At 46.3% G+C, this 71177-nt stretch overlaps 2 protein-coding genes and 2 long non-coding RNA genes across 45 annotated transcripts; 2 read left to right on the top strand and 2 right to left on the bottom strand.

The window, feature by feature from the left end:
• Nucleotides 1-14606: 14606 nt before the first annotated feature.
• On the bottom strand, nucleotides 14607-18179 carry LOC127915854 (uncharacterized). The gene is made up of 3 exons (XR_008092577.1): nucleotides 15815-18179; nucleotides 15430-15779; nucleotides 14607-14916 (listed from the first exon to the last, which is right to left on the bottom strand). It is a non-coding gene; the product is annotated as an uncharacterized LOC127915854 (long non-coding RNA).
• A 1591-nt stretch (nucleotides 18180-19770) lies between these two features.
• On the top strand, nucleotides 19771-22364 carry LOC127915852 (uncharacterized). 42 transcript variants are annotated; one of them, XR_008092568.1, is made up of 11 exons: nucleotides 19794-19993; nucleotides 20094-20243; nucleotides 20294-20443; nucleotides 20505-20704; nucleotides 20754-20803; nucleotides 20895-21144; nucleotides 21199-21348; nucleotides 21445-21594; nucleotides 21821-21920; nucleotides 21971-22020; nucleotides 22218-22364. It is a non-coding gene; the product is annotated as an uncharacterized LOC127915852 (long non-coding RNA). The 42 variants fall into 42 exon arrangements; XR_008092550.1 differs by adding an exon at nucleotides 20044-20093 and having other exon boundaries at nucleotides 19794-19843; nucleotides 20144-20243; nucleotides 21821-22070; nucleotides 22218-22360; XR_008092542.1 differs by adding an exon at nucleotides 19994-20043 and having other exon boundaries at nucleotides 19794-19943; nucleotides 21821-22070; nucleotides 22218-22360.
• A 1101-nt stretch (nucleotides 22365-23465) lies between these two features.
• LOC127915851 (thioredoxin-related transmembrane protein 1-like) lies at nucleotides 23466-41947 on the bottom strand. Its single transcript, XM_052496514.1, has 8 exons — nucleotides 41562-41947; nucleotides 40952-41067; nucleotides 40629-40674; nucleotides 39956-40084; nucleotides 35858-35903; nucleotides 32491-32592; nucleotides 31484-31550; nucleotides 23466-24185 (listed from the first exon to the last, which is right to left on the bottom strand). The coding sequence occupies exons 1-8, from the start codon at nucleotides 41762-41764 to the stop codon at nucleotides 23995-23997; spliced, it is 900 nt and encodes a 299-aa protein (XP_052352474.1). The 5' UTR covers nucleotides 41765-41947; the 3' UTR covers nucleotides 23466-23994.
• Nucleotides 41948-42825: 878 nt separating this feature from the next.
• On the top strand, nucleotides 42826-61324 carry cenpf (centromere protein F). Its single transcript, XM_052495856.1, has 23 exons — nucleotides 42826-42959; nucleotides 43730-43940; nucleotides 44059-44255; nucleotides 44396-44505; nucleotides 44891-44982; nucleotides 46984-47266; nucleotides 47532-47734; nucleotides 47855-47980; nucleotides 48138-48266; nucleotides 48376-48498; nucleotides 48755-48890; nucleotides 49137-51785; nucleotides 51926-52245; nucleotides 52292-52747; nucleotides 52917-53076; nucleotides 53196-53624; nucleotides 53928-54044; nucleotides 54221-55686; nucleotides 55925-56083; nucleotides 56237-56393; nucleotides 59099-59782; nucleotides 59893-60023; nucleotides 60561-61324. Exons 2-23 carry the CDS (start codon nucleotides 43779-43781, stop codon nucleotides 60774-60776), a joined length of 8505 nt encoding a protein of 2834 aa, XP_052351816.1. The 5' UTR covers nucleotides 42826-42959; nucleotides 43730-43778; the 3' UTR covers nucleotides 60777-61324.
• The last annotated feature ends 9853 nt before the right edge of the window (nucleotides 61325-71177 follow it).

The raw sequence follows: 71177 nt of genomic DNA, 5'->3' as shown, positions 1-71177 counted from the left end.
GGCTTCTAGTCAAACAGGCCTCTCTTCCCCACTCCTTACCTCTTCTGGTCTCTGGCCCAGGGGCTTCTAGTCAAACAGGCCTCTCTTCCCCACTCCTTACCTCTTCTGGTCTCTGTCCCAGGGGCTTCTAGTCAAACAGGCCTCTCTTCCCCACTCATTACCTCTTGGTCTCTGGCCCAGGGGCTTCTAGTCAAACAGGCCTCTCTTCCCCACTCCTTACCTCTTCTGGTCTCTGGCCCAGGGGCTTCAAGTCAAACAGGCCTCTCTTCCCCACTCCTTACCTCTTCTGGTCTCTGGCCCAGGGGCTTCTAGTCAAACAGGCCTCTCTTCCCCACTCCTTACCTCTTCTGGTCTCTGGCCCAGGGGCTTCTAGTCAAACAGGCCTCTCTTCCCCACTTCCTTACTGGTCTCTTCTGGTCTCTCCCCCCACCTCTTCTGGGGGCTTCTAGTCAAACAGGCCTCTCTTCCCCACTCCTTACCTCTTCTGGTCTCTGGCCCAGGGGCTTCTAGTCAAACAGGCCTCTCTTCCCCACTCCTTACCTCTTCTGGTCTCTGGCCCAGGGGCTTCTAGTCAAACAGGCCTCTCTATCCCACTCCTTACCTCTTCTGGTCTCTGGCCCAGGGGCTTCTAGTCAAACAGGCCTCTCTTCCCCACTCCTTACCTCTTCTGGTCTCTGGCCCAGGGGCTTCTAGTCAAACAGGCCTCTCTTCCCCACTCCTTACCTCTTCTGGTCTCTGGCCCAGGGGCTTCTAGTCAAACAGGCCTCTCTTCCCCACTCCTTACCTCTTCTGGTCTCTGGCCCAGGGGCTTCTAGTCAAACAGGCCTCTCTTCCCCACTCCTTACCTCTTCTGGTCTCTGGCCCAGGGGCTTCTAGTCAAACAGGCCTCTCTTCCCCACTCCTTACCTCTTCTGGTCTCTGGCCCAGGGGCTTCTAGTCAAACAGGCCTCTCTTCCCCACTCCTTACCTCTTCTGGTCTCTGGCCCAGGGGCTTCTAGTCAAACAGGCCTCTCTTCCCCACTCCTTACCTCTTCTGGTCTCTGGCCCAGGGGCTTCTAGTCAAACAGGCCTCTCTTCCCCACTCCTTACCTCTTCTGGTCTCTGGCCCAGGGGCTTCTAGTCAAACAGGCCTCTCTATCCCACTCCTTACCTCTTCTGGTCTCTGGCCCAGGGGCTTCTAGTCAAACAGGCCCTTAGGTATAGTCAAACAGGCCTCTCTTCCCCACTCCTTACCTCTTCTGGTCTCTGGCCCAGAGGCTTCTAGTCAAACAGGCCTCTCTTCCCCACTCCTTACCTCTTCTGGTCTCTGGCCCAGGGGCTTCTAGTCAAACAGGCCTCTCTTCCCCACTCCTTACCTCTTCTGGTCTCTGGCCCAGGGGCTTCTAGTCAAACAGGCCTCTCTTCCCCACTCCTTACCTCTTCTGGTCTCTGGCCCAGGGGCTTCTAGTCAAACAGGCCTCTCTTCCCCACTCCTTACCTCTTCTGGTCTCTGGCCCAGGGGCTTCTAGTCAAACAGGCCTCTCTTCCCCACTCCTTACCTCTTCTGGTCTCTGGCCCAGGGGCTTCTAGTCAAACAGGCCTCTCTTCCCCACTCCTTACCTCTTCTGGTCTCTGGCCCAGGGGCTTCTAGTCAAACAGGCCTCTCTTCCCCACTCCTTACCTCTTCTGGTCTCTGGCCCAGGGGCTTCTAGTCAAACAGGCCTCTCTTCCCCACTCCTTACCTCTTCTGGTCTCTGGCCCAGGGGCTTCTAGTCAAACAGGCCTCTCTTCCCCACTCCTTACCTCTTCTGGTCTCTGGCCCAGGGGCTTCTAGTCAAACAGGCCTCTCTTCCCCACTCCTTACCTTCTGGTCTTCTGGTCTCTTCTGGTCTCTGGGGGCTTCTAGTCAAACAGGCCTCTCTTCCCCACTCCTTACCTCTTCTGGTCTCTGGCCCAGGGGCTTCTAGTCAAACAGGCCTCTCTTCCCCACTCCTTACCTCTTCTGGTCTCTGGCCCAGGGGCTTCTAGTCAAACAGGCCTCTCTTCCCCACTCCTTACCTCTTCTGGTCTCTGGCCCAGGGGCTTCTAGTCAAACAGGCCTCTCTTCCCCACTCCTTACCTCTTCTGGTCTCTGGCCCAGGGGCTTCTAGTCAAACAGGCCTCTCTTCCCCACTCCTTACCTCTTCTGGTCTCTGGCCCAGGGGCTTCTAGTCAAACAGGCCTCTCTTCCCCACTCCTTACCTCTTCTGGTCTCTGGCCCAGGGGCTTCTAGTCAAACAGGCCTCTCTTCCCCACTCCTTACCTCTTCTGGTCTCTGGCCCAGGGGCTTCTAGTCAAACAGGCCTCTCTTCCCCACTCCTTACCTCTTCTGGTCTCTGGCCCAGGGGCTTCTAGTCAAACAGGCCTCTCTTCCCCACTCCTTACCTCTTCTGGTCTCTGGCCCAGGGGCTTCTAGTCAAACAGGCCTCTCTTCCCCACTCCTTACCTCTTCTGGTCTCTGGCCCAGGGGCTTCTAGTCAAACAGGCCTCTCTTCCCCACTCCTTACCTCTTCTGGTCTCTGGCCCAGGGGCTTCTAGTCAAACAGGCCTCTCTTCCCCACTCCTTACCTCTTCTGGTCTCTGGCCCAGGGGCTTCTAGTCAAACAGGCCTCTCTTCCCCACTCCTTACCTCTTCTGGTCTCTGGCCCAGGGGCTTCTAGTCAAACAGGCCTCTCTTCCCCACTCCTTACCTCTTCTGGTCTCTGGCCCAGGGGCTTCTAGTCAAACAGGCCTCTCTATCCCACTCCTTACCTCTTCTGGTCTCTGGCCCAGGGGCTTCTAGTCAAACAGGCCTCTCTTCCCCACTCCTTACCTCTTCTGGTCTCTGGCCCAGGGGCTTCTAGTCAAACAGGCCTCTCTTCCCCACTCCTTACCTCTTCTGGTCTCTGGCCCAGGGGCTTCTAGTCAAACAGGCCTACCTCTTCTGGTCTCCCCAGGGGCTTCTAGTCAAACACCTCTTTCTGGTCTCTGGCCCAGGGGCTTCTAGTCAAACAGGCCTCTCTTCCCCACTCCTTACCTCTTCTGGTCTCTGGCCCAGGGGCTTCTAGTCAAACAGGCCTCTCTTCCCCACTCCTTACCTCTTCTGGTCTCTGGCCCAGGGGCTTCTAGTCAAACAGGCCTCTCTTCCCCACTCCTTACCTCTTCTGGTCTCTGGCCCAGGGGCTTCTAGTCAAACAGGCCTCTCTTCCCCACTCCTTACCTCTTCTGGTCTCTGGCCCAGGGGCTTCTAGTCAAACAGGCCTCTCTTCCCCACTCCTTACCTCTTCTGGTCTCTGGCCCAGGGGCTTCTAGTCAAACAGGCCTCTCTTCCCCACTCCTTACCTCTTCTGGTCTCTGGCCCAGGGGCTTCTAGTCAAACAGGCCTCTCTTCCCCACTCCTTACCTCTTCTGGTCTCTGGCCCAGGGGCTTCTAGTCAAACAGGCCTCTCTTCCCCCCCACTCCTTACCTCTTCTGGTCTCTGGCCCAGGGGCTTCTAGTCAAACAGGCCTCTCTTCCCCACTCCTTACCTCTTCTGGTCTCTGGCCCAGGGGCTTCTAGTCAAACAGGCCTCTCTTCCCCACTCCTTACCTCTTCTGGTCTCTGGCCCAGGGGCTTCTAGTCAAACAGGCCTCTCTTCCCCACTCCTTACCTCTTCTGGTCTCTGGCCCAGGGGCTTCTAGTCAAACAGGCCTCTCTTCCCCACTCCTTACCTCTTCTGGTCTCTGGCCCAGGGGCTTCTAGTCAAACAGGCCTCTCTTCCCCACTCCTTACCTCTTCTGGTCTCTGGCCCAGGGGCTTCTAGTCAAACAGGCCTCTCTTCCCCACTCCTTACCTCTTCTGGTCTCTGGCCCAGGGGCTTCTAGTCAAACAGGCCTCTCTTCCCCACTCCTTACCTCTTCTGGTCTCTGGCCCAGGGGCTTCTAGTCAAACAGGCCTCTCTTCCCCACTCCTTACCTCTTCTGGTCTCTGGCCCAGGGGCTTCTAGTCAAACAGGCCTCTCTTCCCCACTCCTTACCTCTTCTGGTCTCTGGCCCAGGGGCTTCTAGTCAAACAGGCCTCTCTTCCCCACTCCTTACCTCTTCTGGTCTCTGGCCCACCTCTTCTGGGGGCTTCTAGTCAAACAGGCCTCTCTTCCCCACTCCTTACCTCTTCTGGTCTCTGGCCCAGGGGCTTCTAGTCAAACAGGCCTCTCTTCCCACTCCTTACCTCTTCTGGTCTCTGGCCCAGGGGCTTCTAGTCAAACAGGCCTCTCTTCCCCACTCCTTACCTCTTCTGGTCTCTGGCCCAGGGGCTTCTAGTCAAACAGGCCTCTCTTCCCCACTCCTTACCTCTTCTGGTCTCTGGTCCAGGGGCTTCTAGTCAAACTGGCCCACCTCTTCTGGGGCCAGGGCCTCTTCCCCACTCCTTACCTCTTCTGCTTTAGCTCTCTAGTCAAACAGGCCTCTCTTCCCACTCCTTACCTCTTCTGGTCTCTGGCCCAGGGGCTTCTAGTCAAACAGGCCTCTCTTCCCCACTCCTTACCTCTTCTGGTCTCTGGCCCAGGGGCTTCTAGTCAAACAGGCTCCAGGGGCTTCTGGTCTCTCAGTCAAACAGGCCTCTCTTCCCCACTCCTTACCTCTTCTGGTCTCTGGCCCAGGGGCTTCTAGTCAAACAGGCCTCTCTTCCCCACTCCTTACCTCTTCTGGTCTCTGGCCCAGGGGCTTCTAGTCAAACAGGCCTCTCTTCCCCACTCCTTACCTCTTCTGGTCTCTGGCCCAGGGGCTTCTAGTCAAACAGGCCTCTCTTCCCCACTCCTTACCTCTTCTGGTCTCTGGCCCAGGGGCTTCTAGTCAAACAGGCCTCTCTTCCCCACTCCTTACCTCTTCTGGTCTCTGGCCCAGGGGCTTCTAGTCAAACAGGCCTCTCTTCCCCACTCCTTACCTCTTCTGGTCTCTGGCCCAGGGGCTTCTAGTCAAACAGGCCTCTCTTCCCCACTCCTTACCTCTTCTGGTCTCTGGCCCAGGGGCTTCTAGTCAAACAGGCCTCTCTTCCCCACTCCTTACCTCTTCTGGTCTCTGGCCCAGGGGCTTCTAGTCAAACAGGCCTCTCTTCCCCACTCCTTACCTCTTCTGGTCTCTGGCCCCTGGCCCAGGGGCTTCTAGTCAAACAGGCCTCTCTTCCCCACTCCTTACCTCTTCTGGTCTCTGGCCCAGGGGCTTCTAGTCAAACAGGCCTCTCTTCCCCACTCCTTACCTCTTCTGGTCTCTGGCCCAGGGGCTTCTAGTCAAACAGGCCTCTCTTCCCCACTCCTTACCTCTTCTGGTCTCTGGCCCAGGGGCTTCTAGTCAAACAGGCCTCTCTTCCCCACTCCTTACCTCTTCTGGTCTCTGGCCCAGGGGCTTCTAGTCAAACAGGCCTCTCTTCCCCACTCCTTACCTCTTCTGGTCTCTGGCCCAGGGGCTTCTAGTCAAACAGGCCTCTCTTCCCCACTCCTTACCTCTTCTCTTCTGGCCTCTGGCCCAGGGGCTTCTAGTCAAACAGGCCTCTCTTCCCCACTCCTTACCTCTTCTGGTCTCTGGCCCAGGGGCTTCTAGTCAAACAGGCCTCTCTTCCCCACTCCTTACCTCTTCTGGTCTCTGGCCCAGGGGCTTCTAGTCAAACAGGCCTCTCTTCCCCACTCCTTACCTCTTCTGGTCTCTGGCCCAGGGGCTTCTAGTCAAACAGGCCTCTCTTCCCACTCCTTACCTCTTCTGGTCTCTGGCCCAGGGGCTTCTAGTCAAACAGGCCTCTCTTCCCACTCCTTACCTCTTCTGGTCTCTGGCCCAGGGGCTTCTAGTCAAACAGGCCTCTCTTCCCACTCCTTACCTCTTCTGGTCTCTGGCCCAGGGGCTTCTAGTCAAACAGGCCTCTCTTCCCCACTCCTTACCTCTTCTGGTCTCTGGCCCAGGGGCTTCTAGTCAAACAGGCCTCTCTTCCCCACTCCTTACCTCTTCTGGTCTCTGGCCCAGGGGCTTCTAGTCAAACAGGCCTCTCTTCCCCACTCCTTACCTCTTCTGGTCTCTACCAGGGGCTTCTAGTCAAACAGGCCTCTCTTCCCCACTCCTTACCTCTTCTCTGGCCCAGGGGCTTCTAGTCAAACAGGCCTCTCTTCCCCACTCCTTACCTCTTCTGGTCTCTGGCCCAGGGGCTTCTAGTCAAACAGGCCTCTCTTCCCCACTCCTTACCTCTTCTGGTCTCTGGCCCAGGGGCTTCTAGTCAAACAGGCCTCTCTTCCCCACTCCTTACCTCTTCTGGTCTCTGGCCCAGGGGCTTCTAGTCAAACAGGCCTCTCTTCCCCACTCCTTACCTCTTCTGGTCTCTGGCCCAGGGGCTTCTAGTCAAACAGGCCTCTCTTCCCCACTCCTTACCTCTTCTGGTCTCTGGCCCAGGGGCTTCTAGTCAAACAGGCCTCTCTTCCCCACTCCTTACCTCTTCTGGTCTCTGGCCCAGGGGCTTCTAGTCAAACAGGCCTCTCTTCCCCACTCCTTACCTCTTCTGGTCTCTGGCCCAGGGGCTTCTAGTCAAACAGGCCTCTCTTCCCCACTCCTTACCTCTTCTGGTCTCTGGCCCAGGGGCTTCTAGTCAAACAGGCTCTCTTCCCCACTCCTTACCTCTTCTGGTCTCTGGCCCAGGGGCTTCTAGTCAAACAGGCCTCTCTTCCCCACTCCTTACCTCTTCTGGTCTCTGGCCCAGGGGCTTCTAGTCAAACAGGCCTCTCTTCCCCACTCCTTACCTCTTCTGGTCTCTGGCCCAGGGGCTTCTAGTCAAACAGGCCTCTCTTCCCCCTCTCTTCCCCACTAGTCAAACCTTACCTCTTCTGGTCTCTGGCCCAGGGGCTTCTAGTCAAACAGGCCTCTCTTCCCCACTCCTTACCTCTTCTGGTCTCTGGCCCAGGGGCTTCTAGTCAAACAGGCCTCTCTTCCCCACTCCTTACCTCTTCTGGTCTCTGGCCCAGGGGCTTCTAGTCAAACAGGCCTCTCTTCCCCACTCCTTACCTCTTCTGGTCTCTGGCCCAGGGGCTTCTAGTCAAACAGGCCTCTCTTCCCCACTCCTTACCTCTTCTGGTCTCTGGCCCAGGGGCTTCTAGTCAAACAGGCCTCTCTTCCCACTGGCCCTTAGTCAAACTCTTCTGGTCTCTGGCCCAGGGGCTTCTAGTCAAACAGGCCTCTCTTCCCCACTCCTTACCTCTTCTGGTCTCTGGCCCAGGGGCTTCTAGTCAAACAGGCCTCTCTTCCCCACTCCTTACCTCTTCTGGTCTCTGGCCCAGGGGCTTCTAGTCAAACAGGCCTCTCTTCCCCACTCCTTACCTCTTCTGGTCTCTGGCCCAGGGGCTTCTAGTCAAACAGGCCTCTCTTCCCCACTCTTACCTCTTCTGGTTCTGGTCTCAAACAGGCCTCTCTTCCCCACTCCTTACCTCTTCTGGTCTCTGGCCCAGGGGCTTCTAGTCAAACAGGCCTCTCTTCCCCACTCCTTACCTCTTCTGGTCTCTGGCCCAGGGGCTTCTAGTCAAACAGGCCCTCTTCCCCACTCCTTACCTCTTCTGGTCTCTGGCCCAGGGGCTTCTAGTCAAACAGGCCTCTCTTCCCCACTCCTTACCTCTTCTGGTCTCTGGCCCAGGGGCTTCTAGTCAAACAGGCCTCTCTTCCCCACTCCTTACCTCTTCTGGTCTCTGGCCCAGGGGCTTCTAGTCAAACAGGCCTCTCTTCCCCACTCCTTACCTCTTCTGGTCTCTGGCCCAGGGGCTTCTAGTCAAACAGGCCTCTCTTCCCCACTCCTTACCTCTTCTGGTCTCTGGCCCAGGGGCTTCTAGTCAAACAGGCCTCTCTTCCCCACTCCTTACCTCTTCTGGTCTCTGGCCCAGGGGCTTCTAGTCAAACAGGCCTCTCTTCCCCACTCCTTACCTCTTCTGGTCTCTGGCCCAGGGGCTTCTAGTCAAACAGGCCTCTCTTCCCCACTCCTTACTCTCTTCTGGTCTCTGGCCCAGGGGCTTCTAGTCAAACAGGCCTCTCTTCCCCACTCCTTACCTCTTCTGGTCTCTGGCCCAGGGGCTTCTAGTCAAACAGGCCTCTCTTCCCCACTCCTTACCTCTTCTGGTCTCTGGCCCAGGGGCTTCTAGTCAAACAGGCCTCTCTTCCCCACTCCTTACCTCTTCTGGTCTCTGGCCCAGGGGCTTCTAGTCAAACAGGCCTCTCTTCCCCACTCCTTACCTCTTCTGGTCTCTGGCCCAGGGGCTTCTAGTCAAACAGGCCTCTCTTCCCCACTCCTTACCTCTTCTGGTCTCTGGCCCAGGGGCTTCTAGTCAAACAGGCCTCTCTTCCCCACTCCTTACCTCTTCTGGTCTCTGGCCCAGGGGCTTCTAGTCAAACAGGCCTTCTCTTCCCCACTAGTCCTTACCTCTTCTGGTCTCTGGCCCAGGGGCTTCTAGTCAAACAGGCCTCTCTTCCCACTCCTTACCTCTTCTGGTCTCTGGCCCAGGGGCTTCTAGTCAAACAGGCCTCTCTTCCCCACTCCTTACCTCTTCTGGTCTCTGGCCCAGGGGCTTCTAGTCAAACAGGCCTCTCTTCCCCACTCCTTACCTCTTCTGGTCTCTGGCCCAGGGGCTTCTAGTCAAACAGGCCTCTCTTCCCCACTCCTTACCTCTTCTGGTCTCTGCTTCTAGTCAAACAGGCCTCTCTTCCCCACCCACCTCTTCTGGTCTCTGGGGGCTTCTAGTCAAACAGGCCTCTCTTCCCCACTCCTTACCTCTTCTGGTCTCTGGCCCAGGGGCTTCTAGTCAAACAGGCCTCTCTTCCCCACTCCTTACCTCTTCTGGTCTCTGGCCCAGGGGCTTCTAGTCAAACAGGCCTCTCTTCCCCACTCCTTACCTCTTCTGGTCTCTGGCCCAGGGGCTTCTAGTCAAACAGGCCTCTCTTCCCCACTCCTTACCTCTTCTGGTCTCTGGCCCAGGGGCTTCTAGTCAAACAGGCCTCTCTTCCCCACTCCTTACCTCTTCTGGTCTCTGGCCCAGGGGCTTCTAGTCAAACAGGCCTCTCTTCCCCACTCCTTACCTCTTCTGGTCTCTGGCCCAGGGGCTTCTAGTCAAACAGGCCTCTCTTCCCCACTCCTTACCTCTTCTGGTCTCTGGCCCAGGGGCTTCTAGTCAAACAGGCCTCTCTTCCCCACTCCTTACCTCTTCTGGTCTCTGGCCCAGGGGCTTCTAGTCAAACAGGCCTCTCTTCCCCACTCCTTACCTCTTCTGGTCTCTGGCCCAGGGGCTTCTAGTCAAACAGGCCTCTCTTCCCCACTCCTTACCTCTTCTGGTCTCTGGCCCAGGGGCTTCTAGTCAAACAGGCCTCTCTTCCCCACTCCTTACCTCTTCTGGTCTCTGGCCCAGGGGCTTCTAGTCAAACAGGCCTCTCTTCCCCACTCCTTACCTCTTCTGGTCTCTCTTCTAGTCAAACAGGCCTCTTCCCCACTCCTTACCCTTCTGGCCCAGGGGCTTCTAGTCAAACAGGCCTCTCTTCCCCACTCCTTACCTCTTCTGGTCTCTGGCCCAGGGGCTTCTAGTCAAACAGGCCTCTCTTCCCCACTCCTTACCTCTTCTGGTCTCTGGCCCAGGGGCTTCTAGTCAAACAGGCCTCTCTTCCCCACTCCTTACCTCTTCTGGTCTCTGCCCAGGGGCTTCTAGTCAAACAGGCCTCTCTATCCCACTCCTTACCTCTTCTGGTCTCTGGCCCAGGGGCTTCTAGTCAAACAGGCCTCTCTTCCCCACTCCTTACCTCTTCTGGTCTCTGGCCCAGGGGCTTCTAGTCAAACAGGCCTCTCTTCCCCACTCCTTACCTCTTCTGGTCTCTGGCCCAGGGGCTTCTAGTCAAACAGGCCTCTCTTCCCCACTCCTTACCTCTTCTGGTCTCTGGCCCAGGGGCTTCTAGTCAAACAGGCCTCTCTTCCCCACTCCTTACCTCTTCTGGTCTCTGGCCCAGGGGCTTCTAGTCAAACAGGCCTCTCTTCCCCACTCCTTACCTCTTCTGGTCTCTGGCCCAGGGGCTTCTAGTCAAACAGGCCTCTCTTCCCCACTCCTTACCTCTTCTGGTCTCTGGCCCAGGGGCTTCTAGTCAAACAGGCCTCTCTTCCCCACTCCTTACCTCTTCTGGTCTCTGGCCCAGGGGCTTCTAGTCAAACAGGCCTCTCTTCCCCACTCCTTACCTCTTCTGGTCTCTGGCCCAGGGGCTTCTAGTCAAACAGGCCTCTCTTCCCCACTCCTTACCTCTTCTGGTCTCTGGCCCAGGGGCTTCTAGTCAAACAGGCCTCTCTTCCCCACTCCTTACCTCTTCTGGTCTCTGGCCCCTGGCCCAGGGGCTTCTAGTCAAACAGGCCTCTCTTCCCCACTCCTTACCTCTTCTCTTCTCAAACAGGTCTCTGGTCTCTGGCCCAGGGGCTTCTAGTCAAACAGGCCTCTCTTCCCCACTCCTTACCTCTTCTGGTCTCTGGCCCAGGGGCTTCTAGTCAAACAGGCCTCTCTTCCCCACTCCTTACCTCTTCTGGTCTCTGGCCCAGGGGCTTCTAGTCAAACAGGCCTCTCTTCCCCACTCCTTACCTCTTCTGGTCTCTGGCCCAGGGGCTTCTAGTCAAACAGGCCTCTCTTCCCCACTCCTTACCTCTTCTGGTCTCTGGCCCAGGGGCTTCTAGTCAAACAGGCCTCTCTATCCCACTCCTTACCTCTTCTGGTCTCTGGCCCAGGGGCTTCTAGTCAAACAGGCCTCTCTTCCCCACTCCTTACCTCTTCTGGTCTCTGGCCCAGGGGCTTCTAGTCAAACAGGCCTCTCTTCCCCACTCCTTACCTCTTCTGGTCTCTGGCCCAGGGGCTTCTAGTCAAACAGGCCTCTCTTCCCCACTCCTTACCTCTTCTGGTCTCTGGCCCAGGGGCTTCTAGTCAAACAGGCCTCTCTTCCCCACTCCTTACCTCTTCTGGTCTCTGGCCCAGGGGCTTCTAGTCAAACAGGCCTCTCTTCCCCACTCCTTACCTCTTCTGGTCTCTGGCCCAGGGGCTTCTAGTCAAACAGGCCTCTCTTCCCCACTCCTTACCTCTTCTGGTCTCTGGCCCAGGGGCTTCTAGTCAAACAGGCCTCTCTTCCCCACTCCTTACCTCTTCTGGTCTCCCCAGGGGCTCTTCAAACAGGCCTCTCTTCCCCACTCCTTACCTCTTCTGGTCTCTGGCCCAGGGGCTTCTAGTCAAACAGGCCTCTCTTCCCCACTCCTTACCTCTTCTGGTCTCTGGCCCAGGGGCTTCTAGTCAAACAGGCCTCTCTTCCCCACTCCTTACCTCTTCTGGTCTCTGGCCCAGGGGCTTCTAGTCAAACAGGCCTCTCTTCCCCACTCCTTACCTCTTCTGGTCTCTGGCCCCTGGCCCAGGGGCTTCTAGTCAAACAGGCCTCTCTTCCCCACTCCTTACCTCTTCTGGTCTCTGGCCCCTGGCCCAGGGGCTTCTAGTCAAACAGGCCTCTCTTCCCCACTCCTTACCTCTTCTGGTCTCTGGCCCAGGGGCTTCTAGTCAAACAGGCCTCTCTTCCCCACTCCTTACCTCTTCTGGTCTCTGGCCCAGGGGCTTCTAGTCAAACAGGCCTCTCTTCCCCACTCCTTACCTCTTCTGGTCTCTGGCCCTGGGGGCTTCTAGTCAAACAGGCCTCTCTTCCCCACTCCTTACCTCTTCTGGTCTCTGGCCCAGGGGCTTCTAGTCAAACAGGCCTCTCTTCCCCACTCCTTACCTCTTCTGGTCTCTGGCCCAGGGGCTTCTAGTCAAACAGGCCTCTCTTCCCCACTCCTTACCTCTTCTGGTCTCTGGCCCAGGGGCTTCTAGTCAAACAGGCCTCTCTTCCCCACTCCTTACCTCTTCTGGTCTCTGGCCCAGGGGCTTCTAGTCAAACAGGCCTCTCTATCCCACTCCTTACCTCTTCTGGTCTCTGGCCCAGGGGCTTCTAGTCAAACAGGCCTCTCTTCCCCACTCCTTACCTCTTCTGGTCTCTGGCCCAGGGGCTTCTAGTCAAACAGGCCTCTCTTCCCCACTCCTTACCTCTTCTGGTCTCTGGCCCAGGGGCTTCTAGTCAAACAGGCCTCTCTTCCCCACTCCTTACCTCTTCTGGTCTCTGGCCCAGGGGCTTCTAGTCAAACAGGCCTCTCTTCCCCACTCCTTACCTCTTCTGGTCTCTGGCCCAGGGGCTTCTAGTCAAACAGGCCTCTCTTCCCCACTCCTTACCTCTTCTGGTCTCTGGCCCAGGGGCTTCTAGTCAAACAGGCCTCTCTTCCCCACTCCTTACCTCTTCTGGTCTCTGGCCCAGGGGCTTCTAGTCAAACAGGCCTCTCTTCCCCACTCCTTACCTCTTCTGGTCTCTGGCCCAGGGGCTTCTAGTCAAACAGGCCTCTCTTCCCCACTCCTTACCTCTTCTGGTCTCTGGCCCAGGGGCTTCTAGTCAAACAGGCCTCTCTATCCCACTCCTTACCTCTTCTGGTCTCTGGCCCAGGGGCTTCTAGTCAAACAGGCCTCTCTTCCCCACTCCTTACCTCTTCTGGTCTCTGGCCCAGGGGCTTCTAGTCAAACAGGCCTCTCTTCCCCACTCCTTACCTCTTCTGGTCTCTGGCCCAGGGGCTTCTAGTCAAACAGGCCTCTCTTCCCCACTCCTTACCTCTTCTGGTCTCTGGCCCAGGGGCTTCTAGTCAAACAGGCCTCTCTATCCCACTCCTTACCTCTTCTGGTCTCTGGCCCAGGGGCTTCTAGTCAAACAGGCCTCTCTTCCCCACTCCTTACCTCTTCTGGTCTCTGGCCCAGGGGCTTCTAGTCAAACAGGCCTCTCTTCCCCACTCCTTACCTCTTCTGGTCTCTGGCCCAGGGGCTTCTAGTCAAACAGGCCTCTCTTCCCCACTCCTTACCTCTTCTGGTCTCTGGCCCAGGGGCTTCTAGTCAAACAGGCTCTCTTCCCCACTCCTTACCTCTTCTGGTCTCTGGCCCAGGGGCTTCTAGTCAAACAGGCCTCTCTTCAAACAGGCCCTCTTCCCCTCCTTACCTCTTCTGGTCTCTGGCCCAGGGGCTTCTAGTCAAACAGGCCTCTCTTCCCCACTCCTTACCTCTTCTGGTCTCTGGCCCCTGGCCCAGGGGCTTCTAGTCAAACAGGCCTCTCTTCCCCACTCCTTACCTCTTCTGGTCTCTGGCCCAGGGGCTTCTAGTCAAACAGGCCTCTCTTCCCCACTCCTTACCTCTTCTGGTCTCTGGCCCAGGGGCTTCTAGTCAAACAGGCCTCTCTTCCCCACTCCTTACCTCTTCTGGTCTCTGGCCCAGGGGCTTCTAGTCAAACAGGCCTCTCTTCCCCACTCCTTACCTCTTCTGGTCTCTGGCCCAGGGGCTTCTAGTCAAACAGGCCTCTCTTCCCCACTCCTTACCTCTTCTGGTCTCTGGCCCAGGGGCTTCTAGTCAAACAGGCCTCTCTTCCCCACTCCTTACCTCTTCTGGTCTCTGGCCCAGGGGCTTCTAGTCAAACAGGCCTCTCTTCCCCTCCTTACCTCTTCTGGTCTCTCTTCTGGTCTCTGGCCCAGGGGCTTCTAGTCAAACAGGCCTCTCTTCCCCACTCCTTACCTCTTCTGGTCTCTGGCCCAGGGGCTTCTAGTCAAACAGGCCTCTCTTCCCCACTCCTTACCTCTTCTGGTCTCTGGCCCAGGGGCTTCTAGTCAAACAGGCCTCTCTTCCCCACTCCTTACCTCTTCTGGTCTCTGGCCCAGGGGCTTCTAGTCAAACAGGCCTCTCTTCCCACTCCTTCTGGTCTTGGCCCAGGGGCCCACAAACAGGCCTCTTACCTCTTCTGGTCTCTGGCCCAGGGGCTTCTAGTCAAACAGGCCTCTCTTCCCCACTCCTTACCTCTTCTGGTCTCTGGCCCAGGGGCTTCTAGTCAAACAGGCCTCTCTTCCCCACTCCTTACCTCTTCTGGTCTCTGGCCCAGGGGCTTCTAGTCAAACAGGCCTCTCTTCCCCACTCCTTACCTCTCTTCTCTGGTCTCTGGCCCAGGGCTTCTAGTCAAACAGGCCTCTCTTCCCCACTCCTTACCTCTTCTGGTCTCTGGCCCAGGGGCTTCTAGTCAAACAGGCCTCTCTTCCCCACTCCTTACCTCTTCTGGTCTCTGGCCCAGGGGCTTCTAGTCAAACAGGCCTCTCTTCCCCACTCCTTACCTCTTCTGGTCTCTGGCCCAGGGGCTTCTAGTCAAACAGGCCTCTCTTCCCCACTCCTTACTTCTTCTGGTATCTGGCCCAGGGGCCTCTAGTCAAACAGGCCTCTCTTCCCCACTCCTTACCTCTTCTGGTCTCTGGCCCAGGGGCTTCTAGTCAAACAGGCCTCTCTTCCCCACTACCAACTTAAATACATGTGTGCTGTGCTGTATAGAAGTCAAAAGGACGGGACTTCCAGAGTTCTCCCATGGATGTTGGGTGGTAGGGGAGAGTGGGGTACGTTGAGCCATTTTGTACATTCAGCATCACTCCATCAAGGGAAATATAGTATTCTTTCTAACAAAGACATCTACATACTGTATTTTTCAGGATGTTGTGTGTTCCTGTAAATAATGACAATTCATGCAAACATTACAAATTTGAAAACATTGCTCGTCCGAAATAAGTGGTCTCTTGGTACACCCATAACATACATGTACACACTATACACACACATGATAACATCTTTGTTTCCTAAACACAATTCAACAATCAGAATAATTTTAATAATTGGTATTAATAATTGGTAATAATGGTATTTGAATACATTTTAAGCATCTTTTAACACACTTTTTCCATTATACTCTGAGTCCTCTCTCTGCACCATCACCAGCTCCAGTCTGAGTCCTCTCTCTGCACCATCACCAGCTCCAGTCTGAGTCCTCTCTCTGCACCTTCACCAGCTCCAGTCTGAGTCCTCACTCTGCACCATCACCAGCTCCAGTCTGAGTCCTCACTCTGCACCATCACCAGCTCCAGTCTGAGTCTCTCTCTGCACCATCACCAGCTCCAGTCGGAGTCCTCTCTCTGCACCATCACCAGCTCAGTCGGAGTATTCTCTCTGCACCATCACCAGCTCCAGTCTCAGTCCTCTCTCTGCACCATCACCAGCTCCAGTCTGAGTCCTCTCTGCACCATCACCAGCTCCAGTCGGAGTCCTCTCTCTGCACCATCACCAGCTCCAGTCTGAGTCCTCTCTCTGCACCATCACCAGCTCCAGTCTGAGTCCTCTCTGCACCATCACCAGCTCCAGTCTGAGTCCTCTCTCTGCACCATCACCAGCTCCAGTCTCAGTCCTCTCTCTGCACCATCACCAGCTCCAGTCTGAGTCCTCTCTCTGCACCATCACCAGCTCCAGTCTGAGTCCTCTCTGCACCATCACCAGTCTGAGTACTCTCTCTCTGCACCATCACCAGCTCCAGTCTGAGTCCTCTCTCTGCACCATCACCAGCTCCAGTCTGAGTCCTCTCTCTGCACCATCACCAGCTCCAGTCTGAGTCCTCTCTCTGCACCATCACCAGCTCCAGTCTGAGTCCTCTCTCTGCACCATCACCAGCTCCAGTCTGAGTCCTCTCTCTGCACCATCACCAGCTCCAGTCTGAGTCCTCTCTCTGCACCATCACCAGCTCCAGTCTGAGTCCTCTCTCTGCACCATCACCAGCTCCAGTCTGAGTCCTCTCTCTGCACCATCACCAGCTCCAGTCTGAGTCCTCTCTCTGCACCATCACCAGCTCCAGTCTGAGTCCTCTCTCTGCACCTTCACCAGCTCCAGTTTGAGTCCTCCCTCTGCACCTTCACCAGCTCCAGTCTGAGTCCTCTCTCTGCACCCTCCCTCAGTTCTAGTCAGTATCTAGAACAAATTACACCCTATATAGTGTACTACTTTTAAGGGTAGTGCACTATATAGGGAATAGGGTGCCATTTGAGACGTACTAGAAGGTATCCCCCCAGAGGCCAGAGAGCACAGCAAGCTTAGAGTTTTATTAGTCGTATGTATAGGATACACATGGTATACATCATCCAGCGAAATGTTAACTTGCAGGTTCCTTCTGAACAATGCAACAATAATAAGAAATAAGAAAAGATAAGAAAACCAACACAAAGTAAATGGCTCAGTAGAATTAACATTGTAATAACCCCACCCCCCAACAAAAACAAATTAAGTAAAAATCAACATGAGCAGGATTGCAATTTCCTGTTTCCAATTCCCATTTTTATTAAAGCTACTAACACATTGACCTAGCAAGTACCAGTATGCACTAAACATTTACAGTAGGGTTTTCAGCATTACTAAAAAGTAAGCAGGATAAATAGCTACTATGGTAGCACAAATGCAATTGTTTCAAGACAGTGGAAAACAACATTGCCACCTATTGGACATTAGTAGTATTACAAAACTGCTATAAAACACTAAGCTGTACTGTAGGCCTACTCGGGCTCAAACCCTGTCATGAATACAGGAATTAAAAGCTTGGGATCTGTCATTGTACAACTCTAAGGTACATACATCTAGAAGAGTGGTCTCGCTCTCTCTCCCCTCCCGGAGGACCTGAGCCCAAGGACCATGCCTCAGGACTACCTGACCTGATGACTCCTGGCTGTTCCACCTGGTTGTACGGCTGCTCTGCCTGCAGCTATGGAACCCTGACCGTGTCCCGGACCTGCTATTTCAACTCCCTCTGTCTCTATTTCGCTCTCTCACCTGCTGTCTCGACCTCTGAATGCTCAGCTATGAAAAGCCAACTGACTTTTAGTCCTGACCTGTTGCACCCTCTATAACCACTGGTACTATTATCTGACCATCTATGAATGTTTTGGCTTTAGTGGCCATGTACTCTTATAACCTCCACCTGGCACAGCTAGAAAATGACTGGCCACCTCTCAGAGCCTGGTTCCTCTCTAGATTTCTTCCTAGGTTCCTGCATTTTCTAGGGAGTTTTTCCCAGCCACTGTGCTTCTGTCTCTGCATTGCTTGCTCTTTGGGGTTTTCAGCTGTGTATTTGTAAAGCACTTTGTGACAAATGTTGATGTAAAAAGTGCATTATAAAATACATTTGATAGAGTTCATCTATGCAATTTCTAGAAGTTATTGTAAAACCTCACAGTCCATCACTCGATGTGAGTCACCTAATAAAAATGGACATTTCCGTCACACAGAGTGACAAGTACAGATCGATTCAAACAGGAGTTGATTCTTTATTGAAAGAGCTCTCGTTGGACACCGGTAAGAACAGAGTTGTCTCAGTGTTCTACGTGACATCTCTCCATGCTTCTCAAATGGAACCCTATTTCCTATATAATGCACTACTATTGACCCGCACTATATAGGGAGCCATTTAGGATACGCCCTGCAGCTGAAGCCACAGTTACATTTGAATCCACATGGATCCATGTTAAATGTTCAGGTGGGCGTATTTTGATGTTGTACCCTTGTCACAACTTGAGGAAATAACTTGTAGGAAAGAAATAATAGCATCTAAAAAGAGAAGTCAAAAGAGAAGTCATTGCTAAAAATGTGGAACCTCAACACAGGTCATAGGTCATAGGTCTAAACCGGTCTGTTATACAAAGCTGAAATACATAAAAACAGGTTTTTGGGAGCATCTGTCAGTTCTTACAGATAATGAAATGTGAGTAAAATACTAGTCCCCGATTACAATGCCACTTCTACTGCCCACTCAGAAAATGTAAAACACTATTTTATGAACGATGCACAGTTCAGTCACTAAGTCCTTCTTGTGAGACGTCCTGTTCTACTGAAAGAACAAGACCAAACTAAATCCATAAAGCATCTCGGTATAGGAGTGCTGATCTAGGATCAGTTGACACATCTTATTCATATGATTCAAAAAGGTTAAAACTGATCTCAGATCAGCACTCCTACTCAGACGCTTTACGGGCCCTGGCTATGACCATTGGTACTCTGCATCGACTGCCCTGGGGATTTACCTTCGCCTCTTTTCAAACCATGAAAATAGGTTAATGACCTCGAGTTCAAACTCTTAGGGACAGTTTCCTGGAGACCAATTAAGCATAGTCCTGAAGAATGTACATTGAAATAGCTTTTCATTCCAGGATTAGGCTTAAATCGGCATCCAGGAAATTTCAGTTAAACTTCAAAAAGCACCTCTACCCCCATCCCCCCTTCTCTCGCCATCCCCCTCTCTCCACTCTCCCCCTCTCACACAGAGAGAGTAAAGCAGGAGCCAGAAAACTAAGGAGCAGAAGTAGGGTTAAAATAACATCACCTGTCACGCATCCCAAATGGCTCCCTGTTCCCTATATAATGCACTACTTTTGACCAGAGCTATATGGGTTTTGCTCAACAGTAGTGAACTATATAGGGGATAGAGTGCCATTTGTGACCAGGATATTGAAGAACCCCCATAATAATTGTAGTTGTAAAGACAGCATGCATTGTGTCTGACTGACCTGACAGCACATTAACAAACTATTTCCAATTAATATGGAAGAACATCTCACACAGAGATGAACACAAGATACACATCTCACATACATTCCACTGCCAGCTTTACAAATAGGTGGATATTAGATTTACAGCAGAGATCAACAAAACAAGGTTATTAACATTTTACAACACAATATCTTAGGTATCATGCTGGGGTTGTGAACGCAGCCCTGTTCTGGCCAAACAAGGGGCGTCTTCACAACTCCAAAACAGTTCAATCCTTAATGATCCATACTGATCAACGTCCACCTCCAGGGAGTTTTAGTAAGCACCACAATCTTTTTATAAAGTGGAGTGAGACTTCCTCAAAACCAGGCAGGCAGCAAATAGCAGTTCCCTTCCACCAGAGATGAAAGCAACAACTGTACAAGTCAACATCTTGGTGTCGACCAAACAGAAACATACGAAGGGCCCGAAGAGATTTGATCTTAGTTGCCTGTAGAAAAGCAAACTGTACTGCGCTCACTAAAACATTATGAAGTTCAAGGGTGGGCGGATACCAGGTCTGTCAAGGAAGACTTGGATGGAAACAAACAATACGTTTTCTGAGGTAAATAAAAGTAAAATAAAAAATAAAAAGTGGAAGAGGAGAAACAGAAATATACAGATGGAAGATATACACTGAGTGGACAAAACATTAAGAACACCTGCTCTTTCCATGACAGACTGACCAGGTGAAAAGTGAAAGCTATGATCCCTTATTGATGTTACCTGTTAAATCCACTTCAATCAGTGTAGATGAAGGGGAGGAGAATGATTGAATGGGATGAATTTTGAGCCTTGAGACAATTGAGACATGGATTGTGTATGTGTGCCATTCAGAGGATTATTCAGAGGGAATAGGAAAGACAAAGGATTTAAGTGCCCTTTGAATGGGGTATGGTAGTCGGTGCCAGGCGCACCGGTTTGTGTCAAGAACTGCACCGTTGCTGGGTTTTTCCCTCTCAACAGTTTCCTGTGTGTATCAATAATGGTCCACCACCTAAAGGACATCCAGCCAACTTGACACAACTGTGGGAAGCATTGAAGTCAACATGGGCCAACATCCCTGTGGAATGCTTTCAACACCTTGTAGAGTTCACACTCTGACCAATTGAGGCTGTTCTGAGGTCAAAAGAGGGTGAAACTCAATATTAGGACGGTTTTCCTGATGTTTTGGACACACAGTGTACAATGAAATAATGATCAAGAGCTGTATATCATTTGTTGAACAGGGATTAATGAGGAATACAATAAAAACCTAAGAAATGCATAGCACACAAAGCGGTAACACGATCCTGTTCTAGTGCCCTCCATAGTCAGGTAAACTCCACCCAAACACGATCCTGTTCTAGTGCCCTCCATACCGTCAGGTAAACTCCACCCAAACACGATCCTGTTCTAGTGCCCTCCATACCGTCAGGTAAACTCCACCCAAACACGATCCTGTTCTAGTGCCTTCCATACCGTCAGGTAAACTCCACCCAAACACGATCCTGTTCTAGTGCCCTCCATACCGTCAGGTAAACTCCACCCAAACACGATCCTGTTCTAGTGCCTTCCATACCGTCAGGTAAACTCCACCCAAACACGATCCTGTTCTAGTGCCTTCCATACAGTCAGGTAAACTCCACCCAAACACGATCCTGTTCTAGTGCCCTCCATACCGTCAGGTAAACTCCACCCAAACACGATCCTGTTCTAGTGCCTTCCATACAGTCAGGTAAACTCCACCCAAACACGATCCTGTTCTAGTGCCTTCCATACAGTCAGGTAAACTCCACCCAAACACGATCCTGTTCTAGTGCCTTCCATACCGTCAGGTAAACTCCACCCAAACACGATCCTGTTCTAGTGCCCTCCATACCGTCAGGTAAACTCCACCCAAACACGATCCTGTTCTAGTGCCTTCCATACAGTCAGGTAAACTCCACCCAAACACGATCCTGTTCTAGTGCCCTCCATACCGTCAGGTAAACTCCACCCAAACACGATCCTGTTCTAGTGCCTTCCATATCCTGTTCTAGTGTACAGGTAAACTCCACCCAAACACGATCCTGTTCTAGTGCCTTCCATACAGTCAGGTAAACTCCACCCAAACACGATCCTGTTCTAGTGCCCTCCATACCGTCAGGTAAACTCCACCCAAACACGATCCTGTTCTAGTGCCCTCCATACCGTCAGGTAAACTCCACCCAAACACGATCCTGTTCTAGTGCCTTCCATACAGTCAGGTAAACTCCACCCAAACACGATCCTGTTCTAGTGCCTCCATACAGTCAGGTAAACTCCACCCAAACACGATCCTGTTCTAGTGCCCTCCATACCGTCAGGTAAACTCCACCCAAAACACGATCCTGTTCTAGTGCCTTCCATACAGTCAGGCCAAACACGATCCTGTTCTAGTGCCTTCCATACCGTCAGGTAAACTCCACCCAAACACGATCCTGTTCTAGTGCCTTCCATACCGTCAGGTAAACTCCACCCAAACACGATCCTGTTCTAGTGCCTTCCATACAGTCAGGTAAACTCCACCCAAACACGATCCTGTTCTAGTGCCCTCCATACAGTCAGGTAAATTCCACCCAAACACGATCCTGTTCTAGTGCCCTCCATACCGTCAGGTAAACTCCACCCAAACACGATCCTGTTCTAGTGCCTTCCATACAGTCAGGTAAACTCCACCCAAACACGATCCTGTTCTAGTGCCCTCCACCCAAACCGTCAGGTAAACTCCACCCAAACACGATCCTGTTCTAGTGCCTTCCATACAGTCAGGTAAACTCCACCCAAACACGATCCTGTTCTAGTGCCCTCCATACCGTCAGGTAAACTCCACCCAAACACGATCCTGTTCTAGTGCCTTCCATACCGTCAGGTAAACTCCACCCAAACACGATCCTGTTCTAGTGCCCTCCATACCCGTCAGGTAAACTCCACCAAACACGATCCTGTTCTCCTTCCATACAGTCAGGTAAACTCCACCCAAACACGATCCTGTTCTAGTGCCTTCCATACCGTCAGGTAAACTCCACCCAAACACGATCCTGTTCTAGTGCCCTCCATACCGTCAGGTAAACTCCACCCAAACACGATCCTGTTCTAGTGCCTTCCATACCGTCAGGTAAACTCCACCCAAACACGATCCTGTTCTAGTGTCAGGTAAACTCCACCCAAACAAAGTGCCTCCAGTCAGGTAAACTCCCCAAACACGATCCTGTTCTAGTGCCCTCCATACCGTCAGGTAAACTCCACCCAAACACGATCCTGTTCTAGTGCCTTCCATACGATCCTGTCAGTGTAAACTCCACCCAAACACGATCCTGTTCTAGTGCCCTCCATACCGTCAGGTAAACTCCACCCAAACACGATCCTGTTCTAGTGCCTTCCATACCGTCAGGTAAACTCCACCCAAACACGATCCTGTTCTAGTGCCTTCCATACAGTCAGGTAAACTCCACCCAAACACGATCCTGTTCTAGTGCCTTCCATACCGTCAGGTAAACTCCACCCAAACACGATCCTGTTCTAGTGCCCTCCATACCGTCAGGTAAACTCCACCCAAACACGATCCTGTTCTAGTGCCTTCCATACCGTCAGGTAAACTCCACCCAAACACGATCCTGTTCTAGTGCCTTCCATCCTGTTCTAGTGCCTTCCAGGTAAACTCCACCCAAACACGATCCTGTTCTAGTGCCTTCCATACAGTCCACCCAAACACGATCCTGTTCTAGTGCCTCCATACAGGTAAACTCCACCCAAACACGATCCTGTTCTAGTGCCCTCCATACCGTCAGGTAAACTCCACCCAAACACGATCCTGTTCTAGTGCCTTCCATACAGTCAGGTAAACTCCACCCAAACACGATCCGAAGGGATTTGTTTCACTAGTCCATTGCTGACAAAGTCACAAAACATTTTACCTGTCAGCACTCAAGTTTTCAAGATATGCAACTTTCAAAATACAGCAATCATCCCCGCATGATGCAGTTTGTATCATATGAGGCAAAATGTAGCATCATGAGGCAAAATGTAGCATCATATGAGGCAAAACGTAACATCATATGAGGCAAAACGTAACATCATATGAGGCAAAACGTAGCATCATATGAGACAAAATGCAGCATCATGAGGCAAAATGCAGCATCATGAGGCAAAATGTAGCATCATGAGGCAAAATGTAGCATCATGAGTCCTTCTGTAGCTCAGTTGGTAGAGCATGGCGCTTGTAACGCCAGGGTAGTGGGTTCGATTCCCGGGACCACCCATACGTAGAATGTATGCACACATGACTGTAAGTCGCTTTGGATAAAAGCGTCTGCTAAATGGCATATGTATGAGGAAAAACGCAGCATCATGAGGCAAAATGTAGCATCATGAGGCAAAATGCAGCATCATGAGGCAAAACGTAGCATCATGAGGCAAAACGTAGCATCATGAGGCAAAATGCAGCATCATGAGGCAAAATGTAGCATCATATGAGGCAAAATGCAGCATCATGAGGCAAAATGCAGCATCATGAGGCAAAATGTAGCATCATATGAGGCTAAATGCAGCATCATGAGGCAAAATGTAGCATCATATGAGGCAAAATGCAGCATCATGAGGCAAAATGTAGCATCATATGAGGCAAAATGCAGCATCATATGAGGCAAAATGCAGCATCATATGAGGCTAAATGCAGCATCATATGAGGCTAAATGCAGCATCATATGAGGCTAAATGTAGCATCATATGAGGCTAAATGTAGCATCATATGAGGCTAAATGTAGCATCATATGAGGCTAAATGCAGCATCATATGAGGCTAAATGTAGCATCATATGAGGCTAAATGTAGCATCATATGAGGCTAAATGCATCTCACGGGGATGATTTCTGGATTTTGAAATATTTTGGGACTATGTCAACAATGGACTAAAATTGGGGTGGAATTTTCCTTGAAACCTCACCTAACCACCCAACTGATCCGTTTCAAAAGAACCAGGATGAACAGGTTTGTGTTCATTAGGGACAATTTTTGTAAAAATCTTTTCCAACGGAGAATGAAAAAGGAGAATTTCATATTGGACATGGATAAACACTTCCTGTTCCAGTCTGTTTACCTTCATTTGATGCCTAAAGAACATGATAATGGTGTTGGGCGTGTGCAGTAGCACCTCCAGTCCAGGGGAGGGTGCTGGTGGTGAGAGTAGAGCGGTCAGAATACGGGGCACTCCTGGTGAAGCTGAAGGGAGAAGAAGCAAGGCGTCGCCGAGGCCTTGCCAGCGTGTTGCTATGGCTCTGTAAGCTGTAAACTCTACTGCTGCTCAGGACCAGGTCCCGTGTTCATAAAGCACCGCAGAATGGGAGTGCTGATCTGGGATCAGTTCCACCTGTCCATGGCATCTTAGTTATCATGATCTAAAAATCCTAGATCAGTACTCCTATTCTGAGGCACTTTATAAAAATGAGCTTAGGCCCCAAACCAGGCCCCATCCCCTTCCTCGCTGTTTGAAGGGGCATCTTCAGTTCCCCTCCAGGCCTCTAGGAGTCCTCATGGTTGCCCACCACCCTTTTTCGCAGCACCTCCTCTGGACGCCCCTCGGGAGACGCTCTCCTCCTCCAGACATCGTCCTGTTCTCCATCTTCATCGTCTTCATCATCCTCTTCTCCGTCCGCCTCCTGCTCCTCCTCCAGCTGCTGAATCAGCCTGGCTTGTTCCATTGTCTGTTTCTCTGGAATGGGACAATAAAGAATATATGAATAACAGGACAATAAAGACTATATGAATAACAGGACAATAAAGACTATATGACTGACAGGACAATAAAGACTATATGACTGACAGGACAATAAAGACTATATGACTGACAGGACAATAAAGACTATATGACTGACAGGACAATAAAGACTATATGACTGACAGGACAATAAAGACTATATGACTGACAGGACAATAAAGACTATATGAATAAAGACTACATGAATAACAGGACAATAAAGACTATATGAATGACAGGACAATAAAGACTATATGAATGACAGGACAATAAAGACTATATGAATAACAGGACAATAAAGACTATATGAATAACAGGACAATAAAGACTATATGAATGACAGGACAATAAAGACTATATGACTAACAGGACAATAAGAATAACAGGACAATAAAGACTATATGACTAACAGGACAATAAAGACTATATGATTAACAGGACAATAAAGACTATATGACTAACAGGACAATAAGAATAACAGGACAATAAAGACTATATGAATAACAGGACAATAAAGACTATATGACTAACAGGACAATAAAGACTATATGACTAACAGGACAATAAAGACTATATGAATAACAGGACAATAAAGATTATATGACTAACAGGACAATAAGAATAACAGGACAATAAAGACTATATGACTAACAGGACAATAAAGACTATATGATTAACAGGACAATAAAGACTATATGACTAACAGGACAATAAGAATAACAGGACAATAAAGACTATATGAATAACAGGACAATAAAGACTATATGACTAACAGGACAATAAAGACTATATGAATAACAGGACAATAAAGACTATATGAATAACAGGACAATAAAGACTATATGAATGACAGGACAATAAAGACTATATGAATAACAGGACAATAAAGACTATATGACTAACAGGACAATAAGAATAACAGGACAATAAAGACTATATGACTAACAGGACAATAAAGACTATATGATTAACAGGACAATAAAGACTATATGACTAACAGGACAATAAGAATAACAGGACAATAAAGACTATATGACTAACAGGACAATAAAGACTATATGACTAACAGGACAATAAAGACTATATGACTAACAGGACAATAAAGACTATATGACTAACAGGACAATAAGAATAACAGGACAATAAAGACTATATGAATAACAGGACAATAAAGACTATATGAATAACAGGACAATAAAGACTATATGACTAACAGGACAATAAGAATAACAGGACAATAAAGACTATATGACTAACAGGACAATAAAGACTATATGAATAACAGGACAATAAAGACTATATGAATAACAGGACAATAAAGACTATATGAATAACAGGACAATAAGAATAACAGGACAATAAAGACTATATGACTAACAGGACAATAAAGACTACATGATTAACAGGACAATAAAGACTATATGATTAACAGGACAATAAAGACTATATGATTAACAGGACAATAAAGACTATATGACTAACAGGACAATAAAGACTATATGATTAACAGGACAATAAAGACTATATGATTAACAGGACAATAAAGACTATATGACTAACAGGACAATAAAGACTATATGACTAACAGGACAATAAAGACTATATGAATAACAGGACAATAAGAATAACAGGACAATAAAGACTATATGAATAACAGGACAATAAAGACTATATGACTAACAGGACAATAAAGACTATATGACTAACAGGACAATAAAGACTATATGATTAACAGGACAATAAAGACTATATGAATAACAGGACAATAAAGACTATATGACTAACAGGACAATAAAGACTATATGATTAACAGGACAATAAAGACTATATGACTAACAGGACAATAAAGACTACATGAATAACAGCACAATAAGAATAACAGGACAATAAAGACTATATGAATAACAGGACAATAAAGACTATGACTAACAGGACAATAAAGACTATATGATTAACAGGACAATAAAGACTATATGACTAACAGGACAATAAAGACTATATGACTAACAGGACAATAAAGACTACATGAATAACAGCACAATAAAGACTATATGAATAACAGGACAATAAAGACTATATGACTAACAGGACAATAAAGACTATATGACTAACAGGACAATAAAGACTATATGACTAACAGGACAATAAAGACTATATGACTAACAGGACAATAAAGACTATATGAATAACAGGACAATAAAGACTATATAACAGGACAATAAAGACTATATGAATAACAGCACAATAAAGACTACATGAATAACAGGACAATAAAGACTATATGACTGAGAGGACAATAAAGACTATATGACTGACAGGACAATAAAGACTATATGACTAACAGGACAATAAAGACTATATAACAGGACAATAAAGACTACATGAATAACAGCACAATAAAGACTATATGACTGACAGGACAATAAAGACTATATGACTGACAGGACAATAAAGACTATATGAATAACAGGACAATAAAGACTATATGACTAACAGGACAATAAAGACTATATGACTGACAGGACAATAAAGACTATATGACTGACAGGACAATAAAGACTATATGACTGACAGGACAATAAAGACTATATGAATAACAGGACAATAAAGACTATATGAATAACAGGACAATAAAGACTATGAATAACAGGACAATAAAGACTATATGAATGACAGGACAATAAAGACTATATGAATGACAGGACAATAAAGACTATATGAATAACAGGACAATAAAGACTATATGAATAACAGGACAATAAAGACTATATGAATAACAGGACAATAAAGACTATATGACTAACAGGACAATAAAGACTATATGACTAACAGGACAATAAAGACTATATGATAACAGGACAATAAAGACTGATATGAATAACAGGACAATAAAGACTATATGAATAACAGGACAATAAAGACTATATGACTAACAGGACAATAAAGACTATATGAATAACAGGACAATAAAGACTATATGATTAACAGGACAATAAAGACTATATGACTAACAGGACAATAAAGACTATATGACTAACAGGACAATAAAGACTATAACAGGACAATGATTAACAGGACAATAAAGACTATATGACTAACAGGACAATAAAGACTATATGAATAACAGGACAATAAAGACTATATGAATAACAGGACAATAAAGACTATATGACTAACAGGACAATAAAGACTATATGACTAACAGGACAATAAAGAATAACAGGACAATAAAGACTATATGACTAACAGGACAATAAAGACTATATGACTAACAGGACAATAAAGACTATATGATTAACAGGACAATAAAGACTATATGACTAACAGGACAATAAGAATAACAGGACAATAAAGACTATATGACTAACAGGACAATAAAGACTATATGAATAACAGGACAATAAAGACTATATGACTAACAGGACAATAAGAATAACAGGACAATAAAGACTATATGACTAACAGGACAATAAAGACTATATGACTAACAGGACAATAAAGACTATATGAATAACAGGACAATAAAGACTATATGAATAACAGGACAATAAGAATAACAGGACAATAAAGACTATATGACTAACAGGACAATAAAGACTACATGAATAACAGGACAATAAAGACTATATGAATAACAGGACAATAAAGACTATATGAATAACAGGACAATAAAGACTATATGAATAACAGCACAATAAAGACTATATGAATAACAGGACAATAAAGACTATATGATTAACAGGACAATAAGAGACTAACAGGACAATAAAGACTATATGACTAACAGGACAATAAAGACTATGAATAACAGGACAATAAGAATAACAGGACAATAAAGACTATATGAATAACAGGACAATAAAGACTATATGACTAACAGGACAATAAAGACTATATGAATAACAGGACAATAAAGACTATATGAATAACAGGACAATAAAGACTATATGAATAACAGGACAATAAAGACTATATGACTAACAGGACAATAAAGACTATATGACTAACAGGACAATAAAGACTATATGACTAACAGGACAATAAAGACTATATGAATAACAGGACAATAAGAATAACAGGACAATAAAGACTATATGACTAACAGGACAATAAAGACTATATGAATAACAGGACAATAAGAATAACAGGACAATAAAGACTACATGAATAACAGCACAATAAAGACCACATGAATAACAGCACAATAAAGACCACATGAATAACAGGACAATAAAGACTATATGAATAACAGGACAATAAAGACTATATGAATAACAGGACAATAAAGACTATATGATGAATAACAGGACAATAAAGACTATATGACTAACAGGACAATAAAGACTATATGACTAACAGGACAATAAAGACTATATGAATAACAGGACAATAAAGACTATATGAATAACAGGACAATAAAGACTATATAACAGGACAATAAAGACTATATGAATAACAGGACAATAAAGACTATATGAATAACAGGACAATAAAGACTATATGAACAGGACAATAAAGACTATATGACTAACAGGACAATAAAGACTATGAATAACAGGACAATAAAGACTATATGAATAACAGGACAATAAAGACTATATGACTAACAGGACAATAAAGACTATATGACTAACAGGACAATAAAGACTATATGAATAACAGGACAATAAAGACTATATGACTAACAGGACAATAAAGACTATATGACTAACAGGACAATAAAGACTATATGACTAACAGGACAATAAAGACTATATGAATAACAGGACAATAAAGACTATATGAATAACAGGACAATAAAGACTATATGAATAACAGGACAATAAAGACTATATGAATAACAGGACAATAAAGACTATATGACTAACAGGACAATAAAGACTATATGACTAACAGGACAATAAAGACTATATGAATAACAGGACAATAAAGACTATATGAATAACAGGACAATAAAGACTATATGAATAACAGGACAATAAAGACTATATGACTAACAGGACAATAAAGACTATATAACAGGACAATAAAGACTATATGAATAACAGGACAATAAAGACTATATGACTAACAGGACAATAAAGACTAAAGACTATGAATAACAGGACAATAAAGACTATATGACTAACAGGACAATAAAGACTATATGACTAACAGGACAATAAAGACTATATGAATAACAGGACAATAAAGACTATATGACTAACAGGACAATAAAGACTATATGACTAACAGGACAATAAAGACAATAACAGGACAATAAAGACTATATGAATAACAGGACAATAAAGACTATATGAATAACAGGACAATAAAGACTATATGAATATAAAGACAGGACAATAAAGACTATATGAATAACAGGACAATAAAGACTATATGAATAACAGGACAATAAAGACTATATGAATAACAGGACAATAAAGACTATATGAATAACAGCACAATAAAGACTATATGACTAACAGGACAATAAAGACTATATGAATAACAGGACAATAAAGACTATATGAATAACAGGACAATAAAGACTATATGAATAACAGGACAATAAAGACTATATGAATAACAGGACAATAAAGACTATATGAATAACAGGACAATAAAGACTATATGACTAACAGGACAATAAAGACTATATGAATAACAGGACAATAAAGACTATATGAATAACAGGACAATAAAGACTATATGAATAACAGGACAATAAAGACTATATGAATAACAGGACAATAAAGACTATAACAGGACAATAAGAATAACAGGACAATAAAGACTATATGAATAACAGGACAATAAAGACTATGACTAACAGGATATAACAGGACAATAAAGACTGAATAACAGGACAATGAATAACAGGACAATAAAGACTATATGAATAACAGGACAATAAGAATAACAGGACAATAAAGACTATATGAATAACAGCACAATAAAGACCACATGAATAACAGCACAATAAAGACCACATGAATAACAGGACAATAAAGACTATATGAATAACAGGACAATAAAGACTATATGAATAACAGCACAATAAAGACTATATGAATAACAGGACAATAAAGACTATATGAATAACAGCACAATAAAGACTATATGAATAACAGCACAATAAAGACTATATGAATAACAGCACAATAAAGACTATATGAATAACAGGACAATAAGAATAACAGGACAATAAAGACTATATGACTAACAGGACAATAAGAATAACAGGACAATAAAGACTATATGACTAACAGGACAATAAAGACTACATGAATAACAGGACAATAAAGACTATATGAATAACAGCACAATAAAGACTACATGACTAACAGGACAATAAAGACTACATGAATAACAGGACAATAAAGACTATATGAATAACAGCACAATAAAGACTACATGACTAACAGGACAATAAGAATAACAGGACAATAAAGACTATATGACTAACAGGACAATAAAGACTACATGAATAACAGGACAATAAAGACTACATGACTAACAGGACAATAAAGACTATATGATTAACAGGACAATAAGAATAACAGGACAATAAAGACTATATGAATAACAGGACAATAAAGACTATATGAATAACAGGACAATAAAGACTATATGAATAACAGGACAATAAAGACTATATGAATAACAGGACAATAAAGACTATATGAATAACAGGACAATAAAGACTACATGAATAACAGGACAATAAAGACTATATGAATAACAGGACAATAAAGACTATATGAATAACAGGACAATAAAGACTATATGAATAACAGCACAATAAAGACTATATGAATAACAGCACAATAAAGACTACATGACTAACAGGACAATAAAGACTATATGATTAACAGGACAATAAGAATAACAGGACAATAAAGACTATATGAATAACAGGACAATAAAGACTACATGAATAACAGGACAATAAAGACTACATGACTAACAGGACAATAAAGACTATATGATTAACAGGACAATAAAGACTATATGAATAACAGGACAATAACAAAGTCATTATATTACATGCTGCACCCTGCATGCCACTGCTCCTACACTAAAAACAACTGTCCACAACTTTAGAATACAAAAAAGACGTCTGTTCTCTGTAAAGACAAATGATAAAAGATGACCATAATCTTCTACTTCTTTTTCCGTTCCAAGAGCTCAGCACATAACACAGTGCTACACAGCACATTTCACAAAGTTACATTTGCATGGACCTGGATTCTCTGTCATCTCATACTCACTCTGGTAGTAGTTTGGGGAGTTAAATCGTCGCGATGGGAAGACAAAATCTGCAATGAACACCAGTATCTGGAAGAGAAGGCACAAGAGAAGTTGTCTCGGTTGGTGAGGAGAGCAGATGTTACTGTAAAATACAATGAACACCAGTATCTGGAAGAGAAGGCACAAGAGAAGTTGTCTCGGTTGGTGAGGAGAGCAGATGTTACTGTAAAATACAATGAACACCAGTATCTGGAAGAGAAGGCACAAGAGAAGTTGTCTCGGTTGGTGAGGAGAGCAGATGTTACTGTAAAATACAATGAACACCAGTATCTGGAAGAGAAGGCACAAGAGAAGTTGTCTCGGTTGGTGAGGAGAGCAGATGTTACTGTAAAATACAATGAACACCAGTATCTGGAAGAGAAGGCACAAGAGAAGTTGTCTCGGTTGGTGAGGAGAGCAGATGTTACTGTAAAATACAATGAACACCAGTATCTGGAAGAGAAGACACAAGAGAAGTTGTCTCGGTTGGTGAGGAGAGCAGATGTTACTGTAAAATACAATGAACACCAGTATCTGGAAGAGAAGGCACAAGAGAAGTTGTCTCAGTTGGTGAGGAGAGCAGATGTTACTGTAAAATACAATGAACACCAGTATCTGGAAGAGAAGGCACAAGAAAAGTTGTCCCGGTTGGTGAGGAGAGCAGATGTTACTGTAAAATATTGAGATCTCTCTCTCTCTTTGCCTCCAGTAACTTCCACAGCCTGTCATTTTTCCAACAAAATACAAAATGAGATGCATTTGCTCCATTGTTTACATGTGTCTTGGTGGTCCACTATGTGAGGGCACGCACATAATACTAAATACTAAATAATAACACTTTTTATGTGACCGGAAGCCTTTCAGGACACCTTACATTAAAAAGTACATCAAAATCAAAAGTGTAAGATAAATCAAATCCTAGCTCAATTAAAATCAAACAAAGACACATCACACAGAGATTGAATATCAAGGAGTATGACTAACGTACCAGTCCCAGGACTAGGCCAGAGAAGAGAGTGGCCAGTCCAAAGATGACATATGAGCCCCACACTGGAATCCCCAAATGCTCTATCAGGTAGTTATGGCAACGCTGGAGGGGAGAGAACAAGTAGTCAACTGTCAGTTTCAATGTCTTTGCAATTTTTTTAAAACAAGCGAAGGATTAAAAATATGCTTGAAATGAAAACTGAGATGACTGCATTAAAAGATAAATAGAGTAACTACAATATAGACTATATACACTGAGTGTACAAAACATTAAGGACAGCTGTTTTTTCTGTGACATAGACTGACCAAGTGAAAGGTGTGATCCCGTATTGATGTCACCTGTTAAATCCACTTCAAATCAGTGTAGATGAAGGGGAGGAGATGGGTTAATGAAGGATTTTTAAGCATCGAGACAACTGAGACGTTTATTCATTTAGAGGGTGAATGGGCAGGACAAAATATGTAAGTGTCTTTGAACAGGGTGGGGCAGCAGGTGTCTTTGAACAGGGGGTGGGGCAGCAGGTGTCTTTGAACAGGGGGTGGGGCAGCAGGTGCCTTTGAACAGGGTGTGGGGCAGCAGGTGTCTTTGAACAGGGGTGGGGCAGCAGGTGTCTTTGAACAGGGGTGGGGCAGCAGGTGTCTTTGAACAGGGGTGGGGCAGCAGGTGCCTTTGAAGGGGGTGGGGCAGCAGGTGCCTTTGAAGGGGTGGGGCAGCAGGTGCCTTTGAAGGGGTGGGGCAGCAGGTGCCTTTGAAGGGGGTGGGGCAGCAGGTTCCTTTGAAGGGGTGGGGCAGCAGGTGTCTTTGAACGGGGTGTGGCAGCAGGTGTCTTTGATCGGGGGTGGGGCAGCAGGTGTCTTTGAACGGGGTGTGGCAGCAGGTGTCTTTGATCGGGGTGGGGCAGCAGGTGTCTTTGATCGGGGTGGGGCAGCAGGTGTCTTTGATCGGGGTGGGGCAGCAGGTGTCTTTGATCGGGGTGGGGCAGCAGGTGTCTTTGATCGGGGTGGGGCAGCAGGTGTCTTTGAACAGGGTGGGGCAGCAGGTGTCTTTGAACAGGGTGGGGCAGCAGGTGTCTTTGAACAGGGTGGGGCAGCAGGTGTCTGATCAGGGTGGGGCAGCAGGTGTCTGAACAGGGTGGGGCAGCAGGTGTCTGAACAGGGTGGGGCAGCAGGTGTCTTTGAACGGGGTGGGGCAGCAGGTGTCTTTGACGGGGTGGGGCAGCAGGTGTCTTTGATCAGGGTGGGGCAGCAGGTGTCTTTGATCAGGGTGGGGCAGCAGGTGTCTTTGAACAGGGTGGGGCAGCAGGTGTCTTTGAACAGGGTGTGGCAGCAGGTGTCTTTGAACAGGGTGTGGGGCAGCAGGTGTCTTTGAACAGGGTGGGGCAGCAGGTGTCTTTGAACAGGGTGTGGGGCAGCAGGTGCCTTTGAAGGGGGTGGGGCAGCAGGTGCCTTTGAAGGGGGTGGGGCAGCAGGTGCCTTTGAAGGGGGTGGGGCAGCAGGTGCCTTTGAAGGGGGTGGGGCAGCAGGTGCCTTTGAAGGGGGTGGGGCAGCAGGTGTCTTTGAACGGGGTGTGGCAGCAGGTGTCTTTGAGGGTGGGGCAGCAGGTGTCTTTGAACGGGGTGTGGCAGCAGGTGTCTTTGATCGGGGTGGGGCAGCAGGTGTCTTTGATCGGGGTGGGGCAGCAGGTGTCTTTGATCGGGGTGGGGCAGCAGGTGTCTTTGATCGGGGTGGGGCAGCAGGTGTCTTTGATCAGGGTGGGGCAGCAGGTGTCTTTGATCAGGGTGGGGCAGCAGGTGTCTTTGAACAGGGTGGGGCAGCAGGTGTCTTTGAACAGGGTGGGGCAGCAGGTGTCTTTGAACAGGGTGGGGCAGCAGGTGTCTGATCAGGGTGGGGCAGCAGGTGTCTGAACAGGGTGGGGCAGCAGGTGTCTGAACAGGGTGGGGCAGCAGGTGTCTTTGAACGGGGTGGGGCAGCAGGTGTCTTTGAACGGGTGGGGCAGCAGGTGTCTTTGAACGGGGTGGGGCAGCAGGTGTCTTTGAACGGGGTGGGGCAGCAGGTGTCTTTGAACGGGGTGGGGCAGCAGGTGTCTTTGAACGGGGTGGGGCAGCAGGTGTCTTTGAACGGGGTGGGGCAGCAGGTGTCTTTGAACGGGGTGGGGCAGCAGGTGTCTTTGAACGGGGTGGGGCAGCAGGTGTCTTTGAACGGGGTGGGGCAGCAGGTGTCTTTGAACGGGGTGGGGCAGCAGGTGTCTTTGAACGGGGTGGGGCAGCAGGTGTCTTTGAATGGGGTGGGGCAGCAGGTGTCTGATCAGGGTGGGGCAGCAGGTGTCTTTGATCAGGGTATGGCAGCAGGTCTCTGAACAGGGTGTGGCAGCAGGTCTCTGAACAGGGTGTGGCAGCAGGTCTCTGAACAGGGTGTGGCAGCAGGTCTCTGAACAGGGTGGGGCAGCAGGTGTCTTTGATCGGGGTGGGGCAGCAGGTGTCTTTGATCGGGGTGGGGCAGCAGGTGTCTTTGAACGGGGTGGGGCAGCAGGTGTCTTTGATCGGGGTGGGGCAGCAGGTGTCTTTGATCGGGGTGGGGCAGCAGGTGTCTTTGATCGGGGTGGGGCAGCAGGTGTCTTTGATCGGGGTGGGGCAGCAGGTGTCTTTGATCGGGGTGGGGCAGCAGGTGTCTTTGATCAGGGTGGGGCAGCAGGTGTCTTTGATCAGGGTGGGGCAGCAGGTGTCTTTGATCAGGGTGGGGCAGCAGGTGTGATCAGGGTGGGGCAGCAGGTGTCTCTGATCAGGGCATGGGAGTAGATGCCAGACGCACCGGTTTGTGTCAAGAACTGCAAAGCTGCTGTTTTTTTTCTTTCACACTCAACAGTTTCCTGTGTGTATCAAGAATGGTCCACCACCCAAAGGACATCCAGCCAACTTGACACAACTGTGGGAAGCATTGGAGTCAACATGGGCCAGCATGTTGGACGCTTTCAACACCATGTAGTGTCTATGCTCCCAACGAATTGAGGCTGTTCTGAGGGCAAAGGTTAAGGTGAGATTTGAATGGAGAAACCTGATCTGAGAGCAGCACTGCGTTTCTTTGCATTCTATCAGTATCAACACATGACTCAACGACACACGTATGGAACGTTCGCTCTGCATGGTGTTCTGGGAAATATGGTACATCTTTGGCGTTGTAGGAAAGATGCATCGTTAAAAAAACAACACTCTGTAAGCCCAAATTCCATCACTATTGGGAAACCGGGCCCTGGTCAAAGTTCAAAGGTGGTGCACTACATAGGGAGCCATTTTGGATGCAGAAGGTGTTAGTGTGGTGTTGGTGTGTGGTGTCTGACAGCTCACAGAAGTGAAGGCAAAAGCAGCACTCACCCGAATGAACATTGACAGCTTGAAGAGAGCGGACATTGTGTTCATCCTTCAGGGGGAGAAAAGGGAGAAATACCTTTTAGACATTTTAATTTTGATAATTTAAGAATTACCAGCTAACCTGGTTAAAGTGTCAAAGTATCATGGTCCAAACACACAAAGAAAGTTGTGAAGACGGTACGACAACACATTTTCCCCGAGGAGACTGAAAAGTTGTCATCGCCGGCCCCAGATCTGCACCATTGAGAGTATCCTGACCGGTTGCATCACCCCCTGGTATGGCAACTGCTCGGCATCCGACTGTAAGGCGCTACAGAGGGTAGTGCGTACGGCCAGTACATTACTGGGAACAAGCATCCTGCCACCCAGGAACCAAATACTAGGCGGTGTCAGAGGAAGGCCCCAAAAAATTGCCAAAGACTCAAGTCATCAAAGTCAGACTGTTCGCTCTGCTAACACACGGAAAGTGGTACCGGAGCGCCAAGTCTAGGTCTAAAAGACTCCTTAACAGCGTCTACCCCCAAACCATAAGACTGCTGAACAACTGATCAAGTCGCCACCCAGACTATTGCCCCCCCCCTTTGTTTTTACACTGCTGCAACTCGCTGTGTATTATCTATGTAGTTACTTTACCCCTACCTACATGTACAGATGACCTCTAACCTGTACCTCCGCACATTGATTCGGTACCGGTACCCCTGTATATAGCCTCATTATTGTTATTTTATTGTGTTACTTTATTTAGTAAATATTTTCTTAACTCCGTTTTCTTAAACTGCATTGTTGGTGAAGGGCTTGCGAGTAAGCATTTCACTATAAAGTTGTATTCAGAGCATGTGACAAATAACATGTGATTTGAAGTGTCGGAGTGGCTGACAGGCACCCTTATTTCTTATATTCCTACCTTTGACTAGGGCTCTGATGAAAAGTATTGCACTATGCAGGGAATAGGGTGCCATTTGGGGCATACTAACTTGGGTGTGTTGGTTGGATGTTTAAACACAAAACTAAGAGGCTGAGTAACTAGTGTAGCGTTTGGATATGTCCTGTTGTCCTGAAGTGTAGTGTTTGGGTATGTCCTGAAGTGTAGTGTTTGGGATATGTCCTGTTGTCCTGAAGTGTAGTGTTTGGGATATGTCCTGTTGTCCTGAAGTGTAGTGTTTGGGTATGTCCTGAAGTGTAGTGTTTGGGTATGTCCTGAAGTGTAGTGTTTGGGTATGTCCTGAAGTATAGTGTTTGGGTATGTCCTGAAGTGTAGTGTTTGGGTATGTCCTGAAGTGTAGTGTTTGGGTATGTCCTGAAGTGTAGTGTTTGGGTATGTCCTGAAGTGTAGTGTTTGGGTATGTCCTGAAGTGTAGTGTTTGGGTATGTCCTGAAGTGTAGTGTTTGGGTATGTCCTGAAGTGTAGTGTTTGGGTATGTCCTGAAGTGTAGTGTTTGGGTATGTCCTGAAGTGTAGTGTTTGGGTATGTCCTGAAGTGTAGTGTTTGGGTATGTCCTGAAGTGTAGTGTTTGGGTATGTCCTGAAGTGTAGTGTTTGGGTATGTCCTGAAGTGTAGTGTTTGGGTATGTCCTGAAGTGTAGTGTTTGGGTATGTCCTGAAGTGTAGTGTTTGGGATATGTCCTGAAGTGTAGTGTTTGGGATATGTCCTGAAGTGTAGCGTTTGGATATGTCCTGTTGTCCTGAAGTGTAGTGTTTGGGATATGTCCTGAAGTGTAGTGTTTGGATATGTCCTGTTGTCCTGAAGTGTAGTGTTTGGGTATGTCCTGAAGTGTAGTGTTTGGATATGTCCTGTTGTCCTGAAGTGTAGCGTTTGGATATGTCCTGTTGTCCTTAAGTGTAGCGTTTGGATATGTCCTGTTGTCCTTAAGTGTAGCGTTTGGATATGTCCTGTTGTCCTTAAGTGTAGCGTTTGGATATGTCCTGTTGTCCTGAAGTGTAGCGTTTGGATATGTCCTGTAGTGTAGCTTTGGGATATGTCCTGTTGTCCTGAAGTGTAGCGTTTGGATATGTCCTGAAGTGTAGTGTTTGGGTATGTCCTGTTGTCCTGAAGTGTAGCGTTTGGATATGTCCTGTTGTCCTGAAGTGTAGCTTTGGGATATGTCCTGTAGTGTAGCTTTGGGATATGTCCTGTTGTTCTGAAGTGTAGCGTTTGGATATGTCCTGAAGCGTAGCATTTGGATATGTCCTGAAGTGTAGTGTTTGGGTATGTCCTGAAGTGTAGTGTTTGGGTATGTCCTGAAGTGTAGTGTTCGGATATGCCCTGTTGTCCTGAAGTGTAGCGTTTGGGTATGTCCTGAAGTGTAGTGTTTGGGTATGTCCTGAAGTGTAGTGTTTGGATATGTCCTGAAGTGTAGTGTTTGAGTATGTCCTGAAGTGTAGTGTTTGGGTATGTCCTGAAGTGTAGTGTTTGGGTATGTCCTGTAGTGTAGTGTTCGGATATGTCCTGTTGTCCTGAAGTGTAGCGTTTGGATATGCCCTGTTGTCCTGAAGTGTAGCGTTTGGATATGTCCTGTTGTCCTGAAGTGTAGTGTTCGGGTATGTCCTGTTGTCCTGAAGTGTAGTGTTCGGATATGTCCTGTTGTCCTGAAGTGTAGTGTTTGGATATGTCCTGAATTGTAGTGTTTGGATATGTCCTGAAGTGTAGTGTTTGGGTATGTCCTGAAGTGTAGTGTTTGGGTATGTCCTGTAGTGTAGTGTTCGGATATGTCCTGTTGTCCTGAAGTGTAGTGTTCGAATATGTCCTGTTGTCCTGAAGTGTAGTGTTTGGATATGTCCTGAAGTGTAGTGTTTGGATTTGTCCTGAAGTGTAGTGTTTGGATTTGTTTTTAAAAAAATATATATTTCACCTTTATTTAACCAGGTAAGCTAGTTGAGAACAAGTTTTAATTTGCAACTGCGACCTGGCCAAGATAAAGCATAGCAGTTTGACACATACAACAACACAGAGTTACACATGGAATGAACAAAACATAGTCAATAATACAGTAGGGAATAAAAATAAAAAAAAGTATATATACAGTGAGTGCAAATAAGGGAGTTAAGGCAATAAATAGGCCACGGTGGCGAAGTAATTACAATATGGCAATTAAACACTGGAATGGTAGATGTGCAAAAGATGGATGTGCAAGTAGAGATACTGTGGTGCAAAAGGAGCAAAATAAATACAGTATGGGGATGAGGTAGATAGATGGGCTGTATACAGATGGGCTATGAACAGGTGCAGTGATCTGTGAGCTGCTCTGACAGCTGGTTCTTAAAGCTAGTGAGGGAGATGGGAATCTCCAGCTTCAGTGATGTTTGCAGTTCGGAGTGATAAGAAGATTGTGCTTGGTTAGGAGTAAAAACAGGTTGTGGATTTAGAGACGACATGGAAGTGGACTGCAGCTATTTATTCACTGTTATCTACTTCTTTAAAACATACTGGCTACATTCAGACTCAAGTCACTACATGTTGAAAAGCAGGGACGGTTAACTGGTGATCCACAGGCCCCTTTTGTAGGGCCACACATAAAACACACACACACACACACACACACACACATACATACATACATACATACATACATACATACATACATACATCTCAACTTACTGTTAAGAGTTAGAATAGTAACTCTGGTTGTGCAGCAGCAGTTTTGCCCTTGAAAGCCCATTTCAGCAAAAATACATTTGGGAGGTAAGTTAGACCAGCAGCCAGCTCTCTAAACTCACATTAATCATGGTCAAATTACAGACCGGGGAACCCCCATTGATTTTGTTTGTCGGGGGGGGGGGCGGCTCTGACTGCATGTGTGGGTATGGATGTGGGTAAGCAGACCCGCGAGCCACTGCGGCCCCAACCCCATTAAAGTTGCCCATCCCTGTTAAAGTCTTAAGAGGCCTGGCTGAGGGTAAAATGTCACAAATATCCCAACTTCAATTCATAATTTATCAACAATCCTTTTAGACAGAAGGGTAAATAAACATCCTTCCTTCAAAAGGACCTTTTCATGCATTACATTTCAGTATTTTTTTCCCCTCCAGTTTCACACATTAAGGCCCCGTATTGAGAGGAGACTCACATCAATCACTCAATCAATCAATTATGAATCCACTCACATGAAGGAAGATGGTCCAAACCAGGAAGACACGGGCTCAATGCCCTGCCACTTCTTCTCATCAATAAAGCTTAGCAAGTCATCTTTGGTGCGAGCCCCCTGGTACCTCCTGAACACACCATCCTTACAGCTGACACACACACACACACACACACACACACACACACACACACACACACACACACACACACACACACACACACACACACACACACACGGTGTCATCATAGAGATCTATCACAATTAAAGCCAAATTAAGAAGACAATATTGTGGCATTACACACAACAAAGCAACAGTTAGATTATTTGCCCATTGTGCCACTAAGCAATAATAGGGTCATATATTTACAGTTCTTCTACCATTGACAGACAAGGTTTTATAGCAACATATAAGGCTAGTGTCTAAACTGGGTCTAGAATCATAACAGTAGCAACAACAACAAAAAGAACATGCTAGAAAGACACTTCCTCTCCCTGACAAAGTCTGAAGCTAAAGTATATAACAGCATCTCACATTCCAGTGAGGGTTACTGGTTAAAATGTGGTTGTAAGATTATCACATTTCCTGATTAGTCTATGATGGGATGATGGGTGGTGGTTGAGTTTTGTTGGCCTGCGTCTGTGAGAGGAACAGGATGTGAGACATTACTTGAGGCACTAGAGAGATAACTTACTGGTAGATGGTCGGAAGTGAAGTGATGATGAATCGCCCGCTCAAACCTTAGGCGTGGGTGGGGGGGGGTGGCGGCAGGAGGAGAGAGCAGAATGTTCGTGAATATGACTAAATATCTCTCTGAATGAGTCCAACATCATCTTGTTCTTGACTGATATTACAAAGGGTCTACAAAAACACGATAGACCTAACAAGTTATATCAAATGGTAATAGTGGACTATAGCTGGATCAGATTACATGCGTCGTCTCAACTACAAATGCGTCGTCTCAACTACAAAACATAGTGGACCTCATAGGCAGTCAGGAAGATATACATAACGTACCAGGCTGTTCAGTAACGTCCACCTTCGCTATGTTGACGCCCATGTCCTCACCCCAGTCGGCAAACTCATTCCACACGGGCTGGAGCTGTTGGCACGCCGGACACCACGGGGCAAAACTGCCGGGGACAAGTGAGGTGGGGCCAAACATTGGCATGACAATAACATTAAAACGTTAGATACCGTTTTTCAACAACAGAAATATCTGACACGGCTATCCAAGATTCAATGGCAGCAGGTGTCAGCATGTTATGAGTGACAGACAGGTCAACATGTCTCAACTACACCATACAACTAACGTTAGCTACCTAACAAAAACACTCAGTAGTCCAGCTCTATCTATCCAACTCCACCATGCCATGGTCTGTCACATCATTTGAGATTAATCTGAAAGCGTTGATTTTTAGATTGTTAGCTGCAAACCTATGAAACAATGTAACGTTAGCAAGCTATCTAAAATAAGAAACTATAGCTAGGTGTGTGGCGTGGTAATCAACAAGTGCCGATTCAAGACTAGAGAACGACCTATTGCAAAGTAACGTTAGCTGTATGTATTGCCAGCCTAACTAAGCAGTTAGTTTACCATGCTTGCTACCTAGCTAGATGGACTTACAATTCAATCATCCATTCCCCTGCCAAGATGTCTTCCCAGTTTCCGTCCGTGATCTCTTTGAGGCTGCTCGGTTTGGCCAAGGATGGATGCGACGTCAGGTAAATAAGCAAAACGAGTGAACATGTCAAGAGATTCGATTTTGATCGCCAAGGTAAAGAAGATAACATAGCGACGCCAATTTTGTGATCCAGCAAAGGCGCCATGTTTAGGTCAACTAATCTACCGTTTCTACTTCCGTTTACCTAGTTACCTCTGAAACCGCCCTTCTCAGCAGTTTTTTAAACAACTGTAAAATATACTGCTCACATTGACAGCTCTCTAATGTCACAGAAAAACACACAATGGGTGGTATTTTATTTTCTAGTTTAGCAATTTAGCAATGCAAAATATGTGTTTATTGCATCTTCTGTTGCGGCTTTTGGCACGCAAATTAAATGTACCATTCAAGACCGCAACGTTTTGAAATAATCCGTTTGTGCTTTATGAAATAATCAGTTTCTGCTTTATGTTTACCACCAGAAAGTGGTACTGTGACCTATAAAGTGTTTGTGTGTGTGATGTGGTATGAATAGAGAAAACAATGCATTAAAAATACCTAAAACTGTCATTTTTGTGCAATTCATATCAATAGGCTACATTAGGTTTTTCTTTCATTTTTTATCTGTGCGTCACCTATGCCTAAACTTTAGGGCCTAACTACATTAGCCAAATACATGCCAATTGCAAATGCTTTTTGGAATTTGGGCTGAACAATTTAGTCGATCCACTGAGGCAAAAAAGACAATGGGAAAGGGGGATGTTTATTATCTATTTCAGTTGGTTTGGCAATGTAAACATGTTTCCCATGTCAATAAAGCCATTTGAATTTAATTTGATATTAAAGCCACGTTCACCTGCTATTCGGAACTAGGAAACTCTGAAATGTTCTACTTGTTAACTGGTTGTAGTTATTATACACGTGCCGGTTCGAGTTTCTTAGTTCCGAGTGAATGCGGCATTAGCTATAATGAAACAACTGAATGCCAATTCCCATAAATTAAAACAATGCAAACCATAGTAGTTGTAATGTGCATAAACTGAGTTTAGGAGACATTACAACAATTTACCAGATGAGAATGAGTAACTACAAACCAATACAATACACGAGTTTGAAGACTGATCCCTCCCTGGGACCAACCCTTCAGTTCCTTGGTTAGTCACGTGACAAATAAACTGCCGCAATATTCTGGGGGCGGGGACTTTGTTCAAATTCCAGCGTCCAATCAATGGTGAGTTTCTGACAAAGTCCCTACAATCATCCAATCAAACGCCACATCGGAGATTACTGGAGATTTTGAATTCTCAGCAGCACTTTGTCTTTCGGAGCGAAATCTCAAGAACAAGAATCACCGCTTTTAGGTGAGTTCAGATTTCTACCTACAACTTTTTTTTTTTGCAACAGGTTGGTAAAGCAGATAGTTAAATTGGACCCAATATTTGTTTTGAACAGTTTTGGTAGTTGCAAAAACGACTCTCTTCGTCCGCTGTGACTTGTACTTTGTTTACATTCGATATGAAAAGCGGTCTAGCTAGCGCTAAATTAGGCTAACGGTAGTTTGATTAGCTAGCGTTAGCTATCAAAGCTAAAGTGCATAAACGCAGAGAAATAATATATTTGATAAAAGGCAGTAGAATTATGCCTAATTTATAACCAAGACATATGATTCAAAACGAGTAAGTAGCAGAGAGTTTGAGATTTCTTTTAGTTTTTGATAGTTCATGATTCTCCACTAATGAAAGTATGCGATACATTTGATAAAAATTATTGAAAAACTTGCTCTCATTCGTCCCAGGACCGAATTGGAATAAACTTGCTAATAGTTAGTTATACATGTGTGTGTAAACTGTGACGACCAAACACTATTTACTGAGTCAAACCTGTCAGATAATCTAAGTCACTAGTAGCCCTATAAATGTGACAAGTTCCTGATAATTTTATATGCACTTTTACATTTGGATATTGTATTTTTATTTTTTACATCAATAAAATCAAATAAATATCTGAATTGTGAAATTCAATATAAAACATGAATCTGGTGTACTATTTAGTGCAATTTCACTAGCACTGCCTCCATTCAAATATATTTAGCGAGCTAACGTTAGTTTTGGTGGTACTTCTCCCCTCCCAGGATATGCCGGTTGAGGCTTGACGTAGCTAGCTACAGATATTGAAGCAGTATGAGCTGGGTAGTGGAGGAGTGGAAAGATGGTCTTTCAGGTAAAGCCCTGCAGAAGATACAAGAGATTGAGGGACAGCTGGACAAGCTGAAGAAGGAGAGGAATCAGAAACAATTCCAGCTCGACTCACTGGAGGCTGCTCTACAAAAACAGAAACAAAAGGTTGGTGACTTAAGTTATGGTGTTGAATTCCAAAACATTAACAATACATTATCCTAGGGGAATTTCTGTTTTTACATTCGGTTTGTGTGTTAGACATTCAAAGTTGTGTGTTCTCCAGGTTGACAGTGAGAAGAGCGAGGCGTCTGCCATTAAGAGGGAGAACCAGGCCTTAGTAGAGTCATGTGACGCCGTGGAGAAGGCCCGTCAGAAGGCGACCCACGACCTGGGGGTCAAAGTGCAACAGGTCAGCAACCTGGAGGGTCAGCTCAGCACCAGCAAGAAGACCATAGAACGACTGGAGCAGGAACTCAAGAAGTGAGTCGCTTGCTCAGTACTACTGTACACTAGGGCTGTACGAGAAATCTGTTGGCTTTGTGCACATACTGGAGATGCTTAGCTAGCCTAGGAATAGGATGGTTACAACATGGTAATAATAACACTGTATTCCTCTACAGATATAAGAATGAAAAGGACCGTTCTCAGTCCTCCTCTGATCTACCGTCCTACAGCACTCCTCAAAAGACCTTTGCCACTCCTGCTGCTACTCCCAGCTACAGACAGCATGGTAGAGTACCACAATATGGCCCACTTATATTCTGTGCAATTGGCTCATTCATCCCCCCCTCCTCTCCCCTGTAACTAATTCCCAGGTCGTTGCTGTAAATGAGAATGTGTCACGGTGCAGTTGTAGCCATGGATGGAGTCCATTTCAATTCAGAAAGTAAACCAAATTCTGATTTGACAGCTGTAAAAAGTTCTTTATAAATACATTTGATTTCAATTCCAAATACTACTAATCGAAAACAATTGGAGGGAATTTCAGTGTAATTCCTGAATGGACTGGAATTGAAAGGAAATTGACCCGGACCCTGGTAGCCGCCTCCATAACTAGTATCATCTGTCTATTTTAAGTGCATGGTTGTGGTGTGAACAGTTTCTCTCCCTCCCAGACTCCAGGCTGGAGGACCTTCACGAGAGATACAACCAGGAGGTGGAAGAGAGGAAGAGACTGGAAGCCGAACTGAAAATCACACAGGTCAAAGTGAGTTGAAATGCTCAGTAGCACAACCACACAGTCAGATGCAGTGCAGGGACTATAATTGGAGTGGTTTTGTTAGCATGATAATCCACTATGACACTCTGGAACTGAAAGGTCCCTGTTTCAAATACCAGAGTCTTTTGACGTGCCTTTGAGCAAGGTACTGAACCCTAATTTGATCCATGGGCGCCGTACTAAATCAAATCAAATGTATTTATATAGCCCTTCTTACATCAGCTGATATCTCAAAGTGCTGTACAGAAACCCAGCCTAAAACCACAAACAGCAAGCAATGCAGGTGTAGAAGCACGGTGGCTAGGAAAAACTCCCTAGAAAGGCCAAAACCTAGGAAGAAACCTAGAGAGGAACCAGGCTATGTGGGGTGGCCAGTCCTCTTCTGGCTGTGCCGGGTGGAGATTATACTACTATGGCTTACCCTGTAAAACAACACCTATCATACTACTATGGCTGACCCTGTAAAACAACACCTATCATACTACTATGTCTGACCCTGTAAAACAACACCTGTCATACTACTATAGCTGACCCTGTAAAACAACACCTACCCTGTCATACACCTACTACTATGCTGCTGACCCTACTATGGCTGAAAACAACACCTATCATACTACTATGCTGACCCTGTAAAACAACACCTATCATACTACTATGGCCTGTAAAACAACACATTTCGCTGCACCTATCATACTACTAAACCCTGTAAAACAACACCTATCATACTACTATGGCTGACCCTGTAAAAAAAAACAACACCTATCATGCTATCATACTACTATAGCTGACTATGGCTGACCCTGTAAAACAACACATTACACTGCACCTATCATATACTACTGACCCTGGCTGACCCTGTAAAACAACACATTTCTGACCCTGCACCTATCATACTACTATGGCTGACCCTGTAAAACAACACATTTCTGACCCTGCACCTATCTAGTGTATGTGACAATAAAACATCTATACCTGTTGAAACTAGTCATACAAATCAAATGGCTGACCCTGTAAAACAACACAACTGCACCTATCATACTACTGTGACCCTGTAAAACAACACATTACACTGCACCTATCATAAGTACCCTGCACCTAACTATATGGTATATACAGACAACACCTATCATACTACTATAGCTGACCCTGTAAAACAACACCTATCATACTACTATAGCTGACCCTGTAAAACAACACCTATCATACCTATAGCTGATAATTCTATCATACTACTATAGCTGACCCTGAAATGGTTTTAAATGGCTGACCCTGACACTGTTGCTGTGTAAAACAACACCTATCATACTACAGCTGTGTAATTGCTGACCCTTGATTACACTGCACCTATCATACTACAACCCTGTAAAACAACACCTATCATACTACACAGGACCCAGAAGAACAAATCTAAACTGACACTGTTATTTTTCACTTAAAAGTTTATAGTTCACTTTTTAAAGTTATAGTTCGTTTGGTTGGAGGCTGATTCTCGTTTGTGTAATTTAATTCACCTGTAGTGCAGGTGCCTATAGGTAAAAATAGCAATTAAACATGTTTTTTTTAAATAAAATTGCAGGGGTGCCAATAAATTGGACCACATCTGGATGGTGTAATACCAGCCCCTCCAGGATTGTACTGTGCTTTTCTGTTATATTTGTGGGCAAAAATGTTTGATTTTGCTATTGCAGCTCTTAGACTTTGCATGGCAATTTACTATGATTTTTATCCAATTGTCCCAAAACTACGCTGACACATTTTATGTGGTTAAAGTGCGGCGATAAGCTAAAATTGCGATTATTATTTTTATTTTTTCTCCCCCCTTTTGTAATGCTGTGAGCAGACTGTTTTATGCTGTGATATTGCAGCGATTTGTCCAATTTGCAAACCCTCGTAATATGCAGGGAATTGTTGATTTTGCACACAATTGCAAAATCCTGGAGGGACTTTAATACGATGCACACTGATGCATGCTTCTGTCTCGTCTTCTAGCTGTTGAACCAGTCGTCCGTCAGTCATAAGGACATTGCCACCCGGCAACAAGCAGGCTCCTCCATATTCCCATGGCAACAGCAAGACAAGGGCCGCCAGTCCCAGGGCACCATTGAAACGCCCCTGGCTAGGCGGGCAGGGGGCGGGACATCCGCTGGCGGCTTCATGTGGAACACGGAGGATACACCAATCAAATCCACCCAGCGAATCAGCACATCTGTATCCCAGTTTGATTCTGATGGCTCCTCCCAGCAGATGGAACAGCTGAGGATACTGAATCAAGGTTAGGCCACGCCCTGTTATACTAATACTATCCTTTAGGCCACGCCCTGTTATACTAATAGTATCCTTTACTAATACTATCCTTTACAAACCCTGTCAGGAGGCACATTTGTGTGAGAATTTGTAAGTCGCTCTGGATAAGAGCGTCTGCTAAATGACTTAAATGTAAATGTAAAATGCGTTGTAACGGGAAAAAATTCATGTTCTGACTGGGAAAATTCCGGTGGTTTCTCAATGTTTGGTCCTGTTTTTTAATGTCCTGTCAGAGCTGAAGAGTAAAGTGTCTGAGCTGGAGCAGCATCTGCAGTCACAGGAGAAGGACGCGAGGATGCAGAGCGGCAGGCTCCAGGAGCTCCAGGGCCAGCTGGACCAGGCTAGGAGAGACCTGACCGACAGAGACAAGACCCTGGGCAAGAGCAGAGATGAACTAAGCAAGGCTACCACTCAGCACGAACAAGCTGTCGCCAAGGTAGGGGATATATGGCGTATTCAAAAAAATACTATAATTTGCTAATGCATTCCTGTTGTGTTTCTGAGGACTGTTTTGAACATAAGAAAATGTATGAATCATTACTGTGCCTCCTCCCAGTGTGTGTCAATGGAGCAGAAATTGAAACAGGTCTCTGAGGAGATGTCCTGCCAGAGGCACAACGCTGAGAGCTGCAGACGAGCTCTGGAACAGAAGGTCAAGGACCAGGAGAAGGAGAGCCAGAAGGTTTGCTCGCTTTGTCCTCTGTTCTTTCAGACTCTGTAGTTGAAATTAATACTGAAAATCCACCTGTTGCAACTTTAATCTCTGTTACCCGTGGGTTTTGTGTTGCTGTTGCTGAAGAGAGGTGTATAAATGTATGTTTTCTTGTGTTTGTGTGTAGGAGCTCTCCCACCTTCAGAGCAGCCACCACTCCCTAGAGCAGCAGTTTAACCAGACCAAGACCAAGCTGAACCAGGAGATACAGCAAGCCAAGAAAGACCACAACATCCTGCAGGCTGAGATGGACAAGGTAATGTAATACGTTGTGATTATGGGCTGGAGTTATTCATTTCTACATGTCACTGACAACCACTCAAAGTTCACTTCCTGTTACCAAGTATATCACTGCTCTCTGCCAGGTGTCATGCCAGAGGAGCCAGCTGGAGAGAGACCAGGAGGAGCAGAAACAGAAGCTGCTGAGGTCAGAACAGAGCCAACAGGCCAGCCAAAACAAGGAGCAGGACCTCAGGAAGAAATTTGAGGTGGGCCATGATTCATGGAATTTCTCTTTTAAACCTGTTATGTATTCTTCTGTAATGTGTTCATTTGTGGAAAAATGTGCTGGACTAAATTATTATTTTTTTTAAAAACACAATGAAACCACACACACCAAAAAACTACTGTTTTAATATACGCACACAATGTTTCACCCCTAGTCTGGGTGGTCTTTAAGGACATTGGATGTCCTCCATCTTGGAACCAGAAGTAATCTGATTGTTGTGTGTTTAACTTGTCCAGGAGCTGCAGAGAGAGAAGAACACTGTGAGCGCCCAGCTGGACCAGGGTAGCAAGAGGCTCTCTCAGCTGGAGGAGGAGAGGAAGAGCGCCGAGCAGAACCTCAAACGCACCCAGAGCATGCTGGATGACTTCAGAGGTAGGTTGTTGGTTTTGTTTAACCTTTATTTGTCCAGGTACTCATTGATATAAAATCTCTTGTTAAAGTTAGACTTTGTGCGTGGTTTCCAAACCTATCTATTAGGATCTAGCAATGTAAAAGTAATGTTTTAAATCCTGTTTGATGTGGAATGAGCTCATTTTCATTCCATGCCTTGTCATGTCATATCTCTGGTTTTGGCTTCCCCACATTACATGTGGTTTCTGTGTGTCTGTTGTTCAACAGCCAAAAATGAAGCCCAGTCCGAAGAGCTGAAAGGACTTGTCACTAAACTGGAAAGCCAGACCAGATCGTCAGCCCAAGATCTAGAGAACCTAAAGAAAACGCTCACAGACGCAGAGACCAAGAATGACAAGACTCAGAGTGAACTGAATACCCAAAAACAGGAAGTGGAACAGATCACAAACAAACACAGCGCTCTGGAGAAGGAGATCCAGGAACTGAAGACAACCCTGACCACCACTCAGGGCGAGTTTGTGCAGCTGAAGAAAGAGAACGAGACACTTCAGGGATGGAAAACGGAGAAGGAGACTCTCATTAACGAGACTGAGGCTGTGCAGCAAGGCTTAGTCGACAAAATCACTGAGCTTGAGAAGAGTCTGGGCTCGTTGAAGGACGATAAAATAGGTCTACAGGAGCAGCTGAAGACTCTGGAGGCTGAGAAGGCTTGTCTATCAGGGCAGATCGACTCCCTGAAAGGAGAACTCCTCAACAAGTGTACCGACCTGGAGGAGAAGGGCTGCATGTACGAAGAGCTCCAGAGACGGCTGGAGGAGTCTGACCAGAAACACTTAAAAAACCTGGAAACCGTTGGGTTGCAGGTGACCCAGCTTGAGGGACAAGTGAAGGATCTGGGGTCCAGGCTGCAGGTGGAGACTGGCAGGGCGGAGCGGGCCGAAATGTTTCACACTGAGCTCCAGGAGCAGTATCAGGCGGCCTGCGACCTGGCCCGGTCCAAAGATGCTCTGGTGGAGTTAGGCCAGAGCGATGTAGCCCAGCTCAGGGAGAGTCTGGCTCAGACCATAGCCCTACAGGAGGAACAACTGGCCAGATTTACCCAGGAGAAGACCTCCCTCCTGAAGGAGTGTGAGGAAAGCGTAGCATTGAAGGCAGACGAGGTTGAGCACGCCCAGCTGAGTCTGGTTAAGATTCAGCAGGAGCTGCCGTTCCTCCAGGACCAGGTGTCTTCACTGGAGTCCAACCTGAAGATCCAGAAAAGTTTGGGTGTTAAACTGCAGGCCAAGTATGACAACATTGTCAATACTAAAGAGGATCTTGTGGAGAAGCTTTCCGAGGCAGAAAAGAGAGGGGAAAGTCTTCAGGGTGAAGTCAATAGCCTCTCAGAGCAGGCGAAGACTGTTGGCTCTCTACAGGAGCGCTGTGATACTCTGACGGCTGCGGCACAGGAGTCCATAAGCGCTCTGCAGAACATGACCGAGACCCTGACCCAGACTGAATCAGAGCTGCACATACTGAGAGACGTGGTTGAAAAACTAGAGGCTCAGGTGAACGAAGCTGAGACCAAGGCCTCAGATCTTGAGAGGGAAAAGGCAGAGATGGCAGAGAAAGTAGAGAAAATCCAGAGGGAAGCTGAAGAGGTTTCTGTGAAGTATCAAACCCTTCAGGACTCCCAGGAAGAGGAGAGGAGTGGTTTGATGAAGCAGATCTCTACATTAAAGGACATACTCACTGAGAATAAGGCTGCTTCCGCCCAGCTGTCTTCTGACCTGAATAACTCCCTGGAAGCTCTGCAGAAGACTCACTCGGCTGCCGTGGAGCTCAACTCCAACCTGGAGAGCAGCCTAGTGGAGAAAACAAACCTAATCTCTTCTCAGGAGATGCAAGTCAAAGAGCTCTCAGAGAGACTCCATAAGGAATCCGAGATCCATGTCACAGAGCTGGAGACTTACCTCCAGAAACAAAGAGGCCTGAAGGAGCAGCTTGAGATTGTAAAGAGCCAGCTGGAGAGTAAAAGCCAGGAAGGAGCCGAGGCTAAGGAGAAGTGGGAGAGGGCCTCACTAGAGCTGTCTAAGCTGAGAGAAGATTTGTCTTCTGCCAGAAACAGTGTTGATGAGAAAGGCTGTAAGATCAAGAGTCTGAAAGAGAGGTTGAACCAGGCTGAGTCTGAACAAGACAAAGCTACCGACGCCCTGAAAGAGAAGGTCATCAGCATGAACAAGATCAAGGTCCAGCTGGAGATGCTTCAGATGGACCTGGAGGACAACGAGGCCTGCATGAACACCTTTGACACCCAGATAGAGGAGCTTAAAGGAACTGTGGAGGAACTCAGAGGAACCGTGGCCTCTCTGAACGAGAGGCTGGAGGAGAGCGTGACGCAAAGGTCCAGCTTGGAGACCGAGCTGGGCTCTGTCAAAGAGCAGCTGTCAGAGAAGAGCTGTGAAGTCACCCAGGTGACAGCAACTCTTGAAGACACTCGCCAGCAGATGCAGGCTGCCTTGTCCACAGCAGGTTTAGTGGAATCACTCCAGACCACTGTTGATGGGCTGATGGAAACCCTGGAGGAGGAGGTTAGAAAACACGGCCAACTGGAGATGGACATCATTCAGCTCACTGAGGAGAAGGAGCAGTTGACTGTGGAGAAGGAGCAGTTGACTGTGGAGAAGGAGCAGTTGACTGTGGAGAAGGAGCAGTTGACTGTGGAGAAGGAGCAGTTGACTGTGGAGAAGGAGCAGTTGACTGTGGAGAAGGAGCAGTTGACTGTGGAGAAGGAGCAGTTGACTGTGGAGAAGGAGCAGTTGACTGTGGAGAAGGAGCAGTTGACTGTGGAGAAGGAGCAGTTGACTGTGGAGAAGGAGCAGTTGACTGTGGAGAAGGAGCAGTTGACTGTGGAGAAGGAGCAAGGAGCAGTTGACTGTGGAGAAGGAGCAGTTGACTGTGGAGAAGGAGCAGTTGACTGTGGAGAAGGAGCAGTTGACTGTGGAGAAGGAGCAGTTGACCGTGGAGAAGGAGCAGTTGACCGTGGAGAAGGAGCAGTTGACGTGGAGAAGGAGCAGTTGACGTGGAGAAGGAGCAGTTGACCGTGGAGAAGGAGCAGTTGACCGTGGAGAAGGAGCAGTTGACCGTGGAGAAGGAGCAGTTGACTGTGGAGAAGGAGCAGTTGACTGTGGAGAAGGAGCAGTTGACTGTGGAGAAGGAGCAGTTGACTGTGGAGAAGGAGCAGTTGACTGTGGAGAAGGAGCAGTTGACTGTGGAGAAGGAGCAGTTGACTGTGGAGAAGGAGCAGTTGACTGTGGAGAAGGAGCAGTTGACTGTGGAGAAGGAGCAGTTGACCGTGGAGAAGGAGCAGTTGACCGTGGAGAAGGAGCAGTTGAGCGTGGAGAAGGGGCAGTTGACTGTGGAGAAGGAGCAGTTGACTGGAGAAGGAGCAGTTGACTGTGGAGAAGGAGCAGTTGACTGTGGAGAAGGAGCAGTTGACTGTGGAGAAGGAGCAGTTGACTGTGGAGAAGGAGCAGTTGACTGTGGAGAAGGAGCAGTTGACCGTGGAGAAGGAGCAGTTGACCGTGGAGAAGGAGCAGTTGACCGTGGAGAAGGAGCAACTTGAGGCTGACTTGCAGAGGCACAGTCTGAACGCTGGGGATGAGAGAGACGCGGTCAAACAGGAGAACGAGTGTCTCCAGCGTACGCTACAGAGCCTGACGGAGAACTACGAGGCTGTTCAGTCTGCGTTTGAGAGGGCGACCCAGCAGAGCGAGGACGAAACCAGAGAGCGGATCGGAACGTTTGAGAGGGAACAAACCGAGCTCCAGCAGAGACTGAGCGGACTGCAGGGTGAACTAGCCCTGTTCAAGGAGCACTATGACAGCCTGATGACTCAGGTAAATCCATAAAGTGGGAGAGCTAATTGTGTATGTAATTTTGTGATTTTGTTTTTTAGTGTTTATTTTACAAGGCAGGTCAAATTTTTATTTACAACGATGGCCTGTATTGTATAGGTCCTTGGAAGTAAAAATGTATTTAGTAAATGTAGTATTATTATTATGACAGGCAAGCCAGCAGCAGTCTCTCATAGAGCAGCTTCAGACCAAGAGAGACCAGAAGGTCTCTACAGGAGAGGTGGACGGACCGACTTCCAGACAGACGTCAGGCTCCTTCTTCAACGTCAGCTTCCCCTTAAAAGAAGATACCGTGGAGATGAAACCCACAGGTTTGATGATGATATGATAAGGCATTGAATTTCTAGTTGTTTTCCATTTACACATCTTAATGTTAATATAATGTGCTTCGGGTTCACAAAGATTTACTTTATTTCATTGATCTCATCAGCTGAGCAATCAGATGACCTCCACAACTCTGAAGTACCTCAACAGACAGGAAGTGGTGGCAACAATGAGCCAGCTGAAGAGTTCAGTGACTGCATGGATAAAGTCCCTGTAGAGCAGCAGAAAGCGCTCAGTAAAAGCCTTGATGATGATGTGACCCTCGGCAGTGAACATCCAGCAGTCTCTGAAGCTCCTTGTGACCAGGACCAGTTGGCCCAGAGCAGGGAGGTGGTCAGAAAGCTAGAGGAGGAGCTACAGACCCTCCACTCCCAGCTTGACCTCGCTACCTCTGAGATGACCTTCAGGAAGGAGCTGTGCTCTGAGCTGGAGGTCAAAGTTGAAGAGTTAGAGGTGAAGGTCCAACAGATGAAGAAAGAGATGTGTGGTGCCGCGGAGAAGATTAGCGCTGCCGTAGTGGAGAGACGGACGCTAGGTTGGTTTTTAACTAAACACTATCTCTCCTTTGTTGCCCCCTCCATAATATAAACAAACGCCATACTGTTGTACTTGTCTTTCTTGCACTAACACATACTAGCGCTCATTTGGCTTCTCGCTGCTTTTATGTCCAAGGTTTTATATTCTCAATAACGGTGATATGTGATTGTCTTACCAACCTTAGTTTCATGCAGTAACTGTAAGTTCCTCAGGTTGCTGTTTTCAATCTTTTGTCCTGTGTTTTATGTTTACTCTCAAGGGTGTTTTAATGATGACAATAACATGTATTTATTATTATCAGGTGACCAGATCTCAGAGTTGACAGAGGAGGCAGAGTCCCTGAGACTGGCGCTGCAGACCTCTAAATGTCAGCTCTCTGATGTCATGGAGATGCTAGAGACGCTGGAGAGGGCCAAAGGTAAGGACCAGAAACCCAAATTCTGGACCTCTATTTTAATCTTTGTAATATACCTCATTTTAATAGTGTTTGCATCTAATTGGTTTAATTGTTGTGCTTTAGGCTAATGTATAGAAAGTGAAAAGCTTTTTACTTTATATATGAATGAATGAAGATATGATTCTTCCATCCTGAAGGTGGTTGGAGCGAGAAGTTCTTCCAGGTGGAAAGCGAACTGAAGAGGGTTCGTTCTGAGAAGACCAATCTGGAGAAACACATCCTCTCCATGGAGGCTGATTTGGAGTGCCTGACCGAGCAGAAAGTCACGCTGGAGAGGGAGATGGAGGCTAGCCGCAAAGGTAAATGTGACCTGGCCCAGCAGCTGGCCACCCTCACCTCAGAGAACGGACAACTCAGACAAGAGATGGTGTCCTGCAGCGAGGATAGGAATGAGCTGGAACAGTCAGTGGCACAGTGGAGGGATAAGGCAGAGAGTCTGGAGAAGACAAACGTGGATACTAGAGAGGTTATTAAGATCTTAGAGGAAGATATCAGAAATGGGAAGAGGGAATCTGATGTGACTTCTGCTAACCTGGAGAGTCTGCAGATGGAGAGCGGTCAGCTGGTGCTGCAGTGTCAGGCGCTAGAGAAGACCATCACCCTGCAGAGCGGGGAGAAGGACAACCTGATTAACCAACTGAACAGCTTCAAAGATAACCAGAACTCTGCGAGCAAAAACACTGAGTCCATGGCCTCTAAGATCCAGTCTCTGGAAGGGGAGATATCCAGACTAGCCCAGTCTCTGGAGTCTTCTCTGCTAGAGAAAGGAGAGATAGCCTCACGCCTCAACTCAACCCAGGAGGAGGTGGCCCAAATGAGGTCGGGCATCGAGAAGCTCCGGGTCCGCATGGAGTCAGACGAGAGAAAGAAGAAACACATGAGCGAACTGCTGAAGACTGCCCAGAGGAAAGCAGATGCTCTTCAGGACCAGCTAGACAAACAGGAGAGGGAGAGGGAAGACGCTGACCAAAACCTAGAGGAGGCTGTGCTTCAGGCCGAGACGGCCACGGCCCAACTTGAAGAGTTGGAGGAAGAGAAAAGGGAACTGGCCAGTAAGATTGAGGAGATGACCGCCGAACTGGACAGCCTGAGAAATGAGAAGGAGAGGCTTGAGGAATTGCTCTCTCTGAAGAACGCAGAGATTGAGGAGATGAAGGCAGCAAACCGAGCTGCCACTGAGGAACTGGAGAAAGGGATGAGAGAGGCGGAGGAAAAACAGAGTGCAATGGTGGAAGAGTTACAGGCCCAGCTTGGCTCTGTGAGCTCTGAGCTGCAGAAATGCAGAGAAGGCCTGGAGGGAGAGAAGGAGAGAATGTGGTCTCTAACGGAGGAATGGAAGACTGAGGGGGAGAGGCTGAAGAAAGAGGTGGATCGACTGCAGGCTTTGGAGATTGAGCGGGAGAAGGAGAGAGAGATGCTGACTCTGAGACTGCAGGAGGACCTGGAGGCACAGCAGAGAGAGATGGGGGACATCCGTGAGAACAACAACACCCTGCAGCAAGAGATGGAGAAGCTGCAGGCACTACTGTCGGAGCGGGAGCAGAAAGAACAGGCTCAGTCTGCAGAGAGACTAGAACTACAGCAGCAGTCAGAAAGCTACAAGGTCAGTCGTTTTCTATAGTCCTATTGATATCATGTAGAATAACCCCAAATACTAAGAATATAGGCTTTCATTCATCCATACGAGACTGGAATGATCTTGGTACTTTGTACTTTTCAACCACGCTTAACGGTGTTGGAAACCGATGTGTTAAACTGTGCTGGTCTTCTGGTTCAGCAATGCAGTGTGTCAGTCACACTATGTATGTCCTCTTTCTAACACACTACTGACTCCTCCCTAGTTATCCCTGGAGGAAGTTACCTCTGAGAAGGAGGTGCTGAGGGGACAGTTGGCTGCAGCGGAGGAGGAGGTCAGAGGTCATCTGTTAGAGCTGAGCAGTCTGAGAACCAAAATGGAGGAGCTCAGCACTACCATCACACAGCAGGACAGCAGCAAACAGGTATACAGCCCTTGTCACATTGTTGCGTTTTGGCCTGGAAATTCATTGCATTACATTAGGAGTGAAAACCACTTGAAAGTGTATTACTTTTTTAAAAATCTTTGAGTGATTCTTATGGTAACTAATATTTTTTTTCTGTGTCCTGTCTGGAAGGTATCGGAGCTGAGCTCCAGAGTGGCCCGTCTGTCTAAGGAGAGGGACTCAGCCCTCAGTAAGATTAACCTGTGGATGAACTCCTGTAAACAGCTGGAGAAGGAGAGGGAGGCTCTTGTGCTGGAGACCCAGAAACTACAGGCCAGCCAGATACCAGGTACCATTATCTACTACATTACCATCAATAATAACTATCATTGATATATGAAAACAGTAGGGGCCCCAGAATTGAACCCTGGGGAACCCCACATGAATACTTACATTATTTGAAACAAGGGGTGTGAAAAGTACCCAATTTGTAAAACTTGTAAAAGTCACCCAGTAAAACACTACTTGAATAAAAGTCTAAAAGTATTTAATTTTAAATACACTTAAGTATCAAAAGTAAATGTAATTGCTAAAATATACTTAAGCATTGAAAGTAAATGTATAAATCATTTCAAATTCCTTATATTGCAAACCAGACGGCACCATTTTTAAATTTATTTTATTTACGGGTAGCCAGGGGCACACTCAGACATAATTTACAGTGCATTTGGAAGGGATACAAAAATATGGTTTGTGTTGATCCGATGCGAATGTTTAGGGGGTGGGCTTTGGATCAGTACTGGTTGTAAGCAAAAGAGCTATACTGTCTCAGCCAATCGTTCACATCAGAATGCAACACGCGACTGAAGAGAGAAGAGACAACCAATTCGCTAGTTACAGCATCAGCTTTGTAAAGACGAAGAGTAGAAAGGCAGTTTGTCAGTAAACAGCAGCGCGTCCCCTGAACCATAACCAAGAGGTAACGGTAGGTGAGAAGCCTGACCAGGGGTGAGAAGGTGATGAAGCGTACTTCATGAGCTGTAACTGAAAAACAACTGGCATTTGGAAAGTTTGAGGTGGGTGAGGAAGTGTGGTGGAATAAGTATTGAGTAACGTTATCTTGCTAGCTTGATCAAGTTATCAAGTTAGCTAGCCAGAGAAATGTTGAGCAACATTAGCCAACTTAAGTGAACAAATGATTGTGTTTATGGTGTGAAAAGTGGCCAGTATAATAGAGGAAAAATAGAATGCCTGTTTGTTTCATTATATATATTTTTTTTCTTTCCCAAGTACAATATTTAGATGTGTGGTGACAAGTGTTCTATTATAAAGGCTGTTATAACTGCAATATTAGTGTATCGTTTTTTCTCATTTGCAGTAAAGTCTAGGCAACCAATTTTTTTTTTTTATATTTAAAAAATAAAAAATCTTGATTTACATTAGTATTCTGACCCTTTGCTATGACACTTGAAATTGAGCTCAGTTGTATCCTGTTTCCATTGATCAACCTTGAGATGTTTCTACAACTTGGAGTCCACCTGTGGCAAATTCAATTGATTGGACATGATTTGGAAAGGCACACACCTGTCTATATAAGGTCCCACAGTTGACAGTGCATGTCAGAGGGGAAAAAAACAAGTTATGAGGTCAAAGGAATTGTCCGTAGAGCTCAGAGACAGGATTGTGTTGAGGCACATCTAGGGAAGGGTACCAACAAGAACACAGTGGCCTCAATCATTCTTAAATGGAAGAAGTTTGGAACCACAAAGACTATTCCTAGAGCTGGCCAAACTGAGCAATCTGAGGAGAAGGACCTTGGTCAGGGAGGTGACCAAGAAGCCGATGGTCACTCTGACTGAGCTCCAGAGTTCCTCTGTGGAGATTGTTGTCCTTCTGGAAAGTTATCCCATCTCTGCAGCACTCGCTTTAAGTTTGCCACCTAAAGGACTCTGACCATGAGAAACAAGATTCACTGGTCTGATGAAACCAAGATTGTTGCCAAGCGTCACATCTGGAGGAAACCTGGCACTATCCCTATGGTGAAGCATGGTGGTGGCAACATCCTGCTGTGGGGATGGTTTTCAGAGGCAGGGACTGGGAGACTAGTTAGGATCAAGGAAAAACTGAACGGAGCAAAGTACAGAGATCCTTGATGAAAACCTGCTCCAGAGCACTCAGGTCCTCCAACTGGGGTGAAGGTTCACCTTCCAACAGGACAACAACCCTAAGCACACAGCCAAGACAACAAAGGAGTGGCTTCAGAACAAGTCTCTGAATGTGCTTGAGTGGCTCAGTCAAAGCCTGGACTTGAACCCAATCGAACATCTCTGGAGAGACCTGAAAATAGCTGTGCAGTGACAATCTCCATCCAACCTGACAGAGCTTGAGAGGATCTGCAGAAAATAACTGGAGAAACTCCTCAAGTACAGGTGTGCTAAGCTTTGTAGCAACATACCCAAGACTCGAGGCTGTAGTCGCTTCAACAAACTACTGAGGAAAGAGTCTGATTACTTATGTGAATGTGATATTTCAGTTTTTTTTTTAACACGTTTGCAAAAATTTAAAATCCCTTTTTTGCTTTGTCATCATGGGGTATTGTGTGTGGTATTGCACTTGTGTTTGAGTCCTCCAGACCAGAGACAATGGGGATGACCCAGGGATGTTCTCTTGATAAGTGCATGAATTTAACCATTTTCCTGTCCCGCTAGCCATTCAAAATGCAAGTTGTACTTTTGGGTGTCAGGGAAAATGCATGGAGGTAAAAGTACATTGTTTTCTTTAGGGATATAGTGAAGTGACAGTAATTGGTCAAAAACATAAATAGTAAAGTACAGATATCCCCAAAAAACTACGTAAGTTAAAAATACTTTAAAGTACTACTTAAGTACTTTACATCACTGTCTGAAAAGACTTCAGATTGTGGAAAATCATATTAGATTTAATTGACAGGGACAATGCACATTAATCATAATTTCTGTAAATGTTGCTAAAAACAGATATAGATTTTGTAAAACACAAACCCATTTTTTATGTACAACCTCCCTGTCATTCCAGCTGGTGAAGAGAGCAGGGATGAGGTACAGAAGAGGAGCTCTGAGGAGGTGCAAGCTGAACTTAAAGAGTTGAAGAAAGCTTTAGAGGAGAGGAGTGGGGAGGTGCAGGAGCTCAGCAAGACTCTAGCAGAGAGAAGCAGGGAGTTGGAGGCGCAGAAGAGGAGCAGTGAGTCTGAACTGGAGGAGCTTACTGAAGCCTTGGAGGAGAGGAGCAGGGAGGTGGAGGAGAGCATGGATAAATACTGCAGCCTGATGGTCCGTGTCCACAAGCTGGAGGATACCAACGACACGCTGGAAACACGCCTGGAGCGCCTTGTCACGCAAACCACTAGCAGCACTGCTAACAACGCTAGCAACACGGCTAACAATGCTAGCAATAAAACACCCAGGCGAAAGTCAGGCAGGAGGTCAGCCTCCAGGGCACAGGATGCACTCATACCGTTGGGTCCCGCAGAGACAGACTCTGAGAACACGGTGCCTGCTGGTCAGGGTCAGGGGTCGTTGGGGAAGAGGGGTTGTGGTGTTCTAGCAGCTAGTGACAACAGCAACACACCATTTAAAGCCCAGGAGGCCCTGCTGAACACTGCCAAGAGGATCAAAGCAACAGCAACCACGCCCAAACCAGGAAGTAGACAGGAAGATGAGGAGTTTAGGCCAGAGGGACTTCCTGAGCTGGTGCAGAGAGGTGAGACCTGAGAACATGGATTCCAACAATAACTTTGTTCTTATTGAAGCATAATAAACCTGAGCTACTACTATCGGCCTCATGTTTGATTTGTCTCATGTCTCTCTCAGGGTTTGCCGATATCCCTCTAGGAGAGGCCAGTCCCTTCATCATGAGGAGAACCGCAGTGCAGCGCTGTAGCCCTCGTCTGGCCGCCGCACGACACACTGCCACCACCCCCTCTGTAACCCCCCAACACAAGGTGAGTTACACACACCCCCACCCACAGGGGGGCAGCAGAGTCCTAAAGGTGAGTCACACACTGCAGTTAAATTACAGTGTGTCATTGGCCAGCAGAGAGTTATCTAAGCCATGAGAGAGATGGAGGGTAGAGAACAGACTTGTCACTAAAAGAAGGTGTGAGATGGTTGTATTCAGTCAGTCAGCCGGATGTGACCCTAACCTGGGTCACATCTGCAACCTGGGTCACTGCATTACCAATGTAATTTGTCTGTGGTACAGGTGAAACGCGAATCACTCTTGACTACGGCTCGCTGGAGACCTGATAACATACATATTCACTCACACACGTCAGGACCTACGTTTCCATCCAATTGGTGACCAGATTTTTGAAAGATGCCACCATGTCAAAAATGAACAAATTGTCTGCATTTTATAGAATTGTACTGGCATTTAACTTTAGGAAGACGGGGGGTGGACCATTTCACTGTAGGAAGACTGGGAGTCCACTCATGTCTCTGTCCATAACATAACCATTTAAAACCCTTTCCTCTTGCAGGTGCTGGAGCCCCTGTCCCTTCAGAGCCCTGTCGGCATGGCAACTCTGTCTGACAGCCCTGGTGGGAAAGGCCTGTGTGTTAGTCCCGCCTCCAGTGGCGAGGAGAGGCGTGGCCGTCGGTCCCTGAGCACACGGAAGACTCCGGAACAGAGGGAGAAACGCAAAGAGGCCATGATGACAGCATCACGCCAAGAGGAGAACTGCCAAGTGCAGTAGCATAGCAACTAACTAACCTGTACAAAGCCAGTAACACCCCAGCCCAAACCAATGTGAGGACAGAATACTGGTGTCAGAATGTCTGTAAACTGCATTACCAATGTCTGTCTGTGGTACAGATGAAACGCGATTCTTCAATGTAAGCTGTAGATATGAAATGTTTCTTGTGTTTTTGCTCTGAACCTGTTTTATACATTCTATTCCTCCTGATTTACTACTACTGTTAATAGCACAACAATAAACTGTGTTTTTGTTTTAATCTGTTATTAGGGCTGGTTTTCCAGACCCAAATGATTCCTACTGGACTAGAAACCATGCTTGGTGGAGAATCTCCATGCCATTGGAACTTAATGTGTGTCTGTAGAAACTATCCCATGAAGTCGTATAAGATAAAACTCCCAATACCTAGTTCTGTATCTTTACGGGTCTTTTCTGTGTCAATAACTAATAATTCCACTTCACTCCAGCTCATTGGTTGTTCATAATGATATAACTGCTGTTTTACTAAACATTGTGGTCACATTTGCTTGACTGCGTCTCTTTTAACCCATGGTCTCACATCAGTGTACATGTGATTTCATTTTGCTTTGTCTTACGTGGCATTTTCTCACTCTTGGTTGTAATTCAGTCAGACGGCGACTAGTCTGTCGACACACACACCTCGACTCTTATCTCTCACACACACACGCACAGCTCAGGAAATCAATAATCCTGTCTTTTGAAGCCATAGGGAGAGAGATCTCACTGCACAAAATGCCCCTGTATCAAGATCTGACACATTCCGATACACATTGAAATATGATGTATCTGATTGTGTCCAACTCACACGTCGTATCAAACTGCTTCAGCCCACGTTGATGCGTCATGTCAATCACCAATCGTATTCGTTGACACATCCAAACATCTCAAGTATGCATTTGATCCCTTATTGACTAATTGTATGAAATTAATCTTAACGGTGCTCGTTGCCGTTACCATGAAAATACCCCCTCCCAAAGAACAAAATGTTACAGTGGAACCCAGACCTACAGACCAGGGCTTTTGATAATCAAACTTAATACTGGGTCTAAAAAGTGTGAATGAAATGTCCCCCTGTGGGGGCAGTATTGTACAATTTTTCTATTTAGACGGGGAAGTTTATACCTTAATTTCAAGTCTTGTCAGTCAAATTTCAAGATGTAATTTATAGGCCTGCGGTACTTGCTGCAGCAGACACTACAAAGAACTATCATTTATAACCCAACAAACAAACGTAATATGGTGACGAATATTGTATTTGTTTACAGAAACAACCACACGAACCTTGTTTCACAAATCAGTGTCTAACTCCAGCACTCACAAAGAATGAAAAAAGCTGAGTTTTCATTAGTTTGACTGTGCATGAAGCTGTTTCTTCAGGGATTGAACCGACTCTACCACAGACAGGAATTAAGTTTATAATGTTTAATCACAGTCCTGGCAGAGACTGCCCTTTTTAAATGCCTGTTACCATGCAGCACCACTGTTATAACAGGGCCCAGGAGTGGAGATGGACACGTTGAAATACAAAAGTTGAATATAAAAACATAAAAATTGTTATGTTCAGGTTTTAAGCTTCATCTTCCATTCTAAAGGATAATGTGAGTACCCATATCGTTTGTGTTTTCTAACCTAGACTAGTGCACCTCCCCTCTAACTGTAAAAATTTATAATTTAACGTAGCTAATGTAATCCACAGTGGAAATATATTTCAGTTACCAAATTGTAGAAATGGGATATTAGTGTGGAGATGAAGGAGCGTCTTTATTTTGATATCAGCTGGAGCGAATGGAATGATGCCAAACCATGTGTTTGATGCATTTGACACAGGTGCCACCAACCTCCTGTGGTGTATGTTTGGGTATTATACGTGGAAGATTCTTGCTTCTGCAGCGGTCACCTGAATGGTCCTTTCAGCTGTAAACGAGAAATAATTGGTTGAGAGTATTGTGTGTGTGTGTGTGTACGTACGTAGGCTATATCGGCATGTATGTTGAATGTGTGAGAGAACAAAAGAGAGACCAATGGGGGGGGATGAGGACAGTTAAAATGATAATATCTGATGGACAGACCACGTAAATTTAGCATCTGACCAGATTACGCACGGTTTTAGTTCTGGGTCTAACTGAGATTATACCCAAAATGCCATACATCTCAGTTTCTAAGGTCTGTTCAGAAACAGTCAGTTAGAAAAAAGTCCAGTGAAAGGTGCAGTATTCTGATTTACAGCAGGGGATAGGCCTACCTTGTGCTGGGTACAATAAAAGGCTACTCTAAAATGTGCAGTTTTGTCACACAACACAATGCCACATGTCTTTTTTGAGGGAATGTGCAATTGGCATGCTGACTGCAGGAATGTCCACGAGAGCTGTTGCCAGAGAATTAAATGTAAATTTCTCTACCATAAACCTCCTTCAATGTTGAGAGAGAATTTGGCAGTATGTTAAACCGGCCTCACAACCGCAGACCACGTGTTACCATGCCAGCCCAGGACCTCCACATCCGGCCTTTTCACCTGTGGGATCGTCTGAGACCAGCAACCCAGACAGCTGATGAATCTGTGGGTTTGCACACCCAAGAATTTCTGCACAAACTGTCAGAAACCGTCTCAGGGAAGCTCAATTGCGTGCTCGTCGTCCTCACCAGGGTCTTGACCTGACTGCAGTTTGACGTCGTAACCGACTTCAGCTCACCTTTAATGTCCACTGGCACAATGTGTGCTCTTCACGGATGAATCCCGGTTTCAACTGTACCGGTCTGATGGCAGAGTGTCACATGGTGGCAGTGTGGTTATGGTATGGGCAGGCATAAGCTATGGACAATGAACACAATTGCATTTTATCAATGGCTGTCTGTGACAACATCCTAAGGCCCAATGTTGTGCCATTCATCCGCCGCCATCACCTTAACATGATAATGCTTAATGTCGCCAGTGTGATGACCCTCCCACTCTGTCTGCCGTATTCTCTCTTTCCTCTTGTTTTCCTTATTAGGTGGGCGGAGTTGGGAGGGTTGTCAGCTACATGGGAAACACCTGTAATAAGCAGACCACAACAGTCCCTGTGCCAAAAACACTAAGGTAACCTGCCTAAATGACTACCAGCCCGTAGGGCTCACATCTGTAGCCAATTAGCATACTGCCCCAACAGATTCACAGATGATGCAGTCTCTATTGCACTCCACACTGCCCTTTCCCACCTGGACAAAAGGAACACCTAGGTGAGAATGTTATTCAATGACTACAGCTCAGCGTTCAACACCATAGTGCCCTCAAAGCTCATCAATAAGCTAAGGACCCTGGGACTAAACAATTCCCTCTGCAACTGGAACCTGGACTTCCTGACGGGCCGCCACCAGGTGGTAAGGGTAGGTAAGAACACACCTGCCATGCTGATCCTCAACATAGGGGCCCCTCAGGGGTGCGTGCTTAGCCCCCTCTTGTACTCCCTGTTCACTCATGACTGCATGGCCAGGCACGACTCTAAACACCATTAAATTTGCCGATGACACAACCGTGGTAGGCCTGATCACATTCAACAACGAGACAGCCTTTAGGGAGGAGGTCAGAGACCTGGCTGTGTGGTGCCAGGACAACAATCTCTCCCTCATCGTGATCAAGACAAAGGAGATGATTGTGGACTACAGGAAAAAGAGTACCGAACACACACCCATTCTCATGGGTGCTGCAGTGGAGCATGTTGAGAGCTTCAAGTTGCATCACTGCCTGGTATGGCAACTGCTCTGCCTCCGACCGCAAGGCACTACAGAGGGTAGTGTGAACGGCCCAGTACATCACTGGGGCCAAGCTTCCTGCCACCCAGGACCTCTATACCAGGCGGTGTCATAGGAAGGCCCAACAAAAATTGTCAAAGACTCTAGCCACCCTCGTCATAGACTGTTCTCTCTGCTACAGCATGGCAAGCAGTACCGGAGTGCCAAGTCTAGGACCATGAGGCTTCTAAACAGGTTCTACCCCCAAGCCATAAGACATGAACATCTAGTCAAATGGCTACCCAGACTATTTGCATTGCCACTCTATGTTGTCATCTATGCAAAGTCACTTTAATAACTCTATCTACATGTTCATACTAACCAGTGCCTATTGATTCTGTACCGGCACCCCCCTGTATACAGTTGAAGTCAGAAGTTTACATACAGCTGAGCCAAATACATTTACACTCAGTTTTTCACAATTCCTGACATTTAATCCTAGTAAAAATTCCCTATATTAGGTCAGTTAGGATCACCACTTTATTTGAAGAATGTGAAATGTCAGAATAATATTATTTATTTCAGAATTGATTTCTTTCATCACATTCCCAGTTGGTCAGAAGATTATATTAGTATTTGGTAGCATTGCCTTTAAATTGTTTAACTTGGGTCAGACATTTTGCTTCCCACAATAAGTTGGGTGAATTTTGTTCCATTCCAACTGCCAGAGCTGGTCTAACTGAGTCAGGTTTGTATGCCTCCTTGCTCGCACACACGTTTTCATTTCTGCCCACAAATGTTCAATAGGATTGAGTTAAGGGCTTTGTGATGGTCACTCCAATACCTTGACTTTGTTGTCCTTAAGCCATTTTGCCACAACTTTGGAAGTATGCTTGGAGTCATTGTCCATTTTGGAAGACCTATCTGCGACCAAGCTTTAACTTCCTGACTGATGTCTTGAGATGTTGCTTCAATATATCCACATCATTTTCCATCCTCATGATGCCATTTATTTTGTGAAGTGCACCAGTCCCTCCTGCAGCAAAGCACCCCCACAACATGATGCTGCCACCCCCGTGCTTCATGGCTGGGATGGTGTTCTTCAGCTTGCAATTCATTGTAGCTGGGGATTTTAACAAGGCTAATCTGAAAACAAGACTCCCCAAATTCTATCAGCATATTGATTGTGCAACCAGGGCTGGTAAAACCCTGGATCATTGTTATTCTAACTTCAGCGACGCATATAAGGCCCTCCCCCGCCCTCCTTTTGGAAAAGCTAACCACGGCTCCATTTTGTTGCTTCCATCCTATAGACAGAAACTAAAACGGGAAGCTCCCGCGCTCAGGTCTGTTCAACGCTGGTCCAACCAATCTGATTCCACGCTTCAAGATTGCTTCGATCACGTGGACTAGGATATGTTCCGCATTGCGTCAAACAACATCATTGACGAAGACGCTGATTCGGTGAGCGAGTTCATTAGCAAGTGCATCGGCGATGTCGTGCCCACAGCTACTATTAAAACATTCCCAAACCAGAAACTGTGGATTGATGGCAGCATTCGCGCGAAACTGACTGCTTTTAATCAGGGCAAGGTGACCGGAAACGTGACCGAATACAAACAGTGTAGCTATTCCCTCCGCAAAGCAATCAAACAAGCTAAGCGTCAGTACAGAGACAAAGTAGAGTTGCAATTCAACGGCTCAGACACAAGAGGTATGTGGCAGGGTCTACAGGCAATCACGGATTACAAAAAGAAAACCAGCCCTGTCGCGGACCAGGATGTCTTGCTCCCAAACAGACTAAACAACCTCTTTGCTTGCTTTGAGGACAATACAGTGCCACTGACACGTCCTGCTACTAAAACCTGTGGACTCTCCTTCACTGCAGCCGACGTGAGTAAAACATTTAAACGTGTTAACCCTCGCAAGGCTGCAGGCCCAGATGGCATCCCCAGCCGCGTCCTCAGAGCATGCGCAGACCAGCTGACATATTAAATCAATCCTTTTCCCAGTCTGCTGTTCCCACATGCTTCAAGAGGGCCACCATTGTTCCTGTTCCCAAAAAAGTTAAGGTAACTGAGCTAAACGACTACCGCCCCCGTAACACTCACTTCCATCATCATGAAGTGCTACCCGACACCCTAGACCCACTCCAATTAGCTTACCGCCCCAATAGGTCCACAGACGACGCAATCGCAGCCACACTGCACACTGCCCTAACCCATCTGGACAAGAGGAATACCTATGTGACCCCGCCCTGTGCAACTGGGTACTGGACTTCCTGACCGGCCGCCCCAACAGGTGGTGAGGGTAGGTAACAACATCTCAACTCCGCTGATCCTCAACACTGGGGCCCCACAAGGCTGCGTTCTGAGCCCTCTCCTGTACTCCCTGTTCACCCACGACTGCGCGGCCATGCACGCCTCCAACTCAATCATCAAGTTTGCAGACGACATTACAGTGATAGGCTTGATTACCAACAATGACGAGACGGCCTACAGGGAGGAGGTGAGGGCCCTCGGAGTGTGGTGTCAGGAAAATATCCTCACACTCAGCGTCAGCAAAACAAAGGAGATGATCATGGACTTCAGGAAACAGCAGAGGGAGCACCTGCCTATCCACATCGACGGGACAGTAGTGGAGAGGGTAGTAAGTTTTAAGTTCCTCGGCGTACACATCACGGACAAACTGAATTGGTCCACCCACACAGACAGAGTGGTGAAAAAGGCGCAGCAGCGCCTCTTCAACCTTAGGCGGCTAAAGAAATTTGGCTTGTCACCAAAAGCACTCAAACTTCTACAGATCACCGCCTGGTAAGGCAACTACTCCACCCACAACCGTAAGGGTCTCCAGAGGGTAGTGAGATCTGCACATCGCATCACCAGGGGCAAACTACCTGCCCTCCAGGACACCTACACCACCTGATGTCACAGGAAGGCCATAAAGATTATCAAAGACAACAACCACCTGAGCCACTGCCTGTTCACCCCGCTATCATCCAGAAGGCGAGGTCAGTACAGGTGCATCAAAGCAGGGACCGAGAGATTGAAAAACAGCTTCTATCTCAAGGCCATCAGACTGTTAAACAGCCACCACTAACATTGAGTGGCTGCTACCAACATACTGACTCAACTCCAGCCACTTTAATAATGTAAAAATGGATGAAAAATGTATCACTAGCCACTTTAAACAATGCCACTTCATATAATGTTTACATACTCTACATCACTCATCTCATGTGTATATACTGTACTTTATACCATCTACTGCATCTTGCCATCTTGATGTAATACATGTATCACTAGCCACCTTAAACAATGCCATTTTTATATGTTTACATACCCTACATTACTCGTCTCATATGTCTATACTGTACCCGATACCATCTACTGCATCTTGTCTATGCCGTTCTGTACCATCATGTCACACCCTGACCGTAGAGAGCTTTTTTGGGGGTTGGTCAGGGTGTGATTTGGGTGGGCATTCTATGTGTTTGTATATCATACGACGCCCGTTACACATCACTCATTCATATATTTTTATGTACATATTCTTCATCCCTTTACACTTGTGTTTATAAGGTAGTTGTTGTGAAATTGTTAGTTAGATTACTCGTTGGTTATTACTGCATTGTCGGAACTAGAAGCACAAGCATTTCGCTACACTCACATTAACATCTGCTAACCATGTGTATGTGACAAATAAAATTTGATTCGAGTTGAGTTGAAAATAGCTGTGCAGCAGCGGATAGGTGGACACATTTCCAGTACTAGCCTGGTCTGAACAGTACTAGCCTGGTCTGAACAGTACTAGCCTGGTCTGAACAGTACTAGCCTGGTCTGAACAGTACTAGCCTGGTCTGAACAGTACTAGCCTGGTCTGAACAGTACTAGCCTGGTCTGAACAGTACTAGCCTGGTCTGAACAGTACTAGCCTCATATGAACAGTACTAGCCTCATATGAACAGTACTAGCCTCACATGAACAGTACTAGCCTCATATGAACTGTACTAGCCTCATATGAACAGTACTAGCCTCATATGAACAGTACTAGCCTCACATGAACAGTACTAGCCTCACATGAACAGTACTAGCCTGGTCTGAACAGTACTAGCCTCATATGAACAGTACTAGCCTGGTCTGAACATTACTAGCCTCACATGAACAGTACTAGCCTGGTCTGAACAGTACTAGCCTCACATGAACAGTACTAGCCTGGTCTGAACAGTACTAGCCTGGTCTGAACAGTACTAGCCTGGTCTGAACAGTACTAGCCTCATATGAACAGTACTAGCCTGGTCTGAACAGTACTAGCCTGGTCTGAACAGTACTAGCCTGGTCTGAACAGTACTAGCCTCACATGAACAGTACTAGCCTGGTCTGAACAGTACTAGCCTCACATGAACAGTACTAGCCTGGTCTGAACAGTACTAGCCTGGTCTGAACAGTACTAGCCTGGTCTGAACAGTACTAGCCTCATATGAACAGTACTAGCCTGGTCTGAACAGTACTAGCCTGGTCTGAACAGTACTAGCCTGGTCTGAACAGTACTAGCCTCATATGAACAGTACTAGCCTGGTCTGAACAGTACTTGTGGTTCTTCTGTGGCTCAGTTGGTAGAGCATGGCGCTTGTAACGCCAGGGTAGTGGGTTCGATTCCCGGGACCACCCATACGTAGAATGTATGCACACATGACTGTAAGTCGCTTTGGATAAAAGCGTCAGCTAAATGGCATATATTATTATATATTACTAGCCTGGTCTGAACAGTACTAGCCTGGTCTGAACAGTACTAGCCTCATATGAACAGTACTAGCCTCACATGAACAGTACTAGCCTGGTCTGAACAGTACTAGCCTGGTCTGAACAGTACTAGCCTCACATGAACAGTACTAGCCTCACATGAACAGTACTAGCCTCACATGAACAGTACTAGCCTGGTCTGAACAGTACTAGCCTCACATGAACAGTACTAGCCTGGTCTGAACAGTACTAGCCTGGTCTGAACAGTACTAGCCTCATATGAACAGTACTAGCCTGGTCTGAACAGTACTTGTGGTTCTTCTGTGGCTCAGTTGGTAGAGCATGGCGCTTGTAACGCCAGGGTAGTGGGTTCGATTCCCGGGACCACCCATACGTAGAATGTATGCACACATGACTGTAAGTCGCTTTGGATAAAAGCGTCAGCTAAATGGCATATATTATTATATATTACTAGCCTGGTCTGAACAGTACTAGCCTGGTCTGAACAGTACTAGCCTCATATGAACAGTACTAGCCTCACATGAACAGTACTAGCCTGGTCTGAACAGTACTAGCCTGGTCTGAACAGTACTAGCCTCACATGAACAGTACTAGCCTCACATGAACAGTACTAGCCTCACATTTACAGTACTAGCCTGGTCTGAACAGTACTAGCCTGGTCTGAACAGTACTAGCCTGGTCTGAACAGTACTAGCCTGGTCTGAACAGTACTAGCCTCACATGAACAGTACTAGCCTCACATGAACAGTACTAGCCTGGTCTGAACAGTACTAGCCTCACATGAACAGTACTAGCCTGGTCTGAACAGTACTAGCCTGGTCTGAACAGTACTAGCCTCACATGAACAGTACTAGCCTCACATGAACAGCACTAGCCTGGTCTGAAAAGTACTAGCCTGGTCTGAACAGTACTAGCCTCACATGAACAGTACTAGCCTCACATGAACAGTACTAGCCTCACATTTACAGTACTAGCCTCACATGAACAGTACTAGCCTCACATGAACAGTACTAACCTCACATGAACAGTACTAGCCTCACATGAACAGTACTAGCCTCACATGAACAGTACTAGCCTCACATGAACAGTACTAGCCTCACATGAACAGTAATAGCCTCACATGAACAGTACTAGCCTCGCATGAACAGTACTAGCCTCACATGAACAGTACTAGCCTCACATGAACAGTACTAGCCTCGCATGAACAGTACTAGCCTCGCATGAACAGTACTAGCTTCGCATGAACAGTACTAACCTCACATGAACAGTACTAGCCTCAGGCTAGCAGGCTAGCTGGTTTATAAAATGAATGGGGCTATTTGAGATCCCTGTTATAAAATATGCATGAAATGCATCCTCCAATAGCAACGTCTGCCTGTGCCCACACATATTGTCTCAAGAAAATGTTATATTTTTAATACCCTCAAACACCAAATTAGGCCATCATCACTGTCAATCATGAATGATAATTTTTCATGGCAATCATTTGATTGATCTCAACCAGTTTCATGAGAACAACCAATGGATTTGGATTTTCTTGAATTACTGTTTCGTGAGCGAATTAGAGCAGAGGATGTTAACCAACTATTAGCCTTTCTTGTATTTTGTTTCAATTAAAGCATATATCCTGCTCGGAGTTTTGGCGCATGATAAATTGTGTTTTACTATTCATTTTCAGCTAAACAGACTAAAATCTTATTTGAAATTAGTAGGTATTTTTGGTCTACCTGTAACTTTATAAGCGTTTATGTTTATAAGTGTTTATGTTCAGTTCTGTAATGGAAAATACTAATTCATTGTTATGTGATCATGTGAGATATTGATTCAGCTTTGATCTAACTTTACTAAACAAGCACCATTGTGGGAAGTGATAATCTTCTATTTGTAATGATAGGTGATGAGTAGGACT

The sequence above is a fragment of the Oncorhynchus keta genome, chromosome 35 (assembly GCF_023373465.1).
Source record: "Oncorhynchus keta strain PuntledgeMale-10-30-2019 chromosome 35, Oket_V2, whole genome shotgun sequence".
Classification (NCBI taxonomy): domain Eukaryota; kingdom Metazoa; phylum Chordata; class Actinopteri; order Salmoniformes; family Salmonidae; genus Oncorhynchus; species Oncorhynchus keta.
This window is presented reverse-complemented; position numbering and strand designations above follow the sequence as displayed.

Coding starts and splice junctions, on each gene's coding strand:
- cenpf (XM_052495856.1), top strand. CDS start 43,779: ATGAGCTGGGTAGTGGAGGAGTGGAAAGATGGTCTTTCAGGTAAAGCC. Junction 44,506..44,890: donor TCCCAGCTACAGACAGCATG/GTAGAGTACCAC, acceptor TCTCCCTCCCAG/ACTCCAGGCTGGAGGACCTT. Junction 53,077..53,195: donor CGTGGAGATGAAACCCACAG/GTTTGATGATGA, acceptor TGATCTCATCAG/CTGAGCAATCAGATGACCTC.
- LOC127915851 (XM_052496514.1), bottom strand. CDS start 41,764: ATGGCGCCTTTGCTGGATCACAAAATTGGCGTCGCTATGTTATCTTCT. Junction 41,068..41,561: donor GGGGAATGGATGATTGAATT/GTAAGTCCATCT, acceptor TGTCCCCGGCAG/TTTTGCCCCGTGGTGTCCGG. Junction 24,186..31,483: donor CTCCCCAAACTACTACCAGA/GTGAGTATGAGA, acceptor GTCCCATTCCAG/AGAAACAGACAATGGAACAA.